General features: G+C 36.0%; 3 protein-coding genes and 2 long non-coding RNA genes across 11 annotated transcripts; all 5 read left to right on the forward strand.

The window, feature by feature from the left end:
- The first annotated feature begins 4,116 nt into the window (after nt 1–4,116).
- On the forward strand, nt 4,117–6,114 carry LOC113298503. Its single transcript, XR_003334205.1, has 2 exons — nt 4,117–4,257; nt 5,504–6,114. It is a non-coding gene; the product is annotated as an uncharacterized LOC113298503 (long non-coding RNA).
- A 7,459-nt stretch (nt 6,115–13,573) lies between these two features.
- LOC113298509 (ubiquitin domain-containing protein DSK2b-like) lies at nt 13,574–18,719 on the forward strand. Of its 2 annotated transcripts, none has more exons than XM_026547284.1 (8): nt 13,574–13,999; nt 14,630–15,367; nt 15,615–15,829; nt 15,929–16,042; nt 16,340–16,392; nt 17,104–17,129; nt 18,060–18,131; nt 18,229–18,700. In XM_026547284.1, the coding sequence occupies exons 1-8, from the start codon at nt 13,771–13,773 to the stop codon at nt 18,375–18,377; spliced, it is 1,596 nt and encodes a 531-aa protein (XP_026403069.1). In that variant the 5' UTR covers nt 13,574–13,770; the 3' UTR covers nt 18,378–18,700. The 2 variants fall into 2 exon arrangements, with proteins under 2 accessions (XP_026403069.1, XP_026403063.1); XM_026547278.1 differs by having other exon boundaries at nt 13,578–13,999; nt 15,609–15,829; nt 18,229–18,719.
- A 1,949-nt stretch (nt 18,720–20,668) lies between these two features.
- On the forward strand, nt 20,669–23,889 carry LOC113298523 (catalase-2). The gene is made up of 8 exons (XM_026547292.1): nt 20,669–20,827; nt 21,019–21,115; nt 21,628–21,905; nt 22,023–22,799; nt 22,964–23,053; nt 23,158–23,225; nt 23,325–23,418; nt 23,571–23,889. The coding sequence occupies exons 1-8, from the start codon at nt 20,813–20,815 to the stop codon at nt 23,628–23,630; spliced, it is 1,479 nt and encodes a 492-aa protein (XP_026403077.1). The 5' UTR covers nt 20,669–20,812; the 3' UTR covers nt 23,631–23,889.
- A 552-nt stretch (nt 23,890–24,441) lies between these two features.
- Nucleotides 24,442–30,921, forward strand: LOC113298532 (phosphoinositide phosphatase SAC7-like). The gene is made up of 21 exons (XM_026547301.1): nt 24,442–24,765; nt 24,924–25,088; nt 25,198–25,281; nt 25,454–25,581; nt 25,681–25,772; nt 25,907–25,964; nt 26,141–26,197; nt 26,301–26,334; nt 26,512–26,592; nt 26,692–26,798; nt 27,080–27,166; nt 27,274–27,351; nt 27,851–27,921; nt 28,002–28,100; nt 28,662–28,761; nt 29,159–29,267; nt 29,457–29,529; nt 29,710–29,803; nt 29,897–29,989; nt 30,092–30,158; nt 30,449–30,921. The coding sequence occupies exons 1-21, from the start codon at nt 24,549–24,551 to the stop codon at nt 30,577–30,579; spliced, it is 2,025 nt and encodes a 674-aa protein (XP_026403086.1). The 5' UTR covers nt 24,442–24,548; the 3' UTR covers nt 30,580–30,921.
- Nucleotides 30,922–50,599: 19,678 nt separating this feature from the next.
- LOC113298540 lies at nt 50,600–54,066 on the forward strand. Of its 6 annotated transcripts, none has more exons than XR_003334237.1 (4): nt 50,600–51,178; nt 51,996–53,129; nt 53,277–53,468; nt 53,717–54,066. It is a non-coding gene; the product is annotated as an uncharacterized LOC113298540 (long non-coding RNA). The 6 variants fall into 6 exon arrangements; XR_003334240.1 differs by having other exon boundaries at nt 52,054–53,129; XR_003334236.1 differs by having other exon boundaries at nt 50,600–50,940; nt 51,100–53,129.
- Nucleotides 54,067–72,089: the final 18,023 nt, after the last annotated feature.

The following is a 72,089-nucleotide window of genomic DNA, read 5'->3' on the forward strand; positions in this document are numbered from 1 at the left end:
GTAACAAGTATCACCGAACACATCAGAATTACCAACCTCACTACTCCCTAGTGCTGGATTAACTAAGTACAAACTTATTACGATTAACTAAGTGTTAATTTTATTTTGTTAAGATTAATTAGTCTTTAACTTCTATCTTAATTGGTGTAATTCTGGTAAATTTACTTCATAAAATATATAAATAGTTCACATAATTTTAAGCGACTTAGCCGTGAAATTTTATTTTATTCTTATTTATCATTATTGTTATTTATTTAATTTGATGAAATCGAGTTTTAATTCCAAATATAATATTATAAATAAATAATTTTTAAATTCATGTACTATTTAATTTAGTGTTACAACAATTATCCAAATGTTATTTTCAATATATCTATTTGTTTATTTCATTATGTGACTTGATATAAGTAAATTACCGCTAACAATTTTTCATAGTTGTTTGATATTGATATTTTTACTATTATGATTACATTTATTTCTTATTCTTTAGACCGGTAAAAGTTAATCGTAATTAATCATAATCCCAAGTTTAATTTTCTTATAAATATTAAATGATCTAACTTTATTTTCTTAAATTTATATTATTGCTAAGTAAATCTTAAGTTGTACTATTAATAAAATTACATTTTGATAATATTATCCAAATGATATTTTACAATAACTCTAAACTTTATAGTCATTAGTATTATAGTATTATTATTTGCTTATCTTATCAAAATTATTATCTTGCCTATATTACCATGTTCATTATTCTTAAGTTAATTTTCTCAATATAATTTTACATTCACGTAAAGATTGCTATAATAGATTTTATTTATTCATATTACATCCGTATTTTATATTTTGTTAAATATTAACCTTGGTAATTTAATATGATTTATATTTGAGTCTGCATAAATTTTAACATGTCTTAGATTTTGGTATTAATAATAAGCATCTTATTCATAGGTAAATTTATTGTCCTTTAAGTCTAATATTGTTCTAAACATTAAAGTACTATAAATATCATTTTATGTGTATAATTTAGTGTTTTGGTGAATCATTTACTGGACCAAAGATAATTTAGGTATAAAATTACTAAGAAATCTAGTCCTTCTATTTATTTTTTTCACAATATCTCCTCACGTTCTTAAGTCTAACCTAATAAGTGTTACATTAATTACCTGGTTTCATTGTACTAGAATGTATTTCTAATTTAATTATTTAATTTACAAAAATGACCGTAGACACTTACTAATAATTTTGCGTAGCTACTTGATTCCTAATTATTTATTTTTCGTTATATATTATTAGTAAGGTTTTGATTAGAAAAAATTCAATACAATATTATTTGATAACTATTAGTATTGCTTTATTATGATTATTATTGATCTTATTATCATTTATTATTAATAACATTAGTGGTCGAACTATTATCTTAATTACTCTTAAAAAATATTTATTGAATACGCAAAATCTTGTTGTATATATATATATATATTAACTACTCTTACATCTTAACATCATTTCTATTTTAAATAGATTATTGGTTCCAGTTACTAGAGTAGTTATTTCAGGTATTTGTTTTATCCTAAAAGTTCATTAAATCTTTTATATGACTAAAAATTATTTAATATAAGGCTAATAACAAGATTAATCATTTTATCTAACATAATATCATCACATTATTAAATTTATCTCTAATAATCTTACCGTAACTATCTGGTTTAGATGCAAAACATCTATTTCTAATTTACTATTAGTTAAGTTTACAAAATTTAATAACCGTAGATAAGTACTACTAACCTTCCATAGCTATTTAATCATAATCATTATTTTATCGCTATTTATTTGTTAATGAGATTTTAATTTAAGTTATGCTCAACATAATACTAATTTAAATTCTAACAGTTTAAGTTCGCCATCTTTTGAAATGGAAAATTTATATATTGAAGAAGGATCCTATCAATATATAAATTTATTTTCTTTTAATACTTATGTTACACTAAGTATCTGAATGCTATTATTATTATTTCATGTTTATTTGTTTCATTTTAGAGATTTATTGGATCAGTTGTTAGACTAAAGATAATTTTGGCATTATTAATAAGTTAAGTCTTTTTATTTTATACATTATATCCTCGCTTTCTTAAGTCTAACACATAATTATTATATTAACTATCTAGTTTAGACGGAAATCATCTACTCCTAGTTTTTCATTAGTTTAATTTACAAAACTTAACCATAGATAAGCGTTATTGATTTTTATATTTTTTAATCATAATTTATTATTTTTATCGTTATCTATCTTTAATGAGATTTTTGTTAAGTTAAGTCCAATATTATACTAATTTATAAATGCTAACACTACTTTACTAAAATTATTATTACTATTATTGTCATTTATAATTACTATTATAATATTCTTATTATCAAAATTGATGGTTTCCAACTACTCATACAAATATTATTGAGTCCCAAAAATACTATTAACATTTATGTAATTATAAACTGTTGATTCTACGTACAAGTCAAGGTATTCAATAAGTTTCTATGTGACTTTCAAGATTTATCGATAATATTAATCTCACTACTTTTATAGTATTGGATTGTGTATGTGTTCATACTTTTTAGATTATTTATTCTTAAATCTTTATAAGCTAAAGTTATTGGTGTAACCTACAATTTTTACTTCGTTACATAAACAAACAATCAATCAAATAATTTATTTATTTTTTAATTATTGATAGTTAGTGATTAATTAAGATTTATCTCACAACCCAACCCAGTTCTAAACTAATCTAGTTCTATAACTAGCACTGGCTATTTCTATCTTTTCCCATATAAGATCTAATAGTGAACTCTGATACCAACACTGTAGCGCCCCCAAGCTAGCACCTGACTAATCCGAGAGATTAACTAAATAAGAGGCACTAAAATCTAACTGATGCTTTCATGTTGTTCTACAACCTTATCCCTTAAACCATATCTAACCCATTATAATGAATCTCCTAGACCATCCTCTCCATCTTCCAAACCTTCAGATTCATCTTCATTGACTTTACATTACAAACCCTAATTCACTGATTCAATCATCAAACTACCACAACTTCCATCAATCATCAAATAATAGCAAAACCCATCTTCTAACTTCTCCTTGTTCACCCTTAATCGAATTCTCGAATTCAACTTCAGAAACCCCAAGTCTCAGATCATCTCCAAAAAGATTTCAGAACTTCAATTCAACCACAACCCTTATTTTCTTCATCTAACATCAACTCGATTCATCTCTCAAATCACCTAAGAACTCGAAATCATTCTACCAATTCATCCTTTACCCACAGAAACCCTAACTTATAACTCTATTCCTCCTTCGAGTCTGAATCAACAACAAACCATGACAACATCACTATCATCTAACCTCAATCTCCTCCAGCTTTACATCAACTCAGAATCATGAATTGATTCTCGAAATCGTTAACTGAAGAAGAAACAGGGAAAAAGAAAGAGAAAGAGAAAGAAGAATGAAGAAGAGAAAGAAAAAAATGAGAGTTAATCCTCTCGGTTGGTGAAGATAAGGCCGACCACAATGTTAAAGGAACCCAAGAATCTAATAAGGGAAAGCCACAACGTGTCCTTGTTGCATCAAAAGTGTTTTTTTCGTAAATGACAATTTTACCCTTCATATTGTCTTGATGTTTTCTTCTTCATACGATATCTGATTCACACGTTCGAGTAGTCCATTCTGCGTAACTTTCGAGATCTATCTAACGATACTAGTTTCTTATCAAAATAGTGGTTAGATTAATTTATAATAATTAAGTTGTAACAACACTAAAATCTCATTTTAGCTTTGGATCCGAACTCAACCCATTTGAGTGGGAAGTTAGAACTGGATAGTGTGTGCTAGATCCTAATATAAGGTGTGTATAGCAGTGGTGAGTGCCCCTAAATTTTTAGAATGAGTGTTTTTAATTAAATAGGGTATCCCTTAATAGTGTTAGGGTGGTTGGTTAGTAAAAGCAATAGAAATCTCTAGAATCATTAACATGGTTGACACGTGACTGGGCATGCAGCAACTATGGGCATATTTTTATCTTTGTTTCCCGAAACAAGTTTGAACAGAAGACAAACTTTTCATCGTTTTCTTTGCCCACTATCTTCTTCCTCCTCCCTTTGTAATTATCGCTTCACCACCGCCGCAAGCAAGGGAAGAAATCTTGTCTCAAATTTGTGGTCAAGTCTCCATATTTTGGCTAGAGATTGGACTGTGCACAGGTAGGGGGTTTTCTCTCAATTTTTCACTTGATGTTTTCTTTCCTTATTATTTCTTTACCTTCAAAATTTGCCACTGATAGCTATTTGAGTTCAGTGTCTACTTTAATTCGGTGTTCTGTTATTGCAAATACATTTTTCTTAAGTAATACGATTCATGCAAATTTTGATTGATGATTTGGATTATTTTCTTTACCATGAACTCGATGAATTTTTCCCATATACCTTCTTCAAGTACCCATGTTTTTGGTTTCCTTGAACTGTGTTTAATTTTGAACACGGTTTGAAATCCATCAATTTTACTTAGTTAACTCTTAAAGCTTGAATAAATGGTTTTCTGAAGACTAAAAATGTTTCTACAGACACCCAAATTTTATTTTTCCATCCTAATCAAGTCTTATACTATTCTTTTAAACTAGCCATTGTCTGTTTGCTAAAATTACCCAATGAACAGCATCTTCGAAATGCGGCTTGAGTTCATAAACAGATTTATTTTGGTTTCCTGATTTATATCTAAATTCGATGTTGGCCGGCGGTAAATGATCTACGACTAAAAATGTTAGTTATAATCGTAGCCTTTTTAAATTTCCATCTTAGAAATGCCACTTTGTTTATAATGGTGCATGTACCCAAGGATACAATGGCTTTGACATTGAATTTCATAATTGTTTTATATGTTTTATCCTTGCATTTAGTAAGCAGCTGACCAACCCTTGTCCTATTGCGTTTTATTTTATAAGAAAACTTAACTACATGTCTATAGTTGATCCATTGATTTTCCAAATTGGGTCTCATCTTTCTGCTCATTTGGTATTTTTTTCCAACTAACTGATCACTAGTGGTTTCCCTATTTTCTACCCACTCATACTAGATGTTTTGCTTATTTCTACTTTTCCCTATGAAAGGTTAATTTTTATTAAGTTCTGAAATGTGAAATTGTTTTTATATTTGAGGACTTACAGCAAGTGTTTAACTCCTTGTTTTTCATACCTATGACATAATTACTCAACGTTTTCAGTATTTTGAATTGTTTTCATTGACCATGGATTCTATATCGTGTTTCGTGGTAAGTGATTCTTACTCTCATACAGTTCATGTGTTCAGTAAAATACGATTTACTAATCATGTGATTGCTGCCAATGCATTTGCACAAGATGTAGTTAAGAATTTGTGAGATTTCCATAACATTGTGCTTCGTGGATGTTTTCTTTGTGACAACATATTTGGAAACTAGATGACTCTACTTTAGGAACGTCGGGCCTAAGTGGCACCCCACCACCTCGGTGGCAACCCGGAAGATCGTTGCGACAACGATGGCTGGTAACCATAACTACCCTGACGGTGACACTGGCCATGAATAGTAGAGTAAATTTATTTATGGTTCTGAATCTTGTTTAAACAGTATTTGCGTAAGTATTCTTTTCTCTACTTAATCATTGTTGTTGCTCCTTGCTTACAGATTTATATTTCATGCTCAACTTGGTTAGTTTGATTTACCTTTTGATTGCTTTACAATCGGCACATTATTTTGTAACCCCTACTGGGCATTCACTCACCCCGTTTTGTTTTGTTTTTCCCCCCCCACGGAGTACGGAAAGAAGTTGCGGTAGTAAGTCGGGCAGAGCTTACGGAAGGCTTTATCGTTTGGAAAGTTAGTATTTTCTAAGCTTATGATATTGTATATCACGGGGGTATCTGGGTAGTTTCAGTTCGCTTGATTTGATCCCATGTTATTTCTGTTGCACTTTGATGTTATATATATGTTGGCTTCTACCGGATCTTTAATATGTTTTAAATTGAAAACTTGTCAGTTTCGTGTATAATGGGTCTGGTCTCGGGCTATACGGACTAGTTTCTGAATTCATTTTGCTGCCTAGATGTTCTTGGCTTTTGGCTTTACGGACTACATTCTCTACCATTGTTCTTTTTGGCATTTGTTTAATCTAAGATAGGATTTGTACAATGAATTTCTAAGTGTAATTAATAGCTACTTATATTCATTTTCCTGTGAAATCATTATTTGCTACGTACATGTACCCAGTATATAGCTTGTATAAATCTATTCATCTCTTGTGAATCCAAACATGTATTTTGTCTCATCCTTGCAATGAATTCATTATGTTCATATTAGACACTCTTTGAACTGTTTTAGGCGTAAACGTATATACATGCGTCTGGATTGAGTGGGTGTTTTATGTTTACACCATGGGAATGCTCCTTCACTGTTCTTTAATCTTTAATATCTTTTTTTTATGGCATTACATACTACTTTGATTTGTTAAAATAAAACTCTTGCTCACATAAGTAAATGGGCTGGTGACGTTTTTGATTTTTTTTTGAGCACTTGAACTTTTAACTTACATTTCCGTGAGTATAAAACATGATGATTTTATTGCATTTTAATTTTTCTATTACAAAATAACAAAAAAATGGGTTCTGTTCTGTCTTCGTGCATATTTGAATTTTATAAATTGCGAGTCTCGATTCTCTTTGTTGCTAGATTTCAGTCGGATCCCGATTCGACGGGAGTCAAAATCTTCTGTCCGTTATATAAGTTCTATATTAACTAATTGTGTCATTATCGTCTTAATCGTATCTTGATCATCGCTAGACCAGTCAAATAGCGTTGACAGCTAGAGGGTCCTTACAATATTCATCTTCACCATAACTAGTTCAAATGACTCAAAAGAACTAGTTAGAGAGTTTTTCAATTGCTTAGATTTCATATAAGTATACAGGACAAAATCAAAGCAAAAACGGTTTTGATTCACTCGAATCGATTCATGAACATAATAGCCACGGTTTGCAAATTGCATTCCTTAATATATAAATGTTTTAGTTCATGAACAAACCAATTTTAGAAAGTAACACACTTAAGTATGCATGCGGGTATGCGTACTTAAGTAACCAGATTTGAGTTTGTTTTGGTTTTCAAACTCAGCAGAAATTCATGGACGTGAACTTTCCGCCAGTATGCGTACGCGTACGGGTACGCATACTTAGGTAACCGGATTGAGTTGATTTTGATTTCCAAACTCAACAGAAATTCACGGTCGTGAATTTCCGCCAGTATGCGTACAGGTACACATACTTACCCAGTCTCCATCAACCATTTAGTACACACACAAGTATGCATACATTTGGTTCCTGGTTTTGGACTTATACACTAATGTGCAAACACACTATATGCTTATATCCAAAGATGGTTACATATTATAAACTCTCATTTCAATCATTGAAACATTCTTAGAGGATGTTATATAGAGGTTATTCACACACTATTTTTCATCAAAGCGATTTTCAAAAGATTGAAACAATCAACATGACTTTCGTCACTTGTAAAGATGAACTTGGCCAAAGCGAAAGATTACTAACACATATTTCGAAAAATAGATAAGCGAGATAAACTCAGCTCGAAATATCAAATGTGTGTAATCGAAGTCTATATAACAATACGACTTTTGTCTCAAGATAGGAGATAGAGTAGATAGACTTTTGAGTGATAGATAAGTTCAAGTCTCCACATACCTTTTAGTCGATGAAGTTCCAAAAGTTCCTTGAGTAGTTCTTTGTCTTTGTATGATGAACGCCGTGGAGTCTAGAGCTCAACTACACTTTTTATCCTAGTCCGGGACTTAGTTATAAGTAGACTAGAAATCAAGATTTATAGTTTTGGCAACTAAACTTGACAAACAAGCTTGAGATAGCAACGCTTGCGAGTTCGACCGAGTAGTGCTCTAACAACTATCATATTTCTGGTGGTTACAACAGATATATCATATGTTTTCATAGGTTAAACTCTTAACTCTTTGTGTTCTCACTGGATAAAAGAAGAGTAAACTATTTTGAGAATTGCAACATTGATCTTCCCACTGTTACACTTTTGTGAATATATTGCATGGGACTCCGTAAGATGTTCTTAGTAATCAACTTTTCACCTTAAATGCGTACGTCAGGGAATAAGTTTGAGAATTTTAATCTTTACGCCCGTACATGGCTAAAGAAGATATAATTCTTATGTTTAGTCTATCACATAAAGTGTCCTCTTTGTTCGTAACTGGCCTAGAGAATAATTTTTGTTGATGATTATTTTTCTCTGAAAAATCTTATGTCTTGGTGCCTCTAACATTAAGATCGTTATTTTTAACTTCTTTGTTCGTAACTGGCGAGAAGAGAGCAAAATATTGGGATTCAAATCTACTTTGTTCGTAACTTGCGAGTAAATTTGTTAATATCCACGAAAATCCTTCTTTTGTAATTAGAGAAAGGTTGTTGATGTTGTTCTTTCGGAAATGACATCAAATGGTGGAGAGTTCATTTTGAACTTGTGATTAATTGTCATATATTTGTGGGGAGGGTTACTGTGAAATTGTAGGAGATACTTGTACATATATATCTCCTTGATGAAGACACTGAGTTTACATGGTGAAATAGTCTAAATAAAATCTAGTATGCATTCTCTAGTCCTGGTATTCTTTTATTTAATTCATTATGATCCCTGTCTTTTGTCTTTGCCAATTTCGTTGACAAAAAGGGTGGAATTATTAAGTAGTATGTTACTACAACATATGGCTTTTCGGAGCATTATGTAAGAGGTAATAAATTATAATATATATATTTTAGCTATTATGCAAAAGAAGTAAGTACTAATTGAGGGAGAGAACATATCACCGTACTATAGATTCAAAGTTGTAGTGCAATTGAACTTTGAAGAAGGTAACAATTTTGTGTTTTTGTATAACATCCATTTAGTAAAGTGAATTATTTCATTCTAAAAAGTTCTAATGAGTATTCTCATAAGTTGTTATCGCTACGGATCTTCAACAACAAAGGTGCTGAAACGAACACATGCAGAACCATAAAAGAAACTTGAAGAACGAAGAATTCAGAACGATGTTGAAGAACTAAGAAAATCAAGCATGATGGATATTGAGCTTAAAAATCGTCTATCCATACATATTGATAGTTTTATCATTAAAATTAACAAAGGGGGAGATTATAAGAGCACTGATCGGTCGAACTCGTAAGTTTTGTTGTCTCGAGCTTTTTGTCAATGTTAGATGCACAAAATTGTATCTTGATTTCTAGTCCACTAAAGTCAAGTCTCGGACTAGGTTTAGAGTTTGGTAGTTGAGTATCAGACATCAATGGATAACCCTCGATTGAAGATTGAAGATCAAACGGAAACATCTGAAGAACTTCATCAACAAGAGGTATGTGAAGACTGAACCATTCTTTTTACTTACGTGAATTACCATTCTCGTATGACTTCTAGTAATATTAATATTGCATATAAGAAATTTCGAGTCAAGCTATTGTCTTGTTGAACATCTCAAAATATGATATAAGCAATGAGTATCATAGATCCATAACAATTTTAGTTCGAAGCAGTTTATTGTTCAAGAACTATGTTTATGTCATATGGATCATTTGGAAATTGCCCAGTGATATTTGAGAATGTTTCAAAATATCAAAAGATAGTTTCAAGAACATAATGAAATGTGGACTCAGGGTAGTTACACGTACCTGGTACGCATACCATGAATATATGAGGTTCCGGAATATTGGTAGGTACACGTACCTAGTACGGATACCTTAAATATTATGGATTCGTGAATGAATATAGTACACATACCTAGTACGCATACCGCAAAGGATCTAAGCTCGTGAGCAACCAAGCGGTATGCGTACTGTTGGTTGAATTCGCGAACTGGTCATAGGTATGCGTACTGTTTCGCATACCTACCTAGTATGAATCATGCAGATGCTTATACACTATTTTCCAAAACCTGTTTAGCATTACTACGACTCTCGTAAACACCTCTAAGATATCATCAATCACCAAAGCACTTTGTGTTTTGCATGATGATTCAAAGCTTAAGTGTTTAAATGAACATGATATAATTTGAAAGGCATATTTTCCAAGAACTATTATTATACACGGTTTCGGTACCCAGACCATAATGTATATTCTTCTATGTGATTTCAAGACATATTTCTCACATGCTTAATATGGACTCCTAACTAGGATTTCATCTAAACGGAGAAGTTGCTTGGTTGAGTCTCAAGTTATTTTAGCTTGAATTCTAATCAACCCCCAGTCTTGAAAATCTTAAATAAAGAGACTCAAACAACCAGTAAATTCAATCCCTGATACTTTTATGTCCTAGTTGTTTGATAGAGTCGTCCGTTATGAACCTAGGTTTTCTCTGTGAAACATAATTAGGTTATGACTCAAAGACTTCAGTTAGGGATTCGTGAAGCTAGGTACGACTATCTTTACCTTGGTAGTTCGTGTGTCCTGATCTTGTTCATTCTATTGTAGAGGTTTTAATAATATCTTCCAGGAACGAGATAAATAGAAACTGCAAAGTTTTCTTCATTTCAAACTTTGTGATTTCTCAAGATAAACATCTAAAACTCTTCTTAATTGATCGGTTTAAGGTTGTCTTGATAGGTGGTTAATAATCCAAGATTCTCAGCTAATCGAGTGTAACTGTTCCGGATTTGTGAGGTTTGCTAGATTTGTCTATTGCAAACAGATTTCCAAGCCTTGACTATTCAATATAAAAGAAAAATGAATAGACCTACATGTTAGAGACAAATTGGTATCAAATTCCTTCACTTAGGCTGAAGTAATTCTTAGGGCGTAAAGGACGTCAAATAAGGGAATCAATTGCGTAGAGACTTGCGAGGTTCAAGATATGTAAGGAGCATGACTGCGGCTAAATTGCTTGGAGGGTGAACTCGGTCTCAGCTACATTATAGTGCGAAGTCTGATAGTAGGCTAGTGTCTTTAATAGATTAATACAATTCGGTATTCAAATCTGAACGAGGTCCGAGATTTTTGTGCAGGTGCAGTTTTCCTTGTTAATAAAACTTTTTGTGTCTTGTTTGTTTTCCTTTTCCGCGTTATATTATTGTTTATCTTTATACCAGGAATTACACAAGTAGTACGTAATCAATTCTGGTAGATAAGTCCATATTAATTGTGATCAATTAAGAAACTTATAGAATTTGTATCTTGAAAGATAGATAACTAGTTTCATACTTAGCAGATTCAGATTTAATTATTTGGATACGATTAGATTGATCTTGAGTATTGATTTTTGAGTTTGCCCAAGTACTCTCCTAAACAATCAGGTTCACGGACTCAATTGTCTAGACTTTCTGATTGTGAAGATATAGAGATATAAAATCCATATATATTGTCCATACAGGCTGCCGAACAAAAAAAGTTGGTGGTGTACTTGATGCCATTTCCTTTTCAGTCTTATAGATATACTCTATGGAAACATGTCATTAACCAAATTCACGTTTAGTTATATGGTATTATTCTGGAAAAGGTCCCAAACATAACCCAACTATCCAACCAGATCATCACCTTGTTACCCCATATAACATTCCACAATGTGCAATGTTAAGACCCCGCAAATTTCTCTTTCAAACCCAAAAAATTGTTATAGTTTTTTCCTTTGAAACTCTAACCCCCTTATTGGTAGAATTAACACATACTTTCCAAGCTAGTTTTGTAAGTAACATTGGATAAAAAACCTCGAGATTCTTAAAGGTTAACCCTGCAAGTTCCTTTGGTTTACATAAGCTTTCCCAAGCTATAAAAGTCAATGTTTTTTTCCCTTATGACGCACCAAGAGCTTTTTTGTTGTTGTTTCGTTGTAATTAGAGCATGTTTAAAAACCATAACCTGAAGTAGTTTTCAAAAGTTTGAAACACAGTTTTGTTCTTTTGCTTCATAAGATTTTTTTTTTCCACGTATAATGTTGAAATTTGGTTCCCAAACTAGCTTTTGACCTTTTTTGATTTAGTTAACTCAAAATGTTACTTCTCATACATCATAATCCAATATTTATCTGACATGAATCAAAAATTACCCAATTACTAAAACTTTCCTAGTGATCCAAAATTTACATCACCATCTCATAATTATGTTTTGCGACTCAAAATGTGACGTCACATTTCTTCACTCTTTGTAAATTAGAAATACTGACCCCGCTTTCTCAGAGATAAAGCGTACGAATCCGATAAATCCAACGACAATTTCTTCACTCTTTGAGTCCCATTTGCTCTCCCATTTTTTCTCTTTGAACCAAAGAAGAAAAAAAAACTACTTTCTTCCAAAACTCAAATCCTTGATCCGTCCGGTTTTGGTTTGATTTTTCAGATATACCGGACGGATCGAGTTTGTTTTATTGTATATATTAAATTTCCAATAAAAAAAATTGTTTCTAAACAATTTTTATGGTTTTTTAATCGGTCTGATGGTTTCACAAAATTATCAGGACCTGTTTTCATATTTTCTAATTAGTTTTTTTTGGTGGATTTGGATTTGCATTGCTCTGGAAGAAAACGATCTACTTCGTCAAATATGGAGATCGTTTCTAAAGAAATTAATTTGGGTATATCACTTCCCTTTTATGGAAGCATCTGATATCTTTGATGATCAAGAAACAAAATGGTTTAAAACCATTATAAGGATTTCCAATCCTTCAAAGGGCTACAGAAGTTTAATAGGATTTTCATATCCCGTTTCTTTAAGTTTCGATCGTAAATCTTATATCACCTGTATTGTCCTGTTTATTGATGTAATTGATCAATGTAATCCTTCAAACCTCAATTTTAATGAGGTATTCTAGTAAATACTCCCTCCGTCCCTAATAAGATGACCTACTTGGTTTTAAACTTTGTCCCATAAATAGATGACCTATTTCACTAATCAAGAGGTATTTCTAAAACTACCATTTTAATTGATTATTTTTTCTATAAGAAATATGTATAATTTGATAGTCATGTTTATATTCGTTGCGTAGGTGTTTTAAAATGCTTTTCAACGGTATAAAGTTTATAAAAAACCGTGGTATAGTTTAAGAGATAAATCGTTTTTAAATTTTACTAATTATTGCCCATAAGGATATAATTGTAAAAAATAGTTAAATATACTTCATTTTCCTCATTGCCTTAAAATTTGTACAAACTACAACTAGATCATCTTATTAGAGACGAAGGGATTAAAATTTAGGAGTTTCATGAAGCCCCCTTTTCCATAAAAAATAAATAAATCCAACGACAATGATTATTTTGTTTCATATACGTTTGCTAATCCTCCGTTGTGACTGTGTTGTTCATGGGAGGGGGTTGCGCCTGCACCGGGCAATGTGCCCTGAACACCGTCAACTTTTCTCTAAACAGTAAAAGGCCCACAACACAAGCCCAAGGCTCAATATGTCCCTCTCATTAATTAGCGATGGAAACATACAACAACAGATACATGACCTTTCCCCTTTTCTTTAATAAAAGCCTTTAATTAATTCCTATCCTGTCCCCATCCCTTCTTTCAGTTTTTTCCCCAATTTCATCTTGTTTTTCTTTTTTCCAAATTCCTTTCTCGATCGAAAAGAAAAATCGTCTCCCACGATTTCATATCTAGGGTTTTCCATTACAACTACAGTCAAGACCTCCCTTGAAGATTCGGGGAGGAACAAGTAAAAGATTATCACTATGGCAGCAACAACAGCAGACGGTGATTCTAGCGTTGTTGATGTTGGTGAAGTTACTGTTCATATTCGATGTTCTAATGGTACAAAATTCGATGTTAAAACCAGTCTTCAGTCTCTGGTTTCTTCGTTCAAAGCCGTTTTAGCTCAAAATTGCGATGTTCCAGTTGAACAACAACGTTTGATTTACAAAGGACGGATCTTAAAAGATGATCAAACCCTAGATAGCTATGGTATGTTTCTGAATATTCATCTACGAATTTATGAAAATCTTGTTTAGATAATTTCTAGTTTGTTTATTTGATTATGGATTTGGCTTTATTTGATTCCCCAATTTCTGCAGCATAATTTTTAATTCCTATTAGGGTTATATTTGTTTAGTTTGAGAAATCTGTCTGCCTTTAAATCGTACATGTTGAATCGGTTTGAGAGTTCTAAAGCGAGGGAGAGATCGATTTGAGTAGATGTGTAAGAGAGAAACATCTGAGTATGTTATTACCGGTTTGCATCAGCCCTAGGCAAAACAAAGGGGATGAGATTTGACATGCTAGGTCTACTTGCCTACACAATTCCACGTGCATGATCCTATTCCCCCCGACCTGCCCACCGGTGCAAGTGGGGAGAGTAGCATGATTGATCTTTCATATATGCACTCTCTCTCTCTCTCTCTCTATATATATATATATCAGTATTATGGTTTGGTAATAAGTCTCTCTCTATATATCAGTATTATGGTTTGGTATAAGTTGAAGTACACTGGATTTGGATGTTCATTTGTTAATGTATCTCTGTATTTTCCCGAACAAAAGAAGGGTACGACCTATACAAATCCTCCACTGAATTTTTCTCCCCACTTTTTGCAGGTTTGCAAGCCGAGCACACTGTTCATATGGTTCGTGGTTTACCAGGTACTTCTACTAACAGTGCTGGGGGAGCTACTCCCGCAGTTGCAAACACCACGCCTGGTGTCCCTAGGGGTATTGGCTCCAATGAAGGTGGAGGCCTTGGAGGAGCATCGCTGTTTCCTGGATTTGGTGGTCTAAGTGGCTTAGGTGGTACTGGTGGTTTGTTCGGAGCCGAAATCCCTAACCTTGAGCAAATGCAGCAACAGATAACGCAGAATCCTAACATGATGAGGGATATCATGAACATGCCTGCTATGCAGAACATAATGAACAACCCTGACCTCATGCGCAATTTGATAATGGGCAATCCTCAAATGCGTGACATCATTGATAGGAATCCAGACCTTGCACACATACTTAATGATCCCAATACTCTTCGTCAGACTTTGGAAGCGGCAAGAAACCCTGAGCTCATGCGGGAGATGATGAGGAACACTGACAGGGCAATGAGCAATATCGAAGCTTCTCCTGAAGGATTCAACATGCTCAGGCGCATGTATGAAAATGTTCAGGAGCCATTTCTGAACGCAACAACAATGGCTGGAGACGCCAACGCAGGGTCAAACCCGTTCGCTGCCTCATTGGGGAACCAAGGTGGGGGCCGGGCAGCCAACCCTTCAACAACTGGTTCTGAAACAGCTACTGGTTCTCCTGCACCCAATACTAACCCTCTTCCTAACCCATGGAGCAACACTGGTAGGCTCTCATTGTTTATGTTTTTTCTTTCAGGGGTCTGTCTGATCTAAACATAATTTTGTTTCTTCTTTTCATTTACCTTTCCTATAGGAAAAAAATTCATTTGCAGTCCATTTGCATTTTGACCAATAAACCCATTATATCAATCTATTCATTGTGTTAAGTCAGCTGTGGGGAAATCAACTATTTATTTATAATTTTATGGATTTTCGAAGATTGTCTCAAGGATAAATGAATTCAGCTGCAGGGGGTGTGCCAACAAACACTACAGCAAGGTCAAATCCTGCTGGGGATGCCAGGACACCAAATATTGCTGGCTTAGGTGGGCTTGGACTACCTCCAGATATGGAACGGATGCTTAGTGGCGCACAAGATCCTTCCCAAATGAATCAACTTCTGCAGAATCCAGCTGTTGGCCAGATAATGCAAAGCATTCTCTCAAACCCTCAGTACATGAACCAGGTATTAGTTTCCCATCAAATATGCCAGGCAGGTTGTGATTGATCTATTATTGAACATGTAACTTTTTCTCATATTTTAACGCTAACTTTTGCTTGTTAGGTGTTGGGACTCAATCCCCAACTGCGAGGCCTGCTTGATTCCAGTCCTCAGTTGCGAGAAATGATGCAGAATCCAGAATTTCTTCGCCAGCTAACCTCTCCCGAGACAATGCAGGTAGTATCTCTTAAGATAACAAACTACTTCGTCCTTTTTTTTTTTTTTTTTTTTTTTTTTTCACTACAGTATATGTCGGCCTGCATGTAGCCATCGGGAACAACAGATTGATAGCTCTTTATCTTTTCTTCGGGTTTTTCAATTATCGGAAAAGTAATCAATGCTTGCTTGATTAGTTCAAGTGGGTTGATTTTTTTTATTGGGTGATATATTCTGTTTTATCTTCACCACCGGGCAAGTTGGATAACAGATGACCCTATTCCTATCCAGCCAATTTATATATTTCATTTCCTGCAGCAAATGATGGCTTTACAACAATCGCTTCTTCAAAACCGGCAACAACCAAACCAGTAAGTCAGTCCTGTTTGTTACGCATTATTTATTTGGAATTTGCACCTCACTTGATGTTGATTTGTTTATCTGTCAGTCATTTTCCTGCACATGTTACAAATTTGTTGTACTATGATTTTACCTAGCTTTTTTATGTAAACATAATGCATTTTGCATCACCTTTTCTAAAACAAACCTGGATTCTTTTCGTTTGTCTCAAATTAGGTAAGAATGTATTTTCGTGCTTTGATCAAGGGATACTTAGGTAGGCGGTTAACCATGTTTTTGATCTTGCTCATGGATCTTTTCAAGAGCTTGCCAAATGTATGATATTTGTAAACAGTTGACTTATATTTTCAAAGATATACTTGGTGAGGGCTGTTAATAATCTGAAAAACCAGCAAAGAATGAAAGAGAAATCCATGTGTTGTCTTTTTTGCACCGCCCAGTCGCCCACTGAGTAAAAACGTTGAGAATCAAAAGGATGGCCACTAGCACAATGTCTATGTAATCAGTGAGGCAGAATGGTATAACCTTTGGGAACACTCTTTTTGACCTTTTATGCCAGCCGTATCTTCGTAATGTCAGGCATGCAGCAGATATCCTCGATATAATGCACAGTTTGGTTTATAGTCTTGCATTTTTTTCCTTATTTTTTTGCTACTAAAACACAATACTTGTATGATTAAATTTTGTTGTGTTCCTCATATTCTGTTAATGTCCTCTTGCAGGGATGGTCAGGCTGGTGGTGCTCCAGGTATCTTCTCGTTTCTAATGTTGCCTACCTTTTGCTTTATTTGGGAAACAATGAGTCTGACAATCACCACTTGCTTCCCCCTTCCCCTTTTATTCTTCACATACACCACTAAAAGTTACTGGGATAGGCATGTGACAATGGTGCAATGTGCCTCGCTAAAAACCCGTGGTTGTATGTGACAAAATATAGATAGGCATGCAGACCTGTTGTCTGAGTTTTGTCAGTTTATTTTGGAGAGGTTCAGGATGGACCAAGCACATTTGGACCCAAGATTGTAGTCACAGCAGAGCACCCAGCAAGGAGACTAGCTTAGCCCTCTCAAAACTATAGGAAAATTTGATGCATTGTAACATGGAAAAGAAACTTGGTTGCCAGGAGATCGAACATGGGTAGTATTCATGTTGCATGAGGTGATTCATTAGTCAAGTTGTCCATTTCAAGATTTGAAATTCACGATGTAGCAATATAGAAGGAATCCAGACCTGCTGTTTTTTTTGTCAGTTTATTTTGGGGAGGTTCAGGGTGGTTAACCCTTCGGCTATACACCCAGCTCATTTGGACCCAAGTTGTAGTAACATACGAGGACCCAGCAAGGACTAGCTTAATTCACTTAAAACTTTAGCAATATTGATGCACTGTAACATGAAAAAGAAAACTTAGTTGCCAAGTGAGGTTGTATCCATGTTGCATGAGATGGTTCATCAGGTCAAAACCATTTCGAGATTTAATATTTTTAAATTTGTGATATAGAAATTTTGAGTAAAACTTGTGCAAGATGTTATCGTGTCTTTTAAAATGAAAAGTAAATGTTATCCCATTTCCCTGCCCATCTTCCCTGATGATTCTTGACATCTTGCCTTTCGATTTCTTTACGCTTTTCTATCCTTGGTTATGCATTGGAGTTCACTTGAAATGCATTTCCTGTAACAGGAATGGGGTTGGAGTCATTGATGAACATGTTTGGCGGACTTGGTGCTGGTGGCTTGGCTGTTCCATCTGATGGTTTGTTTCTCTCTTTTTTGTTTTCTCCTTGTTTCTTTTGTGTCTTCTAAAATGAACACTAATTTATTTTGCTTCCCTTCTCTATATTTTGTTACAGTGCCACCGGAACAATTCTATGCCACACAGTTGTCGCAGCTTCAAGAAATGGGTTTCTTTGACACCCAGGAGAATATAAGAGCACTAACTGCCACCGGTGGAAATGTACATGCTGCAGTGGAGAGACTCTTGGGGAACCCTGGTCAGTAAAATTTTTATGCTTCTCCACCCATTTATATCGTGTTGCTCGTGCAAGCGTGTAAAGATAAGTTGGTCCGTAAAAAGTGGCATGAGGCGGCAAAGGCATTCACAGCACATCAAGGTTACCATTTTTGGCATAAATAAGTATGCATCGTGATAGTAAGAGTTGCAAACTTCCTGATGTATGCTTTGAATTTGTTGGTCATCCCCTATCTGTTTTTCTCTCTCTTTTGAGAAGCACAAATTTTAAGATCTTTGGTAATGTACATACAAGCTTCTAAGGGTTTGTTTTGTATTTTGATAGATTTGGAACCACATGGTGTTTATGCCCACTCGATCTCTTGTTTCCTTTTCTTTTGTTTCTGCTTCATGTTTTTGGACCTCCTTGACCTGTGAATTTAAGCACTTCGCATCGATCAAAATGGTTAAATACTGCTTTAAGGTTGTGCCTTTGGATTCACATAACTTCAAAGCATACCTCTACAGGACTGGAGCTTTGAAAGCAGCAGATAAGGTAGGATATTACCAGATCATTTGTTACACTGTTTGCCTAGGCACACAGATAAGTTGCTACAATCGAAACTCGCCAGCTTTTTTCTATAGGCTGTTTACGAGGGGTCTAAGAAGTTGTAGAATTTTATTTCTGCCATGGTGATGAGGTAGTTTTATTTTGCAAAGAAAGAAGAAAAGAATTCGAAACAGCACGAAACAGGTTTTGGAGGCGTGGGGTGTCTGTTGGCTGCAAATTAAGATGGCCCGAACCATTAATCTATGGTGACCTTTCACAGTGCTTCTTGGTCATATGCTATCATGTATGTATGGATGGACATGACACTCATTGCTCTTTTTCTGTGTACCTTATTTAGTTAGTTTCACACATTTCTAGGAGATCTCTGAAAGGTCCAGTTTCTAGTCCAAGCACACGTCTCAAGGATCTGACTTCATGTGGCAGAATATTAATGGACCACGTAATTGTCTGTCAGAAGAGTGGTGGTAAAAGAAGGTTTAGAAAAACACAAAGAAGATAAGGAGCCTGTGAATTGAATGACGTTCTCAAAAATCATCTCTTTTATGATTTGCATCTTCGGGAAGCCATATAAATTTGTTGGCGTGGGACCCTATCCTTTCAACCATTCACTAATCCTTATCAGGTAGTGGATTTGGTTTTAGCCGCGAGAAATTGAAATTCGAGAAACTTAAATAGGTCCTTTCTCGTGGTGTTATCATCGATCAATTGGCTGCAAATTATCTGTTGTGCTTGGGTGCTTATTCTTACACGTTTATAGCATAAAGTTGATCGATTCAATTTTGTTGCGCAGGTAGTAATAGTAGCATTTTAGAAAAAAAAGAAGTGAAGAAGAGAAACTCTTCGCTAATTAAACACATACGTCTCTTAAAATATCATAGCCGTGCAAGAGCTAGCGGTGACCAGTTTACGTTTCACTCATGCATGGCGATAGTATATTTTTCCTAGCATATTTCCTACAGTATATGCTAGTAATTTTGTTCGATTATAACGTGGTTACATATGCAACAAGGATATTCAGAGATTTTCTACGTATTTGAATTGCCATAAAGTTAACACACCGAGTACTATCACATCCTAAATTTCCACAAGTAGATTTATCTCGTTTGCTACTCTTTGTCTTCATCTTGACTTGAGCCAACGACCAACTAAATCAAAGGGTATGGGTAAAAGTTTTCCGGTAGAAATGGAGAGTTTGAGTAAGGGTGATTGATTCGGTAGAAGGTATTCAGTTGTGGATTTGGAGAGACTGCAGTTCTGTACCTCCACACGACCCCCAAACACATCTATCAAATGTTGTGTAATACAAATTTAGTAACGTAACAACTAACAAGGAATAGTAATAGGTACTACTTGACCAGTTAGATGCTTCTGATTAACCCTCTTTACAAGAATGCGCAAAACAAGGTGTAGTTATCTATTTGTTTTGCCGTGGTCGTTTGTCTTTTTACCTTTAATAGAAGTCTAATTTTAGAAAAAAGAAAAGAAAATTGGATATGCATTACTGCTGGGATTACCCAAACCGGCCAAACACACTTTGTACTACACAAGTTTTTGTTGGGCGATGAAAAACATTGACCGGAATTAAATTTAAATTCCACTACTACTAGTATCGTGTGACCAAGATTGGCCAGCGGCCAAGCAGTCAACGTAAATTTGTACCGACTGTATGGAATGTGTCATATTTTAATTCGTAAAAGAACGAGAAATTAATAAGGTGGCGATAATTTGATGAGAAATTGTTATTATCTGTTTGGATGGATAAATAATGTAGAGAAGAGTTAAATAAGTGAAAACAGTTGAGGCGTGTGTCTTATAAATAAACGATAATCATCTGAAAAAAGAGGTGGCATAGATTTCAACAACTCTCCTCTTCTTATCCCTCTCTCTCGTTAACGAAACAACTCAAAGATCTCCAATGGATCCTTACAAGGTAAAACCCTAAATTTGCAATTCTATTCTTTAAATTTCAATTTCCATTCTTGAGTTTTCGATTGAGTTTGGTTCATGGGTTTAATCTATTTTCCTTGGGTTTATCCTATATTTGATAGAACCATCAATTTTTTTTTTAAAGGTTTTCAATCTTGGTTATGTGATTTTTGTTGTTGTTGAATTCTGATGCAGTTTCGTCCGTCAAGTGCTCATAATTCTCCATTTTTCACAACAAATTCCGGTGCTCCTGTTTATAACAACAATTCATCACTCACTGTTGGAACTAGAGGTATGTATTAATCTTGTATTTCAATTTTACTATTCCATCTCATATGGCTATATTCTTTTTGTTAGTTTATTTAGTGCCATCATAATAAAACAGTAGTTTCCCATGTTTTTGGGTTTCCTTTAGTTTTTTTTGTATATTGTTTGTTTAAGGTATCTATATTTTCTTTTAATTTTTTGATTTTGTTTGTTAATTAATTTTAGTAACTTTTTGACTTTGTCTAATCTATATCTATGCCACTGTTTAACATACTAATGGATGTAATGATGTGATGCCTTTTAAGCGATTTGGGTTTCCATTAGAAAGAACTACAATTTTTTCCCCAGGGTCAATGCTACTCTTTTCTTTTTTTTATTAGTTGTTCTAAAACTATGTTAGTAGAACAGTGGAATGCTTTACTGATTGTTTAATATGCTTTTTGCGACGAGAAAGGAAACTTATATATGTAGTAGTTAAATCATTGGCTCGAATTAGTTAGTGTTTCATAATATATATTGATTCTATTTTTTTGACAGGTCCAATTCTCCTTGAAGATTATCATTTGGTTGAAAAGCTTGCTAATTTTGACCGTGAGCGTATTCCAGAGCGTGTTGTACATGCTAGAGGAGCTAGTGCCAAGGGTTTCTTTGAGGTTACCCATGATATTTCTAACCTCACCTGTGCTGATTTCCTTCGAGCCCCAGGAGTTCAAACCCCTGTCATCGTTCGTTTCTCCACTGTTATCCATGAGCGTGGAAGCCCTGAAACCCTGAGAGACCCTCGAGGTTTTGCAGTGAAATTTTACACCAGAGAGGTAATCCGACTGGTCATCCTACTTCATACTCTTGGGTGAATGTGCATCATGTTGGTTGTTGTGTCAGCTATTCGTTATTATGATTTTCTCTCTTATACCTTCTCTTATTCATTTCAGGGTAACTGGGATCTAGTGGGTAACAATTTCCCTGTATTCTTCATTCGAGATGGAATGAAATTCCCCGACATGGTCCATGCTCTCAAACCCAACCCAAAGTCCCACATTCAGGAGAACTGGAGGATCATGGACTTTTTCTCTCACCACCCAGAGAGCTTGAATATGTTTGCCTTCCTCTTTGACGACATCGGTGTTCCACAGGATTACAGGCACATGGATGGGTCTGGTGTCAACACCTATATGCTCGTCAACAAGACTGGCAAAGCACACTATGTGAAGTTCCACTGGAAACCAACCTGTGGTGTCAAGAGTTTGCTTGAGGATGAAGCCATCAAGGTTGGTGGGGCTAACCACAGCCATGCTACCCAGGATCTCTATGACTCTATCAAGGTTGGGAACTATCCCGAATGGAAACTTTTCATCCAGACAATTGACCCTGATCACGAGGACAGGTTTGATTTTGATCCACTTGATGTGACAAAGATCTGGCCAGAGGACATCCTACCCCTTCAGCCAGTGGGTCGGATGGTCCTCAACAAGAATGTTGACAATTTCTTTGCAGAGAATGAGCAGCTTGCTTTTTGCCCTGCCATTATAGTCCCTGGTATCTACTACTCAGATGATAAGCTGCTTCAGACCAGGATCTTCTCATACTCAGATACTCAGAGACACCGTCTCGGGCCGAATTATCTCCAGCTTCCAGTCAATGCTCCAAAGAATGCTCACCACAACAATCACCATGAAGGTTTAATGAATTTCATGCACAGGGATGAAGAGGTATTGTGCTTTTTTCCTCTAAGATGCAATTTTAGATGTTTAGTTCATATCAATGGCATAAGATATCGAAATACATTCTGTCCTGCTTTGTGCTATTGGGTTACGCGATTATTATTTCTCTTTGTGCTTCTCTGTTATCTCCCTAATCTTATTGTTGTTTCTAGGTCAATTACTTCCCCTCGAGATTTGACCCTGTTCGCCATGCCGAAACGTACCCCATCCCACCAGCTATCTGCAACGGGAAACGTGATAGGGTATGGTTTTACCACTAACCATATTTTTGTAGCTATTGATTTTCTAGTGTCCCAAAACATTACTCGAGGTTAAGCTGTTTCTTTTTTCTTTTGATGGGACACAGTGCATTATCGGGAAGGAGAACAACTTCAAACAGCCTGGTGAGAGATACCGTTCGATGACACCAGACAGGTATGTGTTCTCATGTCATTCCTTCCACATAAGTGTGTATTGTTGTGTTTTATTTAGATTAATTCTGATGTCCTATGTTGTTAATTTGTAATGTTTCAGGCAAGAGAGATTTCTCTGCCGATTTGTTGATGCCTTGTCAGATCCAAGGGTCACCCACGAAATCCGCAGCATCTGGATCTCATACTGGACTCAGGTAACATTTAAACATCTGGTACTTTTATTTTTATTATCAAGGTATGTTTCAATGCATTATATTACAGAGGATTATTTGTAGCAATGTACTGATGCATTATATTACAGAGGAGAGGATTAACATTTAAACATCTGCTGTTTGTCACTTAACAGGCTGACAGATCTTTCGGTCAGAAGCTTGCATCTCGTCTTAACGTGAGACCAAGCTTTTGAGGCTGATGATGGGACGGACGTCTGAGAGAGAGCGAGTGAATTGTAGAAAATGGAGCCTGGTCTCGAGTCTCAGAAATGATGAAAAACCAAATTCATAAATATGTTACGTGTACTTTTTCTGTAAAACAAAAAACATCTCAAGTCCTTGACTCTACTAATGATGATGAGATTATTATGGAACAAGTCATGTAATAATAATAGTACCAATAAGTTGCAGTTTGATGCTTGCAAATTAAAATAGATTTAGTTTATTCTGAAACCTCATCTCTTACTGTTTGTTTTCTTATTTCTTGCAATAGACACGTTCAAAGTTTGGCTGCAGCTTGGGTTCCACCGAAAGTTAAAAGTAGATATTACAGACATATGTTTCTTAATATTCTCACAACTCTTCTTTCATAATGCACTAGGAATTCAGTAACCCTTGAACCTTGTGTTGAAGATTGTAGCGTTAGATGAGGATGGATAGATTTCCTCCTCTATAGAAAAAAAGCATATGAAATGGATTTGTGAGCATAATGGAGTACTACGTAATCATATTGAAGAACTGAGATCTTCACAAAGCCGGAAAAATGATACTGCCAAATTTTGCAGCAAAAAAAAAAAAAAAAAAAAGCCGCTGGCGGGGATCGAACCCGGGTCACCCGGGTGACAGGCGGGAATACTGACCACTATACTACAACGACGTAGTTGTCCACGAGGTGGTAGTCTACTCTCAAGTACAAAATAGTTCCGATTCTTTTGGTAAATTTGAAAAAACCGACGCACTGAATCGTGGAACCCACCAGCATAATTTTACTTTCTTCCTGGAGCAGAAGCAAAGCCATTTTTCCATTACGCGCGCCAGTGTTATTTTGACTTTGAAAGGGGGGTTAAGAATCAGAAGAATATTATTACTACGACTCCATGATGATATGATGCATGCTGTCGACTAGGTTATCATGCGCTGTAAGACCACATTACCATCACCACCACTACTCCAACAATTACAATCCCAACTGGAATAATAATTTGAGATCCAACATTCTCGTGTTTCTAAATCCTTCTTCAACGGATTATTCCCAACGACTCTCTCTTTCTTCTCCTTCTTCTTCATCCCTGTTCCACAACTCTAATAATATCAAACTCAGATCCAAAGGTATTTCACTCATTCTCTTTTTAGGGTTTGCTTCATTCACACAATTTTTAACTTTAAGGATCATCGATCAAACTCAATTCAAGTGGTAATTTTATATTGTTGATTTTACTTGGGATTAATTGTTGGTTAGTTATTTAATTTTGAAATTCGTTTCTCAGCGAATTGTATACCGGGTATGATGGAAAAGGTTGATTCTGAGACAAAGCTATTCACGCGAATGCGATTATGGGAATTCCCAGATCAGTATGTTATTGAGCCAACTGATGGCTCTACTGGTTCTTGTTTAACAATTAGTCGCGTTGATGGAGCAATGAGCATGATTGGTTAGTTTGTTACTCATTTATTTATTCGTTTCTATGTAATTATGAATGTTAACTTTGCCGATCATATCATAATGTTGATACAAAGTGGATTATAATTTGCATTCTATAGATGAGGTTCCACATGTGCAAACTGTTCGAGCTCCGAGAATTCAGACTATTTATGGAGTAATGGGATTGCTAAAGCTCGTGGCAGGCAAGCTATTCTGTTCATGAATCCTTAAAAGTTCATGTATAGCGTTTGTTATGTAACTTAAGATTCGTTGATGTGAAACTAGTATCTGAATGTTTGGGTCACTACATTAATCTGAAGAGCTGCAGTTTGTCAATGTAAAATTGATCTGGATTTTACATGTGTTTCTTATCAGGGGTATATGTAATTGTGATAACTGAGCGAGAATGTGTTGGATCCTATTTGGGACATCCTATCTTCAAGGTTTCGTCCTTGAAGATTTTGCCTTGTGATCATTCTTTGAATACTTCCTCCGCGGAACAGGTACATAAGATACAGTCCCCTTTTTGGTTTTGTAGACTTGGTTGTTTCCATACAAGGTTGATTGTTTTAAATGCTTGTTGTTCAAATCATTATTAACAGAAAAAGATGGAATCCGAGTTCTCAGTGCTCCTAAGTGCCGCAGAGAGGACTACTGGTTTGTACTTTTCGTATGATGTTAATTTGACACTCAGGTAAATCTTGTTAGACATTGTGCTTGTAGTATGTCTGCAACAGTTGTAGTTGAAACAAATTGTCCCTTCCCATAATCTTCACTATACAATATAAATTTTCTAGTTTAGTAATATCTTGTGATGTTGTACTGCAGTGCACAACGGTTGCATGATTTGGGAGAGGAGTCAAAGCGACTTCCTCTTTGGAGACAGGTAACTTCTATTTATTTATTGATTGACTCATATGTGCCGCGAGATGAGAAACATTTAACTTCTGAAGACTACTTCTGTTAGTTCTAGTGTCATTTATTGCCTTCTATTTAATTTTTATATGAGGCTACTCTTCCAGCAGTTATCTTACTTACTTTTGCAATGTTTATCTTTGGCAGGCAGATCCTAGGTACCTATGGAATAACTACATGTTGGAAGTTCTCATAGATAATAAGGTTAGATATGTTCCAAAAAGTTAGCTACTTTCTGTACATCTTGGATAAATACCATATAGCCAATGCTGGCTGCTGACACCTTCTCGTTGTGATTATATTGCAGCTCGACCCGTACTTGCTTCCTATTGTCCAAGGGAATATCCTTATCATTTTTATTAATATATTTTGCTTCCATCGGATGTTATGCAAATAAAGTCGCTCTAAACTTGCCTAACTTAGTCCAGCTCCCATTTGGCTTATTTTGATTTTATTTATTTATTTTTCAGTTTCTCTTTTTTTTTACCATTTCCAGTTACACCTTAACTGCTTAGCACGTTTTAATAACTTTCAAGCAGCAGTTGCGAAGGATATTGTTGATGTTACTCTGATTGCAAGGAGATGCACTAGGAGAAATGGTAATATTGAGTGCTTGGTACAATTTTGAAACATCTTGGTTTCTTAACTCAACAGTACATTGTGCGTGATTTTGTCAATAATATTTCTAATTTTCGAAGGTACTCGAATGTGGAGAAGAGGTGCTGACGCGGATGGCTATGTTGCAAATTTTGTGGAATCTGAGCAAATTTTACAATCAAATGGACATACAGCATCATTTGTCCAGGTGATTTTTCAGTTGTCTGTTTATTTCCATTACTCTGCGGGTCTGGGTTTTTGGTTAAATGGAACGCTATGATCTCGAAAGGCTTAAGAATTTCAAGTTTGTTATTGAAAATTCATGAAGGCTTGATGGTTATAACTGCTATTTCTCGTACCAATTATGAGAGTTCTTTTGTGAAATGTGTGATCTCAAACTTATATCTGTACATATTTTAAACTTATGCATTACACGCTAGTGAGGATGTTGTGCAGATTCCAATAGGTACTCACTGGTTCTTCTTGCAGATTCGAGGTTCTATTCCATTATTGTGGGAGCAAGTTGTTGATTTGACCTATAAACCTAAGTTTGAGCTTGTGAGACTTGAGGAGGCCGTGAGTATTTGTTGGTCTATATGCTACATTTTTTCCCAAATTCTTTTTGCGGATGTCAACTGTCTACCAAACTATTGTATATTGACTACTTTCACACTGTGTTTCAGCCTCGAGTTGTGGAACGACATTTCTTGGATCTGAGAAAAAGATATGGATCTGTCTTGGCTGTAGATCTAGTCAATAAGGTATTATTTATGGAAACAACATTTCCTCACCGTTGATTAATTTGGTGTTTTTATCTATTCAATTGCTTATCTACACACACATAACCTTCTTCATGCACACACTTTGGGCTGGTCATATATGTCGAATGTTGATTACTGAGAACATGTCTCAACATCTTCATGTGCAATCCATGTGTAGTTATAGACATATCAGTTATCGGTATCAACTTATGGTTCTCCATTATCTTTGAAAACATCTAGTCGGGTGTTCGTGCGTATTAGTCGCATAAGGGATTTTAGGGATTCATCTGACTTGATATGTGCAAATGCTCATCTGACTTGCATGCCCAAAACTCTGTTACATAGTGCATATTTTTTTTGGTGATCTCTTCATTTGAAGGAATTTTTTGCGTTTGATGTTATATTACAAAAGTAGTATATTGTTCGTGTTGTTGTTCAGTGTTTGCATCAATGAGATGCTTTAATTCTATTTATCTTTTGCTGCCGTTTCTCCTATCAGCATGGAGGTGAGGGACGTCTCTGTGAAAAATATGGCGATGCAATGCAGCATATTGTTGGTGATGATACTAGGTATAAAAAAAATAGAAGAAAAAATGCCCTCTTTTAGTTTATTTTAGTTTTATCCTCTGCTGACTTACTGGTTACTGTAGGTATTTGCACTTCGATTTTCATCAGATTTGCGGCCACGTCCATTTTGAGCGTCTCTCAATGCTTTATGACCAAATAGAGGATTTCCTCAAAAAGAATGGGTAAGACATGGCAGAGAGTAATGAATCTGCTCTTTATGTAGGAATCTTATGAAGCAACCTTGTTCTTTCTTGGATAAATTTAGGAACATAAAACTTCATGTAGTCTCACTGATCAACTAAATCCAGAAATTGCTGAAAGATTTGATAAACCAAAAGAACAAGAAAAACGAAACACCCATGGATGATATAGGCAGGGTTTAATATATGCATCGGACATCATTCTGGTCTAAGCCATTATCTTGAGTATATGGAACTTAAATTTAGTTGCACTCTCAGCCCAAGGAGAGTCTAGAAACACCAATTTCCCCTTGATAAAACATTGAATATGTATGTCAAAAAAAGAAAAAGAAAAGATAGTTGACAAACTTAACTACATGTTTGTTTAAATGCAGTATGTTTCCATTTTTGTCTTCTGTGTTGAAGTATAATCCGAGGATATACTAGTTATGTTTATGCATATGTGACTAGTCAAAGACGCACACTCTAGAGTTCCAATTTTTTGATTAACATGTAGCGTGATGTTCACTGTGTTTCATGTTTATTTTATCTGGAATCTGCTAGGTATTTTTTTCCCAATGGAAAGGGTGAAAAAGTTGATGAGCAGCTTGGAGTTGTGAGGACCAATTGTATTGATTGTTTAGACCGTACAAATGTTACCCAGGCAAGTTTGAATTCACACTTGCTTAGTTAATTTCCCATCTGTACTGGAGTAGTAACTAATACTGTTGCTTAGTAAAGTTGTATTAGCTTTCCGTACTGCAATCCAGTTGAACCATGGAGAAATCACTAGTTGACTTCCCGAGGGTCCATGGAGTGTTCGAGGATCTACTTTCACAAATTTCAAAGTTCATATACGGAGTATCATATAATGTAGTCTTGCTTTCACAGTTTATCCTCTTAATTACTTGTCCCTCCTTCAGCCATTTTTTCACTTTGAAAATTAAGAAAGGATATGTAATTTTCAATGTCAATCACCAAAAAGAATTCGTATCATTTCTCTTGGCAGAGATTCACTATACAAACCTAACGTCTATTGGATACTGTATAAATATGTGCAGAGCATGATTGCAAGAAGATTGTTGGAAAACCAACTTCGTCGAGTAGGGATCTTCCGTGATGAGGAAACCATTAGCACACACCAGCATTTTGATGAGTGCTTCAAAATAAGTGAGTTGCTTTTACCATTACTCCTGGTTCATCTCCTTGAATTCCTTCTCTTCATTACGGTTGTCCAGCTTCCTAGCTGTAGTCTGGTTAAATTTTACGTTTATTCCTGGTATTTATGTTCATCTAGATGGTTCTGTTTTATGTTTCCATAGTTCCACCTCATTTTTTTATTTTATTTTTCGATTTTAGTGTGGGCAAATCATGGGGATGACGTTAGCATTCAGTATTCTGGTACCCCAGCACTGAAAGGAGACTATGTCAGGTAGCTTCTTCTTTGACTCTATATGTTTTGAGCTTTTACTAGCTACTGTTGAAATACACACCCAAATCTCGGTAAGCAGGAAGCTGAAGTGCTGAACCCAGTAACTAAACTTCCTTGGTGGGTGTGCATTTGAAGACCTAACTTGGGAAGTGACCAACTCCAATCTGTTTGACTTTCTAGATGCGGGCAGCGGACAATCCACGGAATTGTTAAAGATGGATGGAATGCACTTGCTCGCTATTATCTTAACAATTTCTGTGATGGGACAAAGCAGGTTCTCATTGCTCTCTTTTAGTTCACTCTAAAATGTTTCAATTGCATCAAATGATTGAAACTGATCCTGATAATTATCCTTTTCAATGTCAAGGACGCGATTGATCTCTTGCAAGGACACTACATTGTTTCTTCTGTCAGCCGAGATATGGCTCCATCCCAAGTGGGGGGCCTAGAGGCTTACGCTGTGAGTATATATCCCAACATGTTGTTTCCATTAACCTCCGCCTCGTCAGGGGAGAGCACTTTTAATTTAGTTATTTATGACACACGCTCATGCTTTTTGCAGTCTTTTCCATTGGCCCTGGCTTTGGGTTTGTCTGGCCTGTTGTTCGCGAGCATATCTCTGCGACAAGGTGAGTTGACTGTATATATCAGTGGATAGCTCAACCAAATTTCCTATTCATCATTTCTTAACCCATAACCAGACTCAGTGCTAAAATGGATTTCAAGATAACCTTGCTGGTCATCCAAGACTACTTGCAAGATTTCTTTGTAGATTCTTTTCATTGTTCCAAATTCCAATATAGAACACCTTCCAAAGTAGAATATTTCAATCTCAAAAATGAGTGAAACTTCAAACACGCGGTACGTTTTATTTAATCGAATCCGGACTTACAACTCTATTTCGCTTAATGTTTGGCAGCTCGATATGATCTCCGTCATCTATTCTTATCGCTTGTGTGGGCAAGCATGAGCATAGGTATAGCAGCAGTTGTGAGAGCCAATGGACGTATCTTCTGCAACCGACCTCGTCTTCACAAACCCCAACGTTGATAACACGGATATACAAGATATAACTAACCATTTCAATGTATCATGCTGTATTTGCACTGTTTGCAGCTTATCCTATTTTTATTCACCGTGTCCATGTATAATGCTGTATTTTCAGAGTTTGCAGCTTTCATATTTTTTTTCTTCTTTATACTCTGTAGCCTGGTTAGTTTGCTGTGTCAGTGCCCAGCTGTTTACGAAAATTCTTTCAGGCTTTAATATTCAAATTTCCATCTCAAGTTTGCCTTCCCCACTGTACTTATTAAAGAAGCTACTCTTGGTTTTGGTTGTATCCTTTTCAACATTATCAAGTACAGTTTTTTGTATCAGAATTTCTGTTTCTTATATCAATCTTCTAGTTTAAAGTTTTTGGAGTAAGGAAGAGTCGTTTTATTTTTCGTTTGTTTTGAAAGGTAGATTGTTTACAACTCCGGGAATGAAACCCCATGGTAGTCACCCAGTCACAATCTTTTGTAGGAAATTAGGACAACAGTATTCCCGAACCAGAGTATTGGAGTCTGTTAAATGTCGGAGATGATGATTAACAGCTTTGTTTGCTAGTCCATCAGCTTCCTAATTTGCTTCTCGGTAAGCATGCAGTATGCTCACCTTGGAGATTTGCTGTGTCAGATGTTTTGTCTCCTCGGACATCGATCATATTCTTTAAGTACCAACAAGTTTGTGGATCTGCTGTATGGATAACTACGACCGGTTGGTAAAGTGGCCTAGAAATAATGCGCAACAGTTGTGCATTATTGGCAACATGGCATATGCCAAAAATGCGGTGGCGCATTCAGAGTTGCAGCTTGGTCAAGGCATGTGCCAAACAGGGTTTGGACATGACCAATGATGCGAGATTAACAACAAGAGATGCCAAATGAGTTTGGCATGTAAACTGTATGCATGAGGTGTGCAGGCAAGCTTGGTCAAGGCATGTGCCAAACAAGGTTTGGACATGACCAATGATGCGAGATTAGCATCAAGAGATGCCAAATGAGTTTGGCATGTAAACTGTATGCTTGAAGCGTGCAGGCAAGACTTGCATTAACACACTTGCATCATTAGGAGAATGATGCTCAATGATGATTGCAGGACTTTGGCTGGTGAATACAATCATTGTGCAACAAGGCTGGATGACATGTGCCGGACACATGGCCTTGACGTTTTCGAGTTGGTTACACATAAGTTGTTTTGCTTTATGCTTTCTTAAAGGATAGGAAGGGTATGTTTGGCTTTAGGGGAGCAGTTAGGCAAGTTGACAAAGTTGGCCAACGACCTTGTACAGTAAATCTATAACTGCCGGATAGTTGCTTGTATATAGCTTTTGTAAGGCCATAAAAGTCTGATCTTGTGAAGAGATTAGGTAATCCGGAACAAGAAGAGTTGTGCAAAGTGTGCAGCAATAATAAGGATTCGACCAAAGATTAAAACTAGTCTGTTGGTGCATTTGTCCCTTTGTTTGGCTTACTGTTTATGCATCAAGTGGAGTGTGTGTATTTGGTTGAAGACTTGAAAGATTTGTGAATAGAACCTCTGTTTAATATGGGCTGAAAAGAGTTTTGGCCAAGAACTGAAGAGATTGGCTAAGTGCGAGTTGGCTGATCTGTGCTGTGGAGCATATTGTCATTGTCAAGGTTGGCTGTTGCATTTGGGTTGTGTGAACATGTGACAATTCGGGTATCAGAGCCCTGATTAAGGGTCTCTCTGTCCACGTTGGATTATAGAAGGCTGAGTGAATTTGTTGCTGTTTTTGAGTTTGGCCGTGAATTGCATTTGAAGTGAAGGATCCACACAGAGAATACAAGGCATAGAAAGGATGTGGCGAAGATCAAGCCAAAGGTTAGCATTAAAGGTATGTGAACCCTATATCCAAGAATCTACAAGCAATAACCAGACACGAAGGATGTCCTCGGAACAACTTGATGAGGGTGAAACAAGTTGTTCTACATATCAGAACTACACTAGGGGTACCCGAGACGCTGCAAGTGCTGATGAGAAACAACACGATGTTGAGAAGGATCAACATGATGTTGGCATGGGCCAACATCGCAACATCAGTCGTTTTCTAGGGAGCAAATCACACACCAGGAAGAAATTGTCTTCTGGACTGATGTACATTGATGTGAAGATCAATGGAGAGTGGGTATTAGCGATGGCTGATACCTGTGCTTCCAAGTCCTTTATTCATCCAAACGTTGGCTTGGCATTGAACTTCACAGTTACTAGCGAGGCTGACACCATCAAAACTGTTAACGCAGAACCACAAACCAGTCGAGGGAAAGTTCGCAATGCAGATGTTCAAGTTGGAGAATGGAAAGGAAAACTAGATTTCTAGTGATGGTCATGGATGATTATGACCTGATATTGGGCATGTATTTCTTTTGCGCCGTGAAGGCATCACCATTACCTCATAGAAATGAGATATTGATACAACACCCTCAATACCTATGTTTTGTCTCTATGGTGAGGCAAAGTGAACCAGACAAGACAACCATGTTTATCTGCGATTCATGTGAAAGAAGGTGTGCGCCAAGGCTTAGCTACTTTCCTAGGCGTGTTGGTTGAGATCAAACCAGGAAAGGTAGTAAAAGTTGAGGATGGAATAACTGAGGTCTTAGAAGAGTTTGCAGACACGATGCCTGCAGAACTGCCTAAGACGCTACCACCGCGGCATAGGATCGATCATATGATTGAGTTGGTGCCAAGGGAGAGGCCGCCTGCGCAAGCACCATATCGTATCTCACGGCTGGAACTTAAAGAAATGCGCAAGAAGATTCTGAACTGCTGGAGGCAGGCTATATACAACCGTCTAAAGATCCAGTTGGTGCTCTGGTTCTGTTCTAAAAGAAACAAGATGGCTCGCTTCGTATGTGTGTAGACTATAGGGCTTTGAACAAGGTAACTGTGAAGACAAGTACCCAATTCCGCTAGTTGGTAGCTCAAGGAATGAGACCTAAAACTATGGTTATATTTACACCTGCAAGTATACAGGGTCAGATAGTAGATAATGAATAAGCAGGGGAAGTCCACAGGGACAAGGAGGGAGCTGGTGTTGTTTTCTAAATCTTTCTAGTGACAGTGACTAAAAGCACTAGGGCATTTGAATCCACCCAATAATCCTAAGCTAAGGCAATGCCTATTCAAATTATGTTCTTGTTCTTTTCCAGATAAAACTACAATGAATGATCTCTCAGTTAGTCTCCCTAACTCACCCCTAGTATAAGCTGTCTTCTTACAACACAACCTATCACAGGCTCATTTGGTTCAATTAGCTAACTGTCATTCCTTTATCAATTAAGCACATTTCTTCCTCCAGAGAGGTCTCAAATGGATGACTTATCAACCAACTTCACTAACTCACCCCTAGTATCAACTGTCTTCTTACAGTACAATTGATCACAGGCTAATTTGATCCATTAGCTAACTATCATTCCTAAAGCAATGAAGCACAACAAGGACAACAACATGAACATGAATTATCTTAACATATGATTATGGGTTTCATCAAAACCCTAGTTATTAAATTATAACATGATGAACACAATACTGAAAATAAACTACTACAACTTGGTGCACCGGCTACTCCGGGCATGCCCAAAATCAACACCCATGTCTTCAATTTATACATGCAAGCTTTTTCCCCAAAAAATCCCCAAACAGTAAAATTAGGGTTTACTAAAAAATCTAAAATTGACCTTTACCTAATCTCTGAAATCAATCAATGGTCTCGACCCATTCTTCTATTGCTTCTCCTCTTCCGTAATTGGTGGTTTGATTTCACTAACTCTGTTTCTCTCAAACCTAGTTTCTAGGTTCACTGTTTTTGAAAAGATAAAAGGGTTGAGAGAGAAGGAGCTAGAGGGTATCATGGTGGTGTCCTTTAGTGATGGCGGGGGTGGCTGATTGATGGGGTACAGTGATGGAGGTGGTTGAGCGGAGTTGGTGGCGGACATGGTGGTGGTGATGGTCGCTGTAGAGGAATGGAGAAGATGGAGTCGATGGTTTTGGGAAGAAGGGTGCGTTTGTTTTGCGGGTATAGGTATTTGGTTGTTTGGGTGTTGAGCGGGCTCATCAAATCTTGATGTTTCGCGAAGCTGAGCCGTGTGATGCGGAAATGATAGATCGATCTAACAGCGAGATGGAAGGGAGCGAGGAGCGACCGTTGGATGCTGAAGTACAACGAAGCTGACGGCTCAAGATGGAGTTAGGTGCTGTAGTGTTAGACAGGAGCTTCAGACTTTGATGACTGGCGATGCTGCGACCGTAAGATGCTGAGATGATCCAATCTGACGGCTAGAAAGGGAAACGGGTATGGATATATGAAATGAATTTGGGTGAGGGTTTTGGGCCTTGGGTATGCCAAGCCCATATCTTCTTTAAGAACAATTCTTCCTCTTCAAGCCCACTTCTAGCCTTTTGGTCTTGTGCACAACATTCTTCACGGCTTCCTTGTGTAATTCCTCCCGGCTTTTCACCGCTTTTCTGCTCTTTTCCGCTCCGCTATTCATCCAAACTTTATTTATTACCTAAAAATGCAAAATTAATTAATAAAAATATTTATTCTTGAAAACAAAGAAAATACAGAATATGGGATAAAATGTAGAATTAATGCACAAAAGATGAGTTAAATGCCAAGAAAAATATATAGAAATATGCACTTTTTAGCACTCATCAAATACCCCCAAACCTGAATTTTACTTGTCCTCAAGTAAAACAAAACTAAGGAAATCCTACCTATACCACTGTCGCTGGTCTCTCGAATGCATTTAGAATATGCACTAAGCCTTTTAAACCACTAAGTGTCCCTAGTGGACGAGTGAAGTCTCGTGAAGGTTTGCTTAGAACGTACCTACAAAGTTCTAGGACAAAATATAAGCTCAGATTCCATCAAATGTGACATGTGCAAGACAGTAGAAGCTCACAGCAAAATTGAGTTGTCAATCTAGCTATCTAAGGCACAATCCTAGCACTGATAACAACTAAAGACACGTGATAAGAGTGTAAAGTGTATCTACACATGTTTCTAGAATGACCTGAAGTTATGACTACTAATCACCAAGAGATAGTTTTTAGGCTAAGAACCGAATTCTAATCCAAGCTAGCTGTCCGGCTTTACGAGAATTGTGAATGCTCACCCAATGAGTTGGTGATATTTCAGTTTACCCGCGTTATACATCGATGGCTTCCCCTCCTTGCTTATTACAAGACTATTTACAACAAAAAGATGACTCTTTACATGACTCTTATTTACATTGATTACTCTCTTTTATTTTTGGAACAAGAGAGAACTATTGTCTTTAACATGACAAAACATGGAATAAATACTTGATTTTTTTTTTTTTTGTAAGAAATAACTTTGATCTTTACAACATAGTGACACATTTTACATGAACAAAAAGAAAAACATAATTACATGACTCTTAGCAAGAGGTGGCCCTTATCGAATGCATCCGGTCAAATTCTATGGTTGCTTTTTAACGTATCCTCCAACTTCTATCCCAGCCAACCAAAGAACAAGCTAGTCAAGTCTCATTCAGTATTCTAAATGATTGGCAATCTAACTTCCTATCAAACACCTTGAAGATCGAGGCTATACATGTATTGGTAGATCGTGCGTGCAAGTTTCTTATTACATGTAAATTGTGCTAGAATCAGGGGTGCCTAAATATCTAGACTAAGAATCCTAATAAAAATACATATTTGCACAAGAGTCAACATTTCAAGGTAAATGAGCTCGATTTTTATGATTTTTCATTTTTTTGGAATTTTTTAAATTTTTTCAAAAAGAGGGAGTTCTGTTTTCAATTATAACATGTTATCGTGGTATCTACTCTATACCCCAAACCTAAACTAAACATTGTCCTCAATGTTTCTATGATAAACATATTCATAACTTGGACAAATCAGAAGAACATGTTGAGTTTTGAGAGAAAGGAAAGAGATTACCCGATTTGACGAAAGAAAGAACCGAACTCCATTGTTCATGGTTAGAATCCAACATATTTCACCGCGATCACCATGGAGTAGCAAAATATAAAGAAAACATAAAATTTCACTAAAAACTACCTACCAGATTATATACAAAAAATTCACTATATACATAAAGTCTAAAGAGTTGAGGATCAACCCAAAAGACAAAGTGTTGAAACATAGACAGTTTCAAAACACTAAAATTGGACTGAAATGAGAGCGAGAGTGAAAAACCGGATGAATCACCCCCAAACCTGTAATTTTCAGCAGGTTTACTTTTAAGCACAAAATCTTTCCATTTTAGGGGTGCAGGATTCACAAGGTCTAACTCAAAATGGACTTTGTTTGGGATGGACAAACATGCATATTCCAACTGTGGCTCCTTAAAAGTATTGTATTTAGATGCAAAATAGTCCAAGAGGACTTGAGAGGCACACAGTTCCAATCCTAGGTTGGGAATCTTCAGAAAAGTTGGTTTAAAATTTTTGTTACAAACCAAATCTAGGTTGGGTGGAATAATCTCAATCTGTGACTTAGGCAAGAAGGTGACATCTAAGTTTCTCACATGCATGAGATCAAAAGTACCAATATTATCAGTCACATCAGCATTTTCTAAATCATAATCAAGTTGTGTAGCATGCTCATCATCACAACACAATTTCACAAGTCCAAATTCAAAATCATGGTTATCCGAAATATCCAAATTAACATCAAAAGAAACAATATATTGTGGCTTAGGTATGGAATCAGACACATCAACTATATTTTCATGCATAGGATCATTAGCGTCAACAGAAGATTCAACATTACCTAAGTCATGCTCTTCACAGGATAACTGCACAATATCTAAATCAGTAGCCTCATCACATGTATATGGAATACTAGAAGAAACATCATTCATGAAGGTCGGGGAAGAAAAGCCTAATGTATTTGAACCCAAAGGTTCCATAACATTTTCAGCATAGACATGTTCTTCTAATATAACATCATCATAATCATCATCATCACAAATACATGAAAATCCTACTTTGTCAAAACCATTAGTGTTTTTCGTCCATACATCTGCCTCTAAAATAGGTGAATATGGATTGACATTTTCAGCAATAGGGTATGAAACACTATATCCAGAATTAAGCTCATTGGGAAAATCAACATCTGACTCATGGTGATTACCCATATCATGTGGCATGGTCCTAGTTTCCCCATAGGTTTCCCACTGATGGGTTTTCTCTGCAACTTCAGCTAGAAATAACCATGCATCGTCCACAGTTTTATCAATGAATTCACCATTACACATAGATTCAACCAAGGCTCGAGACTTAAAGTCTAGTCCCTCATAAAGAATGGCGACCAGTCTCCACTTCTCGAGGCCATGATGAGGACACTCAAACAACAAATCATTAAATCGTTCAAAATAATGACAAAGTGTTTCTCCATCTAACTGGACAAAACAATTAATACTTCGACGAATAGAGATGGTCCTATGATGTGGAAAGAACTTTCCGACAAATTGATTTGTGAGTTGGTCCCAAGTGGTGATTGACTGCGGTCTCAGATTGTAAAACCATGTTTTAGCACTTTCCTTTAAAGAAAATGTAAACAAGCGCAATTTCAAAGAGTCTTCGGATATATGGTCAGGTTGTAAAGCCCGGACAATTTGTTCAAACTCTCTTACATGGTTATAGGGATTCTCAGAATCGAACCCTCGAAATATAGGAAGTATTTGTATCATGCTTGCGTTTAGTTCAAATGGGCCATCAGTCTGGGGTAAGACGATACATGATAACTGACTTATTATGTTAGGGTACATGTACTCATGGAGACTACGGAGTTTATTCACACACTCGCCCATTTTTTCAAAAAATTTGGTTTGAAAGGGTTTTAAAAAGAAAATTTTGGTTTTTAAAGAGGGAGAAAAATTTTGGTTTTTGAAATAAGGAGCAAATTTTTTTTTTTTTTTTTTTAGCCCAAAATTTAGTTAAGTTTGGTTCACAAAAGAGGCAAGCCCAAAATCCAAAAAGTTAAGTTTAGAGCAAACCCACTATTAATAAACTACAAGCCTAACAAACAACTAGATTACAAGCCCAAATAAAGAAAGAAATAAAAATAAAACTAATTATTACAAACCCACAAAAAAAAGAAAATAAAACTAAAATAATTACAATCCCAAATAAAGAAAGAAATAAAATTAAAATTAAAATAATTATTACATGCCCAAAAAGATAATTAAAATTACAAGCCCAAAAGAGAATAACAATACAAACCCACAAAAAATTACAAGCCCAAAAAATTTGGGTTTGGGTTTAGGCTTACCATTTTGGAGGGAAGCCCAGTTAGGCTTTGGTCCCTATTTTTTTTTGTTGCACAAGCCCAGTTGGGCTTTGGATCTTCCTAAACTTTTGTTGGAGAGGCCCAGTTGGGTTTTGGCTTTCCTTTGGCTTTACAACAGAAGCCCAGTTGGGTCAACCCAACAGCACCAGGCAGCTTGGAGAAGGCAGCACCAGCAAGAATGGCTAGCTTCACCAAGTTCACTCCAACTGCACCAGGGCAGCCTAGCAGGCAGCAGTACAACAACAACAAGCAGCAGCAGGGCTACACAACGCTCAACAGCAGCTGGTGAGAACAATATGCAAAACAGTAGGAACTAGCAAAGGACTAGCTCAGAAAAGCAATGAAGATGAACAAGCTAAGATGACTTGGTAATGCAAAACAGTATGCAAGAACTTAAGTATGCAAGAACTAAGTATGCAAGACCAGCTAAATGCTTACACTAAATGCACAGAAGCAAGTGAGACTAAGATGCAGTTACACAGTGATGCTTATGCAAATGGATGCAGTGCAAGAAGATATGCAAGAATATAAGATGAAAAGTATGCCAAGATGATGTAAGATGCAATGCAGATGGCACAAGCTTCAGATGACAAATAAGAAAGTTACAGGACAGAATCAATGAGCTACAAGATGAGTTGATAACTGAATATGTAGGACAAAACTAGATGCAAGCTAAAGCTAATGATGCATCCATAAAGGCTAGATGGTGCAAGTTAAGAATTCTGTGAGGCTAGATGACAGTAAATGAAAGAATGCAAGAATGCGGTTGTAATGAAACAGTAAATGCAGTGAAGATGCAACATGATGTATTAAGGATGCAAAGATGGAACCAAAAAAAATTAAGATGCTACTAAGTTACAGAATAGTAAACAAGTTAAGAGTTCTAAACTGAAACACAAGTTCTAAACAGTAAACAAGCTACAGAATCTAACAGTAAACAACATTCAAGTGAAAATACACAAGACTAAGCTAAAAATCAGAAGAGTAATGAAAACAACAATGGCACCGCTACCGAGTCCCCGGCAGCGGCGCCAAAAACTTGGTAGCTCAAGGAATGAGACCTAAAACTATGGTTATATTTGCACCTGCAAGTATACAGGGTCAGATAGTAGATAATGAATAAACAGGGGAAGTCCACAGGGACAAGGAGGGAGCTGGTGTTGTTTTCTAAATCTTTCTAGTGACAGTGACTAAAAGCACTAGGGCATTTAAATCCACCCAATAATCCTAAGCTAAGGCAATGCCTATTCAAATTATGTTCTTTTTCTTTTCCAGATAAAACTACAATGAATGATCTCTCAGTTAGTCTCCCTAACTCACCCCTAGTATAAGCTGTCTTCTTACAGCACAACCTATCACAGGCTCATTTGGTTCAATTAGCTAACTGTCATTCCTTTATCAATTAAGCACATTTCTTCCTCCAGAAAGGTCTAAAATGGATGACTTATCAACCAACTTCACTAACTCACCCCTAGTATCAACTGTCTTCTTACAGTACAATTGATCACAGGCTAATTTGATCCATTAGCTAACTATCATTCCTAAAGCAATGAAGCACAACAAGAACAACAACATGAACATGAATTATCTTAACATATGATTATGGGTTTCATCAAAACCCTAGTTATTAAATTATAACATGATGAACACAATACTGAAAATAAACTACTACAACTTGGTGCACCGGCTACTCCGGGCATGCCCAAAATCAACACCCATGTCTTCAATTTATACATGCAAGCTTTTTCCCCAAAAAATCCCCAAACAGTAAAATTAGGGTTTACTAAAAAATCTAAAATTGACCTTTACCTAATCTCTGAAATCAATCAATGGTCTCGACCCATTCTTCTATTGCTTCTCCTCTTCCGTAATTGGTGGTTTGATTTCACTAACTCTGTTTGTCTCAAACCTAGTTTCTAGGTTCACTGTTTTTGAAAAGATAAAAGGGTTGATAGAGAAGGATCTAGAGGGTATCATGGTGGTGTCCTTTAGTGATGGCGGGGGTGGCTGATTGATGGGGTACAGTGATGGAGGTGGTTGAGCGGAGTTGGTGGCGGACATGGTGGTGGTGATGGTCGCTGTAGAGGAATGGAGAAGATGGAGTCGATGGTTTTGGGAAGAAGGGTGTGTTTGTTTTGCGGATATAGGTATTTGGTTGTTTGGGTGTTGAGCGGGCTCATCAAATCTTGATGTTTAGCGAAGCTGAGCCGTGTGATGCGGAAATGATAGATCGATCTAACGGCGAGATGGAAGGGAGCGAGGAGCGACCGTTGGATGCTGAAGTACAACGAAGATGACGGCTCAAGATGGAGTTAGGTGCTGTAGTGTTAGACATGATCTTCAGACTTTGATGACTGGCGATGCTGCGACCGTAAGATGCTGAGATGATCCAATCTGACGGCTAGAAAGGGAAACGGGTATGGATATATGAAATGGATTTGGGTGAGGGTTTTGGGCCTTGGGTATGCCAAGCCCATATCTTCTTTAAGAACAATTCTTCCTCTTCAAGCCCACTTCTAGTCTTTTGGTCTTGTGCACAACATTCTTCGCGGCTTCCTTGTGTAATTCCTCCCGGCTTTTCACCGCTTTTCTGCTCTTTTCCGCTCCGCTATTCATCCAAACTTTATTTATTACCTAAAAATGCAAAATTAATTAATAAAAATATTTATTCTTGAAAACAAAGAAAATACAGAATATGGGATAAAATGTAGAATTAATGCACAAAAGATGAGTTAAATGCCAAGAAAAATATATAGAAATATGCACTTTTTAGCACTCATCACTAGTGGCAGACTTGTTTGATCGATTAGATAAGGCTAAGTTATTCACCAAGTTGGATTTGCGCTCAGGTTATTACCAAGTGCGCATAACATAAGGAGATGAACCAAAGACTGTAATGGTAACCAGGTATGGCTCGTATGAATACCGTATAACGCCATTCGGCTTGATGAATGCTCCTGCAATATTTTGCAACCTGATGAATGATGTGTTTGCTGAGTATATAGACCGCTTTGTAGTATTATACTTGGACGACATAGTTATTTACAGCGAGACTTTGGAAGAGCATGCGATGCATCTTCGCAAAGTGTTTACAAAACTTAAGGAGGCAAGTTTGTGTGTGAAGAAGGAAAAGTGAGTTTGCCCAGACCACAATTACTTTCCTTGGCCATGTGATATCGCAAGGGTGCGTGCATATGGACCAGAAAAAGGTAGAGGCCATTATGGACTGGACTGAACCAAAGAAGCTTGGAGAGCTTCGTTCTTTCTTGGGTTTGACTAACTATTACCGACGCTTTATAGTTGGTTATTCAAAGAAAGTAGCCCTATTGACATATTTGTTGAGGAAGGACAAATCATGGGCATGGACTGACGAGTGTCAGCAGTCATTCAATGCATTAAAGGAAACGATCTCGACGGAACTAGTTCTTCGCTTGCCTAGCTTCGATATACCATTTGAAGTGCACACTGATGCTTCAAACAGGGCTCTAGGGGGAGTCTTGGTGCAAGATGGTCATCCGGTAGCTTATGAGAGTCGTAAACTTAACGATGCTGAAGGGAGATATACTGTGCACGAGAAAGAGATGTTGGCAGTGATACATTATCTAAGAACATGGCGTCATTATCTATTGGAAACTTATTTCATCATAAGGACGAATAATGTGCCCATTACGTTCTTTTCCAGCCAGAAGAAACTTTCGCCAAAACAAGCAAGGTGTCTTGACTTTTTGAGCGAGTTCGACTACAAGTTCGAGCATAAGCCAGGAAGGCTTAATTCTGTTCCATATGCATTGAGCATAAAGTTGGTGGCAGAATACGTTGCGGCACTGACCACGATTGAGGCAGAGTTGTTGCCTCGAATCAAAGAAGAGACGAAGAATGATTAGGCATGTGTGCGCCTGACTAAACAGATCTGTGATGGGATCGTTCGTCAATATTGGCTAGATGATGGAGTTATTTATGCCAAATGAGGAAAAATTTATGTACCCAATTCTGGTGGATTGAGAAGGTAACTCTTGTGAGAGACGCATGATTCCATTTGGGCTGGTCATTCAGGCATGGAACAAACACATGCTTTGATAGATTGTTCCTATTATTGGCCTATAAGATGGAAGAAGATGTTGAGTTGTATGTGAAGACATGCTTAGTGTGTCAACTGGAAAAGACGGAAAGGAGGAACGTAGCAGGATTTCTACATCCTTTGTCAATTCCAGACAGACCATGGTAGTGCTTGTCAATGGACTTTATTAATGGGCTGTCGAAGGTGCAAGGCTTTAGCTCGATAATGGTCATCATTGATCGATTTTTAAAGTATGCTACATTCATTCCCTGTCCCCATTCTTGTAATGCAGACGTTGCAGCGGAGCTGTTCTTCAAGAATGTAGTGAAGTATTGGGGACTTCCTCAAGATATTGTGAGTGATAGAGACTCACGGTTTGCAGGAAGATTTTGGACTGCCTTGTTCGGATTGCTTGGATCTGAACTAAAGTTTTCTACTAGAAATCACCCCAAACCGATGGTCATCCGGAGAGGATAAACTCATTTCTAGAAGAGTACTTGCATCATTATGTGACGGAAAGCCAAGGAAATTGGGTGTCGTTGATGGATACGACCCAATTTTGTTATAATTTGCACAAGAGTTCATCAATGGAGTTGAATCCTTTTGAGTTAGCAACATGCCAACAACCATTAACCCCTCATGAGGTGCCAAAGGCTAAGAAGCAAGGTTCCTGTCCAGTAGCATATCATTATGCAAGGTCAAAAATAGAGATGACTGAGCAAGCGCGTGATAGTTTATCCAAGGCGCAGAGAAGGATGGAGAAATATGCTGATTTACGTCGCAGAGATGTGGAATTTGAGGTGGGAGATATGGTTTTGTTGAAGCTAATGCCTCAAATTTGGAAGAAGATTTCAAGACAGTGCATATAGGCCTAATTCCAAGGTATGATAGTCCTTTTGAAGTGATGAAAAGATTTGGTAAGGTGGCTTACATAATCATTTTGCCGGAGCGATTGAAATTCCATCCCACTTTTCATGTCAGCTTCTTGAAAAAGTATCATCCTGATTTGCTGGACACTTCGAGACAACAAGCGAAGCGTGCACCACCAGTAATCAGATCACAATTCGACAAGCAAGTTGAGGAAATACTTGATGATCGAGTTGAGGGGCAAAGAAACAAGAATATGAGAACTTATTTTCTGATAAAGTGGCAAGGTTTGCCAGACTCCGAAGATTCTTAGTAGAAGGATACTACATTGTAGAAATTTCAAGAACAAATTAAGGCTTACCCACATCAAAAAGAATCGACGAGGGCGTCGAGTTCAGCTGGTGGGGGAGGTCTATGACCGGTTGGACAAGTGGCCTAGAAATAATCCGTAACAGTTGTGCATTATTGGCAACATGACATATGATAGAAATGCGGTGGGGCATTCAGAGTTGCAGCTAGGCCAAGGCATGTGCCAGACAGGGTTTGCACATGGCCAATGGTGCGAGATTAGCGTCAAGAGATGCCAAATGAGTTTGGTATGTAAACTGTATGCATGAGGCATGCAAGCATGCAAGCAAGACTTGCATTAGCACACTTGCATCATTGGGAGAATGATGCTCAATAATGATTGTGGGACTTTGGCTGGTGAATGCAATCATTGTGCAACAAGGCTGGATGACATGTTCCGGGCACATGTCCTTGACGGTTTCGAGTTGGTTTCACGGAAGTTGTTTTTCTTTATGCTTTCTTAAAGCATAAGAAGGCCTGTTTGGATTTAGGGGAGCAGTTAAGCAAGTTGGCACAGTTGGCCAACTGCCTTGTAAAGTAAATCTGTAATTGCCTGACAGTTACTTGTATATAGCTTTTGTAAGGCTATAAAAGCCTAATCTTGTGAAGGGATTGGGTAATTCGGAACAAGAAGAGTTGTGTAACCCTAAGTGTGTAGTAATAATAAGGCTTCGGCCAAAGATTAAAACTAGTTCTGTTGGTGCATTTGTCCCTTTGTTTGGCTTACTTTTTATGCATCAAGTGGAGTGTGTGTATTTGGTTGACGGATTGAAATATTTGTGAATAGAACCTCTGTTTAATATGGGCTGAATAGAGTTTTGTGCATTAATTGAAGAAATTGGCTAAGTGCGAGTTGGCTGATCTGTGCTGTGGAGCATAGTGCCATTGTCAAGGTTGGCTATTGCATTTGGGTTGTGCGAACCTGTGATAATAACCATAGTTAAGAAGTCTACCCCAAAACAAGTTTTTGGTCATTTGTGTTGCGCTGCTGTTTTAGTTGCCCAAAGTAACCCCATGCTTCTGCAACCACTGAAGTTGTGATGCCAAGTGGTATGCCAGTGCCTAAATGATCATTCCGTGTTGATTTCTGCAGATGATACCATCTCCTGCTGGTTCCGGTGTTCCTTTCGTTGTACCATATGAATTTATTTTTTATCCAACGTAGCTTTGGAGATGCCCAGTGTGCCACCGTATTTATCCTACGTGGCCTTCGAGCTGCTCAGTACCCCACCCTGCCGAGACGATTCGGGTCCGCCTTACCTGTTTGCGCCGGTCTGTTCTACCTCTGCTGTCAGTGGTGTGAGTTCTCTTGCATTGGTTTACTAATCTGAAATATTTGGTTAGGATTCTGTTGACTGTTTTGGTAAACCTTGGAGTTCAGTGCTGGCCAAATATGCCATAAGGTGAAGCACACAATTGACATTCTCTTCAGGTAATTGTACTTGGTTAAAGTTAACCATTACATTTATGTAAGGAAATCTTTTTTTTCTTTTTTGTGTGAATGAGATTTCATTAAAAGGAATTAAGATTCATAGAGAGTCTGGAATACAAAATTAATAGAGCCAACCGGTTCCTACAGCAGGCAACTGCCCATACCTTTCTAATTTCTCCACTAGTAATATACATTTTAATCCAAAATAAAAATATATAATCTTTTTGCCTGCGGTCAAAAAAAGTCCAAATCCATTACAATCTACACAAAGTAAAAGGCATAAAAAGTAAAATAAAATTAAAACTTATTCTTCTACCTTGTGCTCTCCCTTCCCTCTTTTCTTCCTCCATGAACTGAATCAAACTAAATTGTTGCTTCTGCCAAGAACAATACACGATCAAAGAATTAACTAGCTAACATCGGGTGTCGTAATACAATTGTTTACGTGCAATGAAAATTTTGTTTTGTTAACTCTGTTCTTTTGTTTGCTTATCCTCTCTTAACATCCTTGCTCCGTCACTAGATCTATCTACTATTTTTTTTTTATTAATACAAGTTGGAGGACTGTAAGTCCAATCCAATTCAGAATTTAACGTTTTTGCAAATTTTTAAAGGAATCTGCGACTGCATTTTATATACCAGGAACAAAAGAAAAACTCAAAAAAATTGAGCAAGATTAGCTTGCCACTTTATCCGCTTCCTCCAAAATATTTTTGGTGCGCCAAGAGAACTCTGAGGGATCGCCACTGAGATACTTGAAAAAACTTTCACAATCACCCTCAACACCGAAATGGTTGATGTTCTTTTCCTTTGCCTGGTAGGCTGCTTGTAGGATACCTACAACTTCCTCTTCTTGTTGGTCCGTGTTTAATGATGGTCCTGCTCTTCCTCCTTCAGCTTCGCCTGCATCATTCCTTGGAATTGAAGCGAAGCTAAAATAAGAAAATTCAGAAATATAGGCTGCATCCATAGGATTTTAGATTTCTTAATAGAGCTATTGTTGTCTTTCTTGTGTGAGGATTTTCTAGGCCAATATAGAACGTGTCTCTGAATTTATATAGAACTGTTTTTGACTTTTCTTCAAATACTCTGTTACACCGCTCTTTCCGAATGAACTATATTTTAGTAAGAAGTAACAATATTGTTATCACCTGGTTTAAATTATGAAACCAATTTTTACATAAGTCAAGGATACTAATAGATGAGTCAAATTGAATTCTTATTGGGTTTGATTCTTGTTCCCAAACAGTTTTAGCAAACCTGCAATGAAATAACAAATGTTAGATTGTTTTCATTTCTTCACCATATATTGGACAAGAAGGATCAACGTCTTTAACTTTTCCGAAAAATTTAGCAGTAGTCGCAAGAGCATTCTTAATGCATTTCCAGAAGATTTTTTTTTTTTTTTTTTAATTCTATGTGATATGTTCAATTTCCACAGAGCTTTCCAAAAGGTTTCAGGAAGTGATAAACTTACAATATATGTTCCTACCTCATTAAGTTTATCATATATTGATTTAACAGTATATACTCATGATCAAGGTCCATCTAAGCTTATCTTGCTTTTGAGTGTTTGATTTGTCTAGGAACAAATAGGTTCTACAGATTTTTGAAGCTATATCCGCTGGAAAGGAAGCATAAATAAGGGAGAAATTACACTTTTTATTGATAGGATCGATAAGATCTGCCACAATTATTATAAAATCGTTACATTGGTTGCGATAAGAAACTAGATTTCCGTTTATGCCTGGGACCTAGTTGTCTTCCCAAATATTAATGTTAAATCCATCCCCTACTTCCCAAATACTGTAATGGTTAATGAGTTCTAGACGTTTGCACAAACGTATCCAAATCCAGGAACCTTTATCCAGTGGTTTTACTCTTACAAGGCTTTATCTTTTAAAATATATTGGTTTCAAAGTTTTTTCCCATAGAGAGTTTGGTTCCTGAATTAGTCTCCAAGCTACTTTTGCGATCATTGATAAATTGAATTTGCGAGTATCTCTAAATCTTAATCCCCCTAATTGCATTGGTTTACAAAAATTGGTCTAAGCTTTGGGATAAAAACCTCTTGCTCCAGTATTTTTACCCCACCAGAAATCTCTATGAATGACATCTATCTTATTTGTAATTTATTCGGTAGTATGAAATATCCCATCTGATAAGTAGGGATACTGGCTAAAACTGTTTTGTTCAGTACCATTCTACTAGATTGGGGAAGTAATTTACCCTTCCAGCCTTGAGATTTGGTTTCCATTTTATCTAGAATCGGCTCAAATTTTTTTATTCTTGATTCATCCATAAAGAAAGGAGCACCAAGATAATGGTCTTTCAGATTTATGTGCTTTATCTTGAGAAGGTTCGATATCATTCTTTGGTGTTTTGGCCAAACCTTTTTACTAAAGAAGACTCCGGACTTCTCAAAGTTTATTAGTTGACCTGAGGCCTTGCTAAATAAATCTATTGTTGAAAAAATATTCTTACATTCTACTAGATCAACTTTGACAAACAATAAACAATCATCTGCAAAGAAAAGATGAGAGATGGAATCGCTTTTTGGTGTAATCTTAACACCATGAAGAAGTTTATTATGTTTTTGAAATAGAAGGAGCCTAGAAAAAATTTCATGCAGATTATAAACAGATAAGAAGAGAGGGTGTCTCCCTTCCTTAATCCTCTAGTAGGACAAAAAAATTATCCGGGATTCCGTTTAACAGGACAATTACAGAAGTTGCGGAAATGCATCGTTTTATAAGGACACGGACTTCTTGTGAGTAACCAAAAGAATTTAAAGCTTTTAACAAAAATTCCAACTAACCATGTCAAAGGCTTTGGACATATCTATTTTGATTCATCCTCCTGTTTTAGCTGTTTTTTCTTAAAAAAATGGATTATTTCATGAGCTACAATGATATTGTCTGAGATTTGTCTCGAAGATAGTGTTAGAGCATTGCTCAGTAGAACCCACAGGCGTTGCTATCTCAAGCTTTTTTGTCAAGTTTAGTTTCCAAAACTATAAGTCTTGATTTCTGGTATACTTATAGCTAAGTCTCAAATAAGGATAGTAAGTGTAGTTGAGCTTTAGACTCCACGATGTTCATCGAATGAAGGCGAATAACTACTCAAAGGAACTTTTGGAACTTCATCAACAAAAGGTATGTGGAGAATTGAACTTATCTATCACCCAAAAGTCTATCTACTCTATCTCCTATTTGAGATAAAAGTCGTATTGCTATATAGACTTCAATTATACACATTTTCTATTTCAAGGCGAGTTTATCTCGATTATCTATTTGTCGAAATATGTGTTGGTAAGATTTCGCTTTAGCCAAGTTCATATTTACTCGTGACGAAAGTCATGTTGATTATTTCAATAACTTGAAAATCGCTTTGATGCTAATAGTTTGTGAATAACAACTATTTTAACATCCTCTAAGAAAGTTTTAATGATTGAAATGAGAGTTTAGAACAAGTAACCATGTTTGGATATAAACATAGTGTGTTCTCACATTTGTGTAAAAGTCCAAAACCGGGAACCTAAAGTATGCGTACCCGTACGCGTAACGGCGGTTGTTGGAAATCCGGGTAAGTATGCGTACCTGTACGCATACTGGCGGAAGTTTCACGTCCGTGAATTTCTGCTGGAGTTTGGAAGTAAAAACAAACTCAATCCGGACACTTAAGTATGCATACCCGTTTGCATACTAGCAGGTTACTTTCTAAAATCGGTTTATTCATGAACTAAAACATTTATTTAATACGGAATGCAATCTTTGCAAACCGTGGCTATAATGTTCATGAATTGATTCGAGTGAATCAAAATCGATTTTGCTTCAATTGTGTCTTGTATACTTCTATGAGTTATAAGCAATTGAACAGCTCTCTAGCTAGTTTCATTTGAGTCATTTGAACTAGCTATGGTAAAGATGAATAAGGTTGATATGAAAGTGCTCATATGGCTAACCATTGGTTAACTATGGTTGAACCGACTAAGTGTACACGTTTGGGTACAATTACTCAAACCTAAATGAAAGTACATTTCATTTGTGTATAACAAGCTAAGTTCGATCTAACAGTTGCAAGATATTAGCTTGAATCTAATCAGGTTTCATCTAACAGTGAATATTGAATGCTTTGTTACCAAGATAAAGATTGAAAACCCTGATTTGAAAGACTATATAAAGGAGAACTCTAGCAACTGGGAAACCTAATCCCCACACCTTCTGTGTGATACTAGTTGTATAATCTAGAGTCGGTTCTCCTTTAACCTTAGGTTTTTCACGAAACCCTGTAGGTTAACGACTTAAAAACTTCATTGGGATTGTGAAACCAGACCCAACTATTTTCTCTGTAATTGCGTGATCTGATCTTGCTGTTTTCTATCGTGATTGAGTACAATTGTAATATTGACTTGAGATTTATATCTCAGATAGGCAAGATTGAAAAGTAGTCACAAACACCTTCATCTCATCGTTTGTCATTCCACAATATCTTGTTTCGTTAATCGAATAAGATTATTGTGAGGTGATTGATAATACTAGGTTGTTCTTCAGGAATATAACACTAGTACAAATATGGGCTTTGGTGACAGTTCAATTAACAAAACCGTGACAGTTCACCAATGAACTGTCACAAAAGTATAAGCTTTGAGACATATGTAACAGTTTCTTAGGAAAACTCACACCAATAATTGTGAGACATCGTGACAGTTTTTTAACTGTCACTGAATAGTCATACAATGACAGTTGTTGTAGAAAAATGTTATTGTACATTGATGTATAATAACAGTTCTAAAACTGTCGCAATTCTTAAGCTAACGTAACCGTTTCATATAAAAATTGTTATCAAAGAGTACATGGATAGATAACAGTTCTTTTGAATGTTGCCGCTTCCATGCTATTAGTCGTAACCATAAAGCATTGACAAACACACGATTGTGTTAGTTTCGTCCTTTCAATTATAACTACTACTACTATAGTAGTGGGTGTGTTTAGTTAGTGGGCCTTTTTCGAGTCTTGACCACCTTCACCTCTAATTTTTGTTTGTAAACTCCGTAGGAAAGAACTAAAACTTAATTGCTCATTACCATCCCCATCTCTTTACAAACAGACTTCTTTTCCCATGGTTTTTTCTCTTAACAAAAATTTGGGATCCCATCCTTCACTTCAATATAGGATTTTATCTTTTAATTCGATCCCTCCTCTATTAATCTTCTCAATCTGGAACTTTTTATTTACCGAAGTTTTCTTCTTCACCTCCATCACCAGCTCTATTGTTCCCGAAATTAGATTCACGGTTAATTTATAACCTTAAAAGGGGATGATAAGATTATCAAACTTATAAACAGGGTTACACTAAGGTTATCATCCCCTTTGTTCGTTCGTATTCAAACCCCTAATTTTGTTGTTTGTTTTTACCATGATTTCTTTCCCTAAATTTTTTGATTCCAATTTTTCAATTTAACCTAATAAATCTTTATCTCTATGAAAAGAATTTGTGAATTTTATTTGTTTTGTAGGATTTTTTTAATGGTGTGAGGACAAGTAATTGTTAGTAGATGCTTATTAGCTTCATTGGATGGACTTACTAGATCCGCTGTAAGTTTTAAAGTTCTTCAAGGTTAGGGTATAGTAATAGGTCTTTTTGTCAATTATGCAACCTTTATTCCTTCTAAGGTCTTGTATTAATCTTCCTCTTGCACTCTTAAATTGAGTGAGAATAAATTAGTTCTGAGTTTGTTACTAGTTGGATAAGATAAGTTCCGGGTTTTAGAGTTGTTAAATTGAGTGGAAGTATTTCCATTTCCATAATAAGATTCATTTTTTGTTGATTCATAGGGTATAGATTACTGATATCTCAAATGTGGGTAAGACTGCTGCATATACACTTGTAACACGGTGTCTCAGTTTTGTGGAATTCTTTTGTTGCAATATTGCTTTTTGTTAATACTTAATTAGGATTGCAGTTTGTGAAGGCTTGACAGAAGTTTTAAGATGCTTATTTATATGTATGTATATGCGTATATTAATTTGTACACAATACCCTCTATGAATGTTGTTTGACTCGTTTTCTCATCCTAATTGCCGTAGCCTCCATATAGTACTGTAGAATGGATGAGAGTAAATGTGTCGTTGTATTTATAATAGCCTTACTGTGAACGAACTGAACAAATGGTTTCCTTAGTGTGGAATTTGGTTGCCTGGTATCCAACTGGTTTAAAGAGAACTTAATGTGGGTGAACTTATGCGACTGTACACCGGTACTGAATCTTCTTTTATTCTCTTAGGTTGGCGAATACATATGGTCTAACCAGTGACCAGTAGTGATAATGAATTGACATATTATAAATGTCAGTTTTCATTATCAATTCCGCATCTTGTCCTCTAATTAGGATTGTATTTTCTCCTTCTATAGCAGTCTGCAGTCAAGAATTTGGTTCTGTGACATGATCACCTGTTCTGTATTCGTCCAGACAGAAGTTACTCAGAGGTTGAGCAAAGATAAAGAATCTTCCTGAAGACCTGCTGGATTTTATGACGAATACAGAGAGAAGATTCGGGTGATTAGCGATTTTATATTTGTAGTCTTGATATATATTTGCTCCTATGATTTATATATATTATAGGGTAGTATTTGTTGCTGCTGAAAACCTTTTACTTAACCTAGTTTTACCATATGACTTGTTTGGTATGTGCAAAGTGAATATCTGGGTAACTTTGTTAAGTGATTGAGTTCGTAGTTACTTGAGGATCCAGGGAGTTGGTTTTCTAATAAGTCTTTCCAGTAACCAAGTTAACTTGATAGATTCACTAATGTGACACAAAACTTTAAAAGCCAATGCGAACGAGGGAACAAGTTTTTCTTATTTATAAATTTTTGTTCCGGATTATCTATGCAGTGATTTCTCTAGTCAAAGTAAATTTCTATTCAAAATAAATCTTCTTGTTTGATTGTCTGTAGTTTCTCGTGCTTTCGGTATATTTAGATTTGATTTTGCATTTTGTCTTTTTTGTTTTTGTTTTTAAACATACTGAAGTTTCTTTTTATTTCATTAATTTTTACGGAGGCTAGAGGTTGGTTGCATCTTATGCAAAACTTAATTGGCTTTCGAGATCGAAGGACTTCATTGTGTCAGGTTTGTCTATAAGGAAGTTATATATGACGCAGGTATTGGTGTTTACTTGTTTATCCTGGTATGCGCAAAGACTATATACCATTTAAATTGTGCTACCCTTAAAAATGAAAAACCTTCTAGCGTTAATGGTTATAGTAATGATTATATTCAAAATCGTCTTATAGACTTAATAAACGTGAAGGTGAAGGCCCCCTTCAGTTTTCATCTCAAGAAGAAGCTTGAATATCCCTTGTCATTAATGAGAATTTTATGAACTCGACGGAATAAATTCGTTTTGCGGAACTTTCTGATACATTTTATTTGGGTGACTGTGTTTTCTAGGTTCCAACGGTGTGTCAGGTATGATGGGTCGTCTTTGGGTTTTCCCCATCAAAGCAAGGAACATTTAGCTCTCTTGTGACCCCAGCAATGAGGTATTCTGGAAAATCTTTCACATATCGTCCTTCATGTTTTGACTGCAGCAAGAATTACTTGTTTTTCATACTCCCTTGATGCCAGTATGCTAATAATTTATTGTTTCTTTTATAACCATGTTTTAATTAGATTATATTCGTTCGCAGATGTGTCTACTGCTTATGATAATACAACCAAACCACGTGGTTGACTTCTTTTTGCGCAAAGAATTTCGTGATCTAATCTTTTGCAATCCCCATCAGTCAGTAAATCATACACATGTATTGGGCGATTGTGGTTCCTCTAGATACAATCATGTCACTCTGTTATTGATGATTAAACAACCAAACGGGCTTCAGGTTAGTGCAATAGATGCTAATTTTTGAAATTTGGGAAACAATGAGATATCATTGGGAGAATATTTGTCCAAGTTTTATTTACTGACCGTGTTGCTTGAAGTTCTGAGAGATATGTAGGTAGGAACTTTTCACTTTCTTATATATGGCATAAACTTCATTATTTAGTTACTAGTGCAAACATTCCTTGAGATTTGGAAGCTTGAGTTTGCCATTTAAAGGCTACCGAATTGATTATCCTTTAATCGCAGGGTACAAAATCTATTTCATCTTGGATTGGTTGTTTAAAGCACCAAAAGCTTATGCCATGGTGACCAGGCTTACTCCTGCCTATCTGCAAGTTCTAGGTTGTTGTCTTGTTCAAGAAATGTTGTTATGGGATCGACTATGCCGTGTGGTTGGCTCCTTATGAAGGATCCGTTCACCCTGTAGCCTGTAGGGTCTTGTCATGAGTTTACCGTGTTTGATATTGTTTTTTTTTTTTTTTTCATTGATGTAAATATTTGATAGTTGATGCTAATTACATATATACTATATTCCCTTTGTATAAGTGAGCCTGTAATAACATTTTTGTTTAAATCAATATATATTCCTTTATTTATTTTTCTTCATTTCCTCGTAATATTGTTGACCAGCTACATGGTAAAGGAAACAATCGTATATAAGATATGTTACTTGAAGAAACTGTCATATATTAGGCATTACGATGACAGTTTCATGAAGAAACTGCTACCTTAGCCCCGCTCATGTGACATATTGTTCACAAAACTCATACTAAACATGTTTATGGTGACAGTTCTTTAAGAAAAGAAGTGCTACCATATGTCATATCTTATGCAAAAAACTTGGCTTACGGTGACAGTTCTACAGAAAAAGTTATGATAAGTTGTCAATTATGACAGGTTTATGAAGAAACAGTTATCAACAATGACAGGTTTACATAGAAACTGTTATCTTAGAGTCGTGATTTGTAACAGTTTCTTAAAGGACCTTTCGTAACAGAAGCTTTGGTGACAGTGCAAAAAAAATTCAAAACTGTCACATAAGTATTTCGGTGACAGTTTTAACTGTCACCTAAGCCCATTTTTGTACTAGTGTAAGTCTGGGTTATCAATTGGTTCATGTTCACCTTGATTTATCAAAAGACGGAACAAAAACTCGTAGGTATATCAGTGGGAGACAGATTTATCTATTCAATAGAATTTTATGTGTGATACAGATTTGTTTATCAAGTCTTTTACTTTGGGTCGTAGCAACTCTTAGTTGTGGGTGAGATCAGCTAAGGGAATCAAGTGCGCAGAATCCGGTGTGGTTCAAGAGGCGTAAGGAACGCGACTGTACCTTGATCAGTGTGAGATTGATTAGGGCTCAACTATATTCCAGACCGAAGTTAGCTTTGTAGTAGGCTAGTGTTTGTAGCGGCTTAATACAATGTGGTGTTCAAATCTTGACTAGGTCCCGAGGTTTTTCTGCATTTGTGGTTTCCTCGTTAACAAAATTTCTGGTGTCTGTGTTATTTCTTTTCCGCATTATAGTTTGTAATATAATTGAAATATCACAGGTTGTGCGTTGAATCGATCAATTGGTAAATCCAACCTTTGGTTGTTGATTGAAATTGATTGATCCTTGAACATTGGTCTTTGGTACCGTTCAAGTTATTTCTCTTATATTCAATCAGGCTCGCAAATTCTTATTTGTTTGATTGCGGATTGAATTGAGAAATTTGTTGGATATTGGCTCGATTTTAGGAAACATCAGTGTGATTTCCTAAACCAGTTTTGACTGATTTTTGGAAATATGATTAGACTTCTATCTAAACAAGGGTTTCCTATCTTAGCTAGTTTATGTTTCCTAAATTAGAGTAAAGCTTGGTTTCCTAATCGAAGTATTGTAAGCCTATAAATAAAGGAATAACCTTTAGGTTATAGGTATCTACATCGTCTACATAAATCTTGTCTAAACCCTTAGGTTGTAGACATCTCCACACAAAGAAGAGAAGTAATCTCTCCATTAGCAAGATGTAGATCCTCTCATGGCTTTGGGGATGGGAGAGTTGAGGGAGATTTGAAGGTGAGCTGTGAATGTGAAGAAGAAGAACGGTGCTGAGTGTCATGTGCATTGTGTATTCTCTGATATATGAATAAAGTGAATTTCTGCTGCCCATGGACGTAGGCCATTGACGAACCACGTAAATCTCTGTGTCTTGTGTGTTTTATGTGCATTAGCTTCCGTTGAATGTTTAGTTTTCGTTTCTGATGTCGGATCCTGGAATGCCTTGAGGAACAATATGAACCTCTTGGCACAACAAACTGGTATCAGAGCTAGGTCTAGGTTCTTGAAATCTAGGGTTTGCTCGTTTGAATTGGGTCAGAAACGATATGTGAAGATATCAAAGAAGATGTCAAATTTGAATAAGAACACAAAGACGAGGTGGCGTTTTTTTTACTGAAATTTGTGGTAGAAGAATCGTAACAGCTTTGAAAACTGGTGGATTGGAAGATTGTTGACAGTTTAAAACTGTGGTGCAAGGTTGCAATATTTCTGTCAAAAAAAAAACGTGGTGTATTGAATCAATAGAGGATATTCGAGGAAGACATACTTAGAGATTGAAGTGAAAGCCTAGAAGAAGATGCATCAATAGGCATATTGTAGAATCAAGTTATGTCGGTTGGAAGATCAGAGTTACCTTGGAATTCCGAAAATCATTGTGTAGACTCATGTGAAGAATCTTGGAGACACGGTCGTTAGAGTTGCATCAAGTTGAAGAGGTAGTTTTTTTTTTATGATTAGACAAGCACCGTTTGAAGTATCAATTACTCATAAACGAATGTATTTGAAGTGGTTCACATTCGTTGATTGCTGATTGATCACTTGAAGTTGAAGGAAGGATTTGACGTTGGTATACTTATTGAGGAATAAAACCTATGTATTTTGCATAGCTTCAGGTAAGTAATTCCATAACCTTATTAAGTAGTTTGATAAAGGTGTTTGATTGTTTTTTTGATCTTTACCTCGTTTGTTTGGGACTTTTGTGGACTGTTTGGGAATACCTTGCCGGTTTTCGTTTGAATGTGCTTGCCTTGCAAGCCAAGTTGCAAGGAAACAAGAGTATTGTGTTTGAAGTACAAGTTGAATGGTTTGTACGTTGGAAGAGGTAAAGATGCAAAAATTGAATTTGTCAAAGATCCTTAGAATTATTCGAAGTACCAAGGGGGAATAACCGTGAATGTTATTAGTTGTCATTAGTTCGATCATGTTGTCCTCGACGTAGTCGAAGGAATTGAAGAAGAAGTTAAACTCAAGTTTTCCTCAGTTGCATGGTGTAGCGAGGATTGCAGAAACCTATTAGTAGGTTTCGTGTGAGAATTATCGATCGTTTGAGTATCTTAGTGTTGCTAGGGCACTGGTGGAAGGTTGATAAATTCTGGTTGAAGAATTTGATTTCATGAAGAAGTGCTTGAAGCAGGTGGCTATAAGCATATTGCATTATTGATGATCGATTAAAGACTCGGTAAATTGGATTTCCTATATGGAGATATTGTGTGTGGTGGAGCTGTAGTTTCTTGTTCTGTTTTGAAGAGAAGAGATTGAAGATGAAGTTGACACAATCTTTAGCATATGCACCTTGGGAATATGATTGAAGAAGGGTTTATTTGAATGTGTTGAGTGTGTAACTTACTTGAAGAGTAAGCTTATGAGCATTGAATTTCTGCAAGCTTTTGTTTTTTACACAACAGTGTAGGAGAAGAGTTTTTTCGTACCGTTGAACGCCGCAAATATGGTACGCTTTGAATCATCCACTCGGATGTTTGAAGGCACCTCTTTGATTTACTGTTTTTTAAAAGAAGAGCTAGGTGGTTTGTTACCTTTATTTTTGGATGATATTTGGCGGAGAATTAAGGTGTTTACTTTTTGAAGTCATCAAGTTGAAGAAGTGCAAGACCGTGGTAAAAAAACAGATTGGTCATATGGATATGTTCCGTTTTTGAGGTGAAAACTCGGTCGCAAGGAACAAGGTACCGTTGTAGCACTTCACAATTATAAGGTACAATATTACATTGAAGAATGTAGTTAAGCGAAGAAATCGCAAACTATTTGAAGTATGCGGTATGTGAATTGAATTGAATTGAATTGCTTTTTGTCATAAGAAAAATCATTGGAAAATAGGAAAGAAGTTTCAAGTTCTGACGTGGATGTTGGAACATGAAGATCTGATGTTGATGAAGAATATTTTGAAGTTCTCGAGTGTTTGAATGTTTATGTATCAAGTACATCCTCTAGGGAATGGTTTCTGACTTTTAGGAGTTGGAGTTTGAAGTTGAAGATATTAAGCATTCAATTGAAGTAATTAGGTGCAACTCGAGAAGTTTGAAGTTGTTCGGTATGTACCGAAGTTTGAATAAGAATCCGAAATCATTAGATCCATTTAACTCCATGGGGTTTATAGTTGTTTAAATGGTGGAGTACTGAAGAAATTTCCAATGCGGTTGCAGTGATGAAAGGATTAAAGAATGGAAATCTGTATTGTTAAATATGGAAGTAGAAGTGTTAGATAGTGCGCAATCTAATACGGTTGAAGACTAATTCATGCATTTAAGGCATGAAGTTGAAGAACGCATAATCACACAGTTTAGAATTTCGCGAACATTGTGTGAATGTGGAGAAAGAATCAAGCTTGGAGTTAGAGTAAAAAGTTCTAGTTTTTTGAAGATATGAAAATATCATGAAAATCACCACATATGGAATACTGGAATGTGTTCACACAGATGTTTGGGAACTTACAAAGACTGCATTTTTGTAAGGTATGAATTATTTCATCTTTGAAGAAAACTCCGTAGGTATGGGGGTACACCATACATTTGCATGTGATGAAATATTGAACACCGCATTGAAAGACGAAGTGTTGGAATTTGAAGAAGTAGGATGGAGGAAGAGCTCAAATTTGACAAGTGAAGTGGTGATTTGAAGTCAAAGACTATATCCTACAAGTTGAAGCAAATGTGCAAAGAATTGAATCTTGCAAGTTTGAAGAATATGTGCGAGTGAAAATCTATGAAATCAAAGACGCGTCAGGAATTGGTGATGTTTAGGACTGACCATCTTGAACTAGATCAACGACTTACGTTTGCAACATCTTAGGATGATTAAAGAATTGAAGCCCATTTGTGGGAGTGCAGCATCTTCAGATGATTGGAGAATTGAAGTCCTTTTATGGAATTGAAGCATCTTCGGATGATTGGCGCCTACAGATGGGTGAATTATTGAAGTCCTTTACTGGAATTTAAGCATCTATGGATGATAGGCACCTTCGGGCGATTGAAGGCAGTTGAGTACGAAGGCGTGGAAGGTGAATATCGAGATTTCATGCCAAGGTGGAGAATTCAGAGAATATGGAAGTTTAAGTTGTCCTAGAAATCTTGCCAAGGTGGAGAATTGTTGGATATTGGCTCGATTTTAGGAAACATCAATGTGATTTCCTAAACCAGTTTTGACTAATTTTTGGAATTATGATTAGACTTCTATGTAAACAAGGGTTTTCTATCTTAGCTAGTTTATGTTTCCTAAATTAGAGTAAAGCTTGGTTTCCTAATCGAAGTATTGTAAGCCTATAAATAAAGGCATAACCTTTAGGTTATAGGTATCTACATCGTCTACATAAATATTTTCTAAACCCTTAGGTTCTAGACATCTCCTCACAAAGAAGAAAAGTAATCTCTCCATTAGCAAGATGTAGATACTCTCATGGCTTTGGGGCTGGGAGAGTTGGGGGAGATTTGAAGGTGAGCTGTGAATGTGAAGAAGAAGAACGGGTGTTGAGTGTCATGTGCATTGTGTATTCTCTGATATATGAATAAAGTGAATTTATGCTGCCCTTGGACGTAGGACATTGTCGAACCACGTAAATCTCCGTGTCTTGTGTGTTTTATGTGTATTAGCTTCCGTTGAATGTTTAGTTTTCGTTTCTGATGCCGAATCCTGGAATGCCTTGAGGAACAATATGAACCTCTTGGCACAACAAAATTGAGATATAACTCTTTGATATACCTTTTATTAAGATTGAGTCTGACTGCCTAGTTAATTCTCTTGAAAGAATACTGAAGTTAGTCCATACAGATTGCTAAGTGAAATATTAAGTGAGGTTTTTAGACCCTCGCTTTTTCAGATAGGAAAGCTGATTGAAATGGGGAAATAGTTTTATCTAGAAGAGGTTTTATTCCGTTGGCTATGATTTTTGCAATATTTTATAAATGGTATTGCAAAGACCGATAAGTATGAATTGACTAGGGTTCTTAGGTTTCTTAACTTTTGGAACATGAAAAGATGAGTTTTATTGATGTCTTGATTCATTAGTTTTGTTTCAAAGAAATTCTGAATTGTAAGTACCACTTCAGATCCTACATTTTTGAAGAAACTGTCTGGAAAACCATCGGGTCCTGGTGATCTATTTGGTTTATTTTTCTTTATTGCAGAGAGAATTTCATATTTTGTGGGAATGACCACAATATTCAGGTTATCTAAATTAGAAATACAGGGAGAGACATTTTGAAAAATATGATCGTAGTCTATAGAGTCTTAAGTGAAAAGACTTTTGAAAAAGTTTGTAAGAGTAAAAATGATCTCAACTCTATTCATAGTAACTATGTTTTTGTTGTTCAAAAGACAATCCATATTATTCCATTTAGTGTTTCTTTGCCCTAATTTGATGATGTTGTCTCTATATTGTTGTTTCACTATAGCTTCATGGGTATCATAAAGAGTCTATAATTCCATTAATTTATCTTGAAGTTTGTTGGTATTCAGTCATTCTGTTAGTTTTAGTTCTCTCTATTTCATTAGTTAGTTTTGCGATTTTCCTAGCAGGGAGACCAAAAATGTTCATAGGGAGACCAAAGATGTTCATTTTCCAACGTAACAGGTTAACTCCTAATACTTTTAGGTTTGTTGCTAAAGCTAGTGCCTGGTCTGTAGAACTATCAGATTTCTAGGAACTCTTAAATAACTTGAACGCAGAATGATTCCTTCTGCCAAGTACCATAGAATCTGGAAAAAAAAAAAACAAAAAAAAAACATCATACTTTGGGAGTTTCTTTATCTAAAGAAAGCAAAATAGGACTATGGTCAAAGTCAATAGCCAGTAAGTGAGACAGAGATGCATTAGGGAATAGGATATTCCATTCAACATTAGTTACAACTCTATCCAATCTTTTCTGAGTACTTGTTTGGCCTTGTATATGGGTATTCCAGGTGAATTCATATCCTTTGAGACCTAGATCATAAAGGAAGGCTCTATCAAGGATTCTGTAATAATATTCATTATCAGTTTTGTTGAAGGGAGACCTCCTTGTTTTTTCGACTGGTCACAAATCATATTAAAATCTCCAACTATTATCCATAACATGTTTCTAGAATTAACCTGAATTCCTATTTCATCTAACAAATCCAGGCAATTTTCCTATTGCTAGGGTAAGGGCTACCATAGAAACAAGTCAGGACCCATTTACTGGAATCAAAGTTTGTTTTGACTATAACATTTATCGTATTTATGTTCCATTATACTATGTCAAAATAGAATCCATATACCCATGCTACCACTAGAACCCCTGCTCTACCAATTGGGTCAACAATGTGATAATTAAGGTAATACGATACATATTTTTGACCAGAAGTCGTTGATATTTTGTTTTAGATAAAAACAAGCTCTGGTTTTTATTTTTAGAGTAATGTTTTTAATTGATTTTGTCTGAATAGGTTGCCACACATGGACATTCCAAGCTAAAATCTTCATTTTAGAGTAATAGTTGAAGTATGTTGAATTCTTGATCTATAGGCAAACAAAGCTTAGCTACTAAAAAGAAGGCTAAGGATCTTGAGTTTATAAGGTATTTTGGAAACAACTCGTTCTAAGAGCTTCTCCAATGGAATATGTGTGGAGAAAAAAGTCTTAATCCACATAGAGTACAAAACAAAATTTATAAAAATTCATCTCCAATCCATTGATTTGAGGATGATATGGCTAAAAAAAAGTTAGACATACTCTAAGGGAACCTCCAGTTTTAGACATTCACTCAGAGGATGTCTTCACTCTTTTATTACTAAAAATCAATGAAAAATAAAAATGGAAATACTTTTAACCAATGATACACCTACAAATAAGTAAAATAAAGATACTAAACTTTATGGGTCGCAGAAAAAATATTTTTTCCTTGATATTTAAGATTTTATACCTAGAAGATGTCTTAAAAATGATGCCACATATGAAACACATACATTTACCATTGGAGAAGCTCTAAAAATTGGATATATAATAATACTTCAAAAATCAAGAGTTATTAGTTCTAATTCTTAGTAAAGTATGGTTATAATTAGATGTTTATCTGGTAACTTATGATTTATGTAATAATCTAAAAAGCAAGGAGAAAGTTCAGCTAATCTAAAATGTGAATATAAATGTGAGCATATAAATGTGAATCGGACTTGAATAAATCCACAAGCTCAAGATTGAGAATAATAACCTACCTTGTTCTTGTACTGATATGAAGGATTAAGTTGCTCATGGAAGAAAAATAAGATTAGGTTCTTATTTAGAAAAATAGACATCAATTTGTTGATTTGTTTCGATATTTTGTATAGGGTCTATTTGAATAAAACTATTATATCTATTTATGAACGAATAAAATTAGTAGGAAATACTAATAGATCCTAGAAATAATATATTAGAACTAGTTTGGTCCAGTTGACTGAGTAAACTGTCTGTTTGGTCCTTTTTGGGAAAATATATTATATTTTCGTCTTAGAAATTATAGTTTGGTCCTCGGATGACGTCATGGATGATGTAATTGTCATTGTGGGGTGACAGAAATATCCTTTTGGGACCGCATATATAGAAAAAATCCTAGAAAATATCTTATTTCTTAAATCTACATTCTCTCTCTTCCTGTTTTCAGATCTAGTTTTTTTCCTCTCCATTTCTTTTTTCTTTTTCTTTTCTGCTACTGTTTTTTTTTCCAATGAAGACGATGGTGATTTGATCTGTTGTTGTTGTTGAAAGAAGACGATGGAGATGATGTTTCGATGAAGAAGATGGTGTTGGTGTTGCTATTGAAAGAAGATGATGTTTGTTGATGTTCCAGATCTACTTTCTCTTCTTGTTTTTCTTTTTCTTTTTTGATGAAGATGATGGTGTTGAAGTTGAAGAAGATGACGAAGATATTGTTGTTTGTTTATGTTGTTGTTGTTTCTGTTGTCAAAGAAGATGACGAAGATGTTTATGTTTGCTTATGATGTTGTTGTTTATGATATTATTGATGAATTTCATTGCTGCTGCTATTGTTGAAGATGACGAAGAATTTATTTCTGCTGCTGTTGAAGACGACGAAGATGATGAAGATGATGATGATGCAGTTCATTCCATAAATGAACATTTTCTGGAATGAACTCTGTTTTTTTAGGTTTTTATATGGAGTTCATTTCTGGAATGAACTCTGGTTTTTTAGGTTTTTATATGGAGTTCATTTCTGGAATGAACTCTGGTTTTTTTACGTTTTTATATGGAGTTCATTTCTGGAATGAACTCTGGTTTTTTTACGTTTTTATATGGAGTTCATTTCTGGAATGAACTCTGGTTTTTTAGGTTTTTATATGGAGTTCATTTCTGGAATGAACTATGGTTTTTTAGGTTTTTATATGGAGTTCATTTCTGGAATGAACTCTGGTTTATATAGGTGATTTCTGAAAAAATAAGTAGAAATTAATAGGAGTTCATTTTGACGAATGAACTGCTACAAAAAAATAAGTAAAAATTAACACGAAAGGGTACTTTTGTCCATTTAATATGTTTAAATAATTATGGACCAAACAGTAAAGTCGTTTTCCCAAAGGACCAAACTGACTTGGGACCACCTAAAAAAGGACCAAACGATATTTTTCCCATAAAATTATTATTTTATAATCTTTGTTTCACTATTTGATAGTTCTGATTGCATAGCCTGTGTATGAATGCTTATATTTTATGCTATGTGCTTTCGGATTTATGAGATGTTTAGTTTCGGTTTTTATTAACCTAAATGATCGATCTCATATGGTGATGACCCTTATGGTTTGTGTGGCATTTGATTTAGCGGAATTAAGTTCTAGCCCATGTTGGTACGCTTTATCAAAAGATCACAAGTTGTTCTGATTGAAACTCATATGTGAAAAGTCACAATATGTTGATAATCAATTTATGTTTACATAAGTTGTGTTTAGCATAACATGTGTTTCGAGTTTAAACTTTTGCTATTGGCGCGCATTAGTTAAAACCGGTTCAACCTTTCTCTGGTAAAGGTTGCTTTTGTTATTGTTATTTTGTTCTTGCGAGAGAATGATAACACACTGGGGGAGATTCCTTATTGAACTTGTGCTTAAATGATATATCTTTCTGGGGAGTAGTGGCTGCAGAAATTTAGGTAACAATTTTTATTGTTAGTTAATCGTTTTTCCTATTTAAGAACAGCTTGAGTTTATTGCATATATTTTTATTTTGCTTAACAAAATTTCGGTACAATTGATATGTCCCATTATGCTGTATATATTGATTATTATGATTCAATTGTTTCTGGTTAAGAAAAACGGTGTCAATTTATTTGGCTTATGATTTGGTATCTTCTTTATTGTTTGGTATCAAGTGTTTTTGCTTAACGATATTCGGTGCAATTGAGGTGCTTACAATGATTATATTTGTTTCAATTACTTCCGGTTGAGAAAAACAGTGACAAGTCAATTCCTTTTTGGTTTGTATCTATTGTTTTTGGCTTAACAATTATGGGGTCATATCTTTAGTCCATATGATTCCGGATAAGAGAAACTAAGTTAATTCTGATCTTAGTTAGACTTATCAATTGGAGGATTCAGTTATTCAAGTCTAATCGAATGACTTGACAAGAAAAACTAGTTAACTAACCTAGTGTTTGTCTTGTCTAACGAGAAAGGTATAAGTTATTTTTCAAAATAATTAGAGCCTGATAAGAGAAATAAAGTTAATTTTTATCTCTATTTGAGTCTTGTCAAAACAACCGAATGTATATACGTAATCGGTTCGAAAAAAGAATTAAGTATCTTAGTCGATTTTTCGGACTAAAGGGAAAATTGCTTCGGGAAATTGTTTCCTTGATAACATATTAAAAATAAATTACTTATGTAGTTTCGGTTTTAGTATTGATTATTTAAAATGGTATGTGAAACCTTCGTACTTAAACTCTTATAGGTTGTGCAAGTCTTATAGATTTGTAAGATCCTTCGGTTTGTCCTTTGTTTGCTCGTACCTTTGTCATTTTTGTAACAGAAAGGGGGAGAAATATATGGAGTAAATTAGGAAAAGACATTTATGCTTAAACGTTATATCATTAGGAAAGAACATTTGTGCTTAAACTTTATATCATTAGGAAAGGACATTTGTGCTTAAACATTATATCTAATAAAAGAGCAAAGCATAGACTAAGGGGGAGAAACATATCATAATGTTGTGTAGTATTTCATACTACAAAAAGGGAATAACAAAGATGTTCGGATTGTATATTTACCTAGCTTTCCTTTAGGGGGAGTAAAAACTTTTTTTATTCAAATGTCAACAACGACATTTATTATTGAATATATGTATGTTATTGTGTTGTTGAAACTTGGAATCAAGCGTATGAAGAATGAGTTATTTTATAATTCATTTAGCTCTACATGTAATAAGAGTTTTGTCACTAAAATTGACAAAGGGGGAGACTGTTATAGCATAGTTCGGTTGAACCCGCCAAGCGTTAGTATGTCAAGTTTGGTTGTCATATTTTAGTATCAAAACTCATCTAGAGCCGCTTGATTTCTAGAGTCAACTTCGTTTAGGTTAGACTAGAAAGTCTAGGAATGTTGAGATGTACAAGTATTACTCCGAAGACCTAAAGAATGTGAAGAAGTAACGACCACAACGACGACATCATCCTTCCTCTTGAGGTTAGTAATGTTGACTTGATCTTGTTTCCATTCCCAACGTATCTTTCAAGTAGGATTATATTTAAACATAACATGCGAAGATGTATATAAATAATACTCTAGTGTTTAGACTTGGTCATAACATTATGATCAAAGTGTCAAAGAACTTATTGAATTACGAAGTATAACGCTTATCTTTTGAACCTCGTAAATACGACATCGACATAATCTATTGTATATAGTTGCTTGATTATGTGTGCATGATATAGGTATAAACTTGTTTTATGACATTTGTTTGGGATCCAAGGTATAACCGGTCACAAGATGAATTGGAATTTAGTTGTAATCGGTCACAAGCTACCTTTGGGAAGTTAGTTGTAACCGATCACAAGCTATTTCGAGAATCAAGGTATAACCAGTCACAAGCTACTTTGTGGAGCAAGGTGTAACCAATTATAGCCCATCTTGGGAATCATGTTATAACCGGTTACAACATATTTTGGATTGATGGTATAATCGATGCTATGAGAAAAACCAAGTTTCCATGATTCACATATTTCTTTATGATGTGTGTGAATTAGGGTTTCGGGTTTGCTAAGATGAGAAGCTTCTAGATGTCGACATTATTTGAACATGTATATAAATCTTATCATTAATTGTTCAAAGATATTCCTTGATGCTCAAGGTGATCCCAGGTCCGAAAAAGTGAAACGCATTTAATTATGATTTTCATCATATATGTTTTAATTACCAGCAATTAAAGCATATCCTCTAAAAAAGTGAAAAGCATTTAATTACTATTAGTTAATGTGCTAGACTAATGATAAAAGTTTTCTATGAGAGTTTTCGGAAATATGGTTTGGCATTTAAGTGGAAATAGAAAAACCTAAATTAGGTACTTTAATGTGAATGTCTTGAGAATATTTTTGGTTTTGGAATTTCCTTGTTGTCCAAACAACCTTGGTGTATAAATATTTGAGTTTGCATTTATTGCAAACTATGCTAAGAGACAGTCCAACTTCATTCTTGTTGTTTCTGTTCGAGACGTCTGCCTGGAGAGGAAAGTGCTCTAATTAAGCGAAATCTCTTATGACTGCTCGCTTAAATACTTCTGTGGTATCAAGAAGCTCTACGAGTACCGCTGGTGAGAAACTACATAATTTCGTTGTTATAGTAGTTTTCGATTATTGATTTGATTGACATGCGGTTGTTGAAACTTTGATTGCACCTAGTTTGTTTATTCTTGAGAACCTTCTCATATGATATAAAGCTCACTCAAACAAGATCAAAGTATTGGCGGGATCTTTAGAACTATTTTCAGATCTAAAGACATCTTGTGATAATCCATTGTTAACAGACTCCGTTCTATGCGTGATTGATCACAAGAGGTTCAAGTGATGTTGTGTAGGTTATTAAAGACAAACGAAGATTTTAAGAAGACGAAGTTTTTCTTATTAATTTTCGTATCTTGTGAATTGTGTGTACAAATCTTGATCGGCTGTGATCCAACTGGAATCGTGTTTATCCTTGATAGACTTGATTGATTAGTTGCGTGAGATCGTTATCACATTATAGTTTTTCTTTGAGATCTATATTGATTGATTATGAATTTAGAGTTTGATTATTTTGGTAATCAAAAAGATAGGGTAGTCTACTTGGTCTCAATTATACAAAGTTGGTGTTAGAGCATAGCTCGGTCGACCTCGCATGCGTTTCTATATCAAGCATCTTTGTCAATGTTAATGATCAAAACTATGAGTCTTGATTTCTAGTCTATTATAGATAAGTCTCAGACTAGGATAGAAAAGTGTAGTTGAGCTCAAGGACTTCATGGCGATTCATCATACAACGACGAAGATATACTCAAGGAACCGTGGAACTTCATCGAAAAAAGGTATGCGGAGACTTGAAGTTATCTATCACTCAAAAGTTTATCTATTCTATCTCCTACTTCTTATGAGACAAAAATTCGTATACTATATAGACTGGACACACATTTGACATTTCGATCTGAGTATTCACTACTTATCTTTTTCTCGAAATCGTGTGTTGGTAAAGCGTTTCGCTTTGATCAAGTTTATCTTCACATAGTGACGAAAGTCATGAAAAGTTTCAATTACTTTGAGAATTGCTCTGACGTGAAACGGTCTGTGAATAACGGCTATATAACGTCCTTTGAGAATGTCTCAATGATTGGAATTAGAGTTTAGATTACATAACCATGTATTCTTTAATCAGAAGTTTTCGAACTTTGTTGATTGAGAAAAACCGGAGGAATTGGCTTTGCCAAGTCCGCGAACTCAGTCCGCGGACTGACGGAAGTTCTCCTGCCGAGAATTTCTGCTGGGATTTTCCAAAAACTCGTTTGCGTATTTATTCCGTGAACTGGCGAAAGTCTCTTTGCCGATATTTTCTGCTGAGTTTGGAAAACTCTGCAGGTTGCCTTAAGTCCGCGAACTTGTTTGTGATCTTATGTGGTTATGATCTAAAGATGTGCTCTGAACATGAAGCTTAAAATTACTAAGGAATGCTTTATGCAAATCGTGGCTATAAATTTCATGAGCCAATTCAATCGAATCGAATCATCTTTGTTTCAATTGTGTCTTGTGTAGTTACATAAGATCTCATAGCAATCGAACAACTCTCTAACTAGTTCAGTTGAGTCAATTGAACTAGTTATGGTAAAGAAGAACTAGGTTAATATGAATTGCTCATATGGTTAACCTTTTGGGTTACTATGTTGAACCAACATACACGTACACGTTTGGGCATGGTTTTCACAAACCTAGTAAACGTTTACCCAAGTGTGTGTGACAAGCTAAGTTTTCGATCTAACAGTTGAGAAATATTAGATTGAATCTAAATTAGGTTTTCATATAACAGTGAATATGGATTGCTTTGTAACTAAGGCAAAACCCTTATTTGAAGACTATATAAAGGAGACATCTAGCATTGTGCAAAACTAATCCCCACACGTATGTGTGATAGTAGTGCGCTCGCTAGAGTCGATTATCCTTTAACCTTTGGTTTTCTTCTCTAAAACCAGGTTAACGACTTAAAGACTTCATTGGGATTATGAAGCCAGACCGATACTACTTTTATCGTAGTTGTGTGATCCGATCTTGCATCTTCTATCGTACGAGTAAAATCTATTGATTGGCTTGAGATCGTGAGAGTTCTCCGATAGGCAAGATAAAGAAGTCACAAACATCTTCGTCCCAATCTTTGTGATTCCTCGACAAACCGCTTGTGTAGCCAAGAAGGATTGTTGAGAGGTGATTGATTAATCTAGGCTGTTCTTCGGGAATATAAGACCGGATTATCAATTGGTTCTTGTTCACCTTGATTTTATATCTTAAGACGGAACAAAACCTAGGGTTTTTCTGTGGGAGACAAATTTATCCTTTGATAGAATTTTCTGTATGAGACAGATTTGTTTATTATCAAGTCTGCGATTTTGGGTTGCAACAACTCTTAGTTGTGGGTGAGATCAGCTAAGGGAATCAAGTGCGCAGTATCCTGGTGGGATCATAGGCGTAGGAGTACAACTGTACCTTGAATTAGTGGGAGACTGATTGGGGTTCAACTATAGTCCAGTCCGAAGTTAGCTTGTAGTAGGCTAGTGTCTGTAGCGGCTTAATACAGAGTGTATTCAATCTGGACTAGGTCCCAGGGTTTTTCTGTGTTTGCGGTTTCCTCGTTAACAAAACTTCTGGTGTCTGTGTTATTTCTTTTCCGCATTATATTTTTTTTTTATATAATTGAAATAATACAGGTTGTTCGTTAAAGATCATCAATTGGAAATCCAACCTTTGGTTGTTGATTGATATTGATTGATCCTTGGACATTGGTCTTTGGTACCGTCCAAGTTATCTCTCTTTGATAAAGACTCGCAGATTTCCATTTGCTTGAGCAAAGATCAAATCGAGAGATTGAGATATAAACTCTTTGATATATCTTTTTATTGATTGAGTCTAATTGTCTAGTTGATTCTCATAAAAAGTATAATTGAGTTTGTCCATATAGATTGCTAAGCGAAATATTGGGTGTTGTTGTTAGACCCCCGCTTTTTCAATTGGTATCAGAGCAGGCAAACACGTTAAAGACCTTATAAGTCTGTGTTTGTGGCAATCTGAGTCTGTGGATAAAATCTCATACGCATACCAAAAATGCCTCCTAAAGCTGTTAACTTTGTCAAGTGCCTCGGAAATACCTCAAAGGGTCACTCCTCAGATGATTCTTCCGAATCCCGAGGTAAGAAGATTGTTCCATCCCGTGTTGGTCATTATTCCTCCAATGAGACATTGGACATAATGGCAAAGGCTGAAAAGGAGCTTACCAGAATTTCAAAAAATTCTACAGAGTTTGTTGATCTCAAGGATCATGTACAGCTCATTGATAAATTTTAAAAGTCTATTGATCGTGAACAGGTACTCTATAACATTATAGGGTTATTCTCTAAGGAAATTGAGAAACTTCTTCAAGAAAACAATATACAGCATGAAAAGATTTGTGATCTTGAAAAGATGGTTAAAGAAGGCTCAATTAGAGAAATTTTTTTGATCAAGACGCATTCATATGATCTTGACAGACTTCATGTTGAGAAAAAGAAGCTTGAAGCATCACTTGTCATAGCCCATGGACAGTGCAATTCCTTGGAAAAGGAAAACTTTGTTTTAAAGAAAAATTCTTATGCACAAACTAATTCTCATGAGCTACTGTACAAAATGAAATTTTCTCCAGATGAAGATTGTGTCAAGAAAAGCTTTCATAACTTGCAATCTTCTCCGGTGGCTATGAAGTTTAAACAAGTACCAGTTATTGCTTCTCATCCACGAATATGTACCTTTTGTGGAAAAGGAAATCACTATGCTATCCATTGTTTTACCAGAAAGAAACGTGTTTCTGAACTTCACAAATTGCTTCTTTCTACTATCAATGGAGTAAATAGTCGTATGACTGCTACAGTGAAGGTCCCTTTCACAGGAAACCTGGCATCTTATAAAAATGATCTCTCTCCTAGAAATCATTACAGGACATTTGTAAACTCTCAGGATACCAATGAAAGCATGTCATGTGCTTATAAGAAAAAATCTGGTAAATCTAAGTCTAGTGTGTGGAGACCAATTTCGGAAAATCCCCTAGAACCTATTTCTAGAGGTCCTAAACTTTGTTATCAGAAAAGTTTCTCACCAGTGATTCCTAGAATGACTGCGAGACGCACCCTTTTCCCTGGAAGATGCAGTGAAAGGACAAGAAATGCTGAGATAAGATATCCTGGAGGAAATTACAGCTACTCTCTCAAAACCTATGGTGAGACTATGTCTCCCTCTGTTACCTAATAGCAGAATGTCTATTCTTGTGTCTAACTTGAGAGATACAAGGATAAGGATTTGAGAGATGCTCAAGTATTGTGCTATTTTTCTCTAGCTTGTATATCTTTTGATGTAATGCTCTTCTCTAGTTTCCTTTTCTTTTGTCACTATGACCTTTTGGGATGGAGAATCTTTGAAAGATGCACAGTGTGCAATATTTCCTCTTAGGGCCATTTGTCTTTTGGTCGTCCTACGAACGTCTGCATATCCTCAAGGAACTCTAGGGTTTCTAGCCAGGGAATTCACAAGCATATATAACTCTTATACGTGTTTCATTTTTCTTCAGAAATGAGCTCTATGGAAACTGTTCCCAAAGAATAAGTTAGCCCTATGGTTGAGGATGATCTCAAAGGATGTGATTCTGGTCAAGAGTTTATACTGAAGAAGATGATTGAAAGAAAAGAGTATAACTCTTGGATTGAAGAATCTGTCAAGGATCTGATTCGTGTTCAGAATGAAGTTAAGAACGAACTGGCTAACCTTCAATTGCAGATAAACCAACTTATTGATGGACATGCGAAAATCCTTGGTACTCAGAATATCTTGATCAGAAATCAGAAGAAAGTTATCCTTGATTGTGCAAAGGCTCGTCATTATGCTCGCATTGTTGATCGGAAAGTTAATGTTCTGACTTGTGAACATGGTGTGTCTACAGTCAACAAGATCAAGGATATCGTGACTCATACTTTGATGGACCATTTCAGAGGTATGAAATTATCAAGGAAAACTGAGGATATTTTCAGATACTTAGTATGTCTTCTTTTTAGTTGGAAGAATAACTAGCGTTTTGAATAGCGAAGATTGTGACTACACATAGCTATTTTTGTTTTCATCTTCTTATGTTATTTTTTAGGTTTATTGGTTTTTAAATTCTAAAAACATTTAGAGGATGATATTATTGCAGTATTAATCTGTTTTGAAGTATTGCAATATTTTTATGGGATATGTATTGTTTGCGTCCGTGAACTTGAAGGTCCCATATTGTGTCAAAAGTAAAGTCGTTCATAAATTGATATTCGTATTGATGAAAGGACGAATGGACTTTTGACAATTACAAAAGTTATGCCTATGCAGTCATTTATTTGATGGAAAATAGGATGAAATCTTTTGTTTGACAAGGATAAAGTCTATTATGTCATTATGCAAATAGTGATGGAAAATAGAATAGATCCTTGTATGTTATCCACGGTATTGATCTTCATTGATCCATTTTGTTATGTTTTACCGTGAAGGCTCCATTGTGTATCTTATGTTGAGCACCTTACAACTATGTCGATTAATATTGGCCTTGTTGGTT

The sequence above is a fragment of the Papaver somniferum genome, chromosome 1 (assembly GCF_003573695.1).
Source record: "Papaver somniferum cultivar HN1 chromosome 1, ASM357369v1, whole genome shotgun sequence".
NCBI classification, from domain to species: Eukaryota; Viridiplantae; Streptophyta; class Magnoliopsida; order Ranunculales; family Papaveraceae; genus Papaver; species Papaver somniferum.

Coding starts and splice junctions, on each gene's coding strand:
- LOC113298532 (XM_026547301.1), top strand. CDS start 24,549: ATGCTGTCGACTAGGTTATCATGCGCTGTAAGACCACATTACCATCAC. Junction 25,582..25,680: donor ATACTTCCTCCGCGGAACAG/GTACATAAGATA, acceptor CATTATTAACAG/AAAAAGATGGAATCCGAGTT. Junction 27,922..28,001: donor ATTGTTGGTGATGATACTAG/GTATAAAAAAAA, acceptor TGGTTACTGTAG/GTATTTGCACTTCGATTTTC.
- LOC113298509 (XM_026547278.1), top strand. CDS start 13,771: ATGGCAGCAACAACAGCAGACGGTGATTCTAGCGTTGTTGATGTTGGT. Junction 16,393..17,103: donor AACCGGCAACAACCAAACCA/GTAAGTCAGTCC, acceptor GTCCTCTTGCAG/GGATGGTCAGGCTGGTGGTG. Junction 18,132..18,228: donor CTTGGCTGTTCCATCTGATG/GTTTGTTTCTCT, acceptor ATTTTGTTACAG/TGCCACCGGAACAATTCTAT.
- LOC113298523 (XM_026547292.1), top strand. Junction 21,906..22,022: donor TGAAATTTTACACCAGAGAG/GTAATCCGACTG, acceptor TATTCATTTCAG/GGTAACTGGGATCTAGTGGG. Junction 22,800..22,963: donor TCATGCACAGGGATGAAGAG/GTATTGTGCTTT, acceptor TGTTGTTTCTAG/GTCAATTACTTCCCCTCGAG.